Source organism: Spea bombifrons, chromosome 3 (genome assembly GCF_027358695.1).
Source record: "Spea bombifrons isolate aSpeBom1 chromosome 3, aSpeBom1.2.pri, whole genome shotgun sequence".
In the NCBI taxonomy this organism is placed as follows: domain Eukaryota; kingdom Metazoa; phylum Chordata; class Amphibia; order Anura; family Pelobatidae; genus Spea; species Spea bombifrons.
In genome coordinates, this window is record NC_071089.1 from 98,681,277 (window position 1) to 98,753,365 (window position 72,089).

Sequence of the window (72,089 nt, forward strand, 5' to 3'; positions counted from 1 at the left end):
TCCCCATGAGTAACATCTCTTGTAGTTTATACTTCATTATGTTGCAGAAATTATATGATCTGTGAAATTACTTGCCTGGGACAAGAGGCAATGCTTGAGAAACGTATGTCCTTTAAGCCGCATTATCAGTGCATCAGCAGCAAGCCCAGGTTAGTGAAGGTGATTGCACAATATTATGTTGCTCCTGCTTCTCATGGGGTGTGTGGTGATTGGCCCAGAGATCCATATTTAACTTCAATAAACTGGAGTAATCTAGCAATGTAACAATGATGGGCCCCCTTTTATAGTAGAGGTGGCTTTTGCTCAGGAGAGGGCTGGCAAAGAGGTGGCTACTCTCATTTGATTATTTGGGGGCACTACCATGAATCTTTTCAGTTTTACTTGACATACAGCCATCAGTTATCCATAATACCATGGCTTTTAGGTAGGACTTACAGTACACAACAGCCGTCTTTTTGATGGGTTTTCAATGCCACCTATATGTTGTACTGAACTGGATAGTTGAGCGTGCGCGGTGCTTGCTGAAAAGTCCTCTTCTCCGATTGGAGGTTATGTCCTTGGAGATGCAGACAAAGAAAGAAGATAGCTTTAAGTATTGAAGATAGAAGAGGAAGTGGTTGGCAGAGAAGGTATGAAAACATTTAGAGAGAGTGAGTGAATGAGAGTGTGAGTGAAAGTGTGAGAAAGTATGAATGAATGTGTCCCCACAAAGGTTGGATGAAAATTCTGAGCTTTTTGCTTAGTTTTCGTCTGATTCATGGGAAGTCTGTCCTTGTTTTCGGGGCATCATACGAATTGACAAATTTGCCAGAATTCTGTAAATTTGTAATTCATATGAATCTAAATGCACAACTCTAGTAGGTATGAGGGAGTGAGTTGTGATGAAGTAGGAAAGAGAAGGAGTAAGAAATGAAGAGATAAGGGGAGATATATATATGTGAGGTGTGGTGACTGGATGTGATGGGCATGAGGTGTGATCATTTGGAGGAAAAGAAGAGAGAAACCGTAACTAACCGTATACAGAAAAAAGTATGCATTAGGACAAACAGGAAGATGTATAAACATAATAATGTAGACCACACTCAGAATTCACACAAATGCTCACACTTTAATTTCATCACTCTAAAGATGCTAAAGAGGTTCCACACCTAAGCCACCTAGTCAAGTCTCATCATCATAAAAACAGCATGAATAATTTGAAATAAATACAAATATGTAAATTTTTATATATAGATGTGATACCAGATATTTAGTCAATACCTGCATATCTCACAAGTGCTGCATAATTCTCTATTTCACAAAAAAACATACAGAGTAATGTGGAGTATATTAGATTTATAGCCATTTTTATTTTGTATAATTGAGAACAGTCTGGCTGTAGGCTGAGATCGTTTAGCCAAGGTATTTTTAACATTAGGCTCTAAATAAACTATATCTAGAGACAAGTTTATTTTGTTTTTTACAATAACTAGATTTGTGCATATTCTACTCATAGATTTAATGTACACAGCTCATCTTGAAGGAAGGAGGAAAATTTACTTTTTGACATGGATTACCAGAAGCATGACCTAGACATTATCTTAATCAACATTTTTGCCTCGTCTTCAGGCTCGGGGCATTAATTGTTACCTACTGACCAATCTACTCCTTTAGCTATTTTAAATACCATCAAAGAAATGTGCAGTTCTCTTTGTTAATAAAGACAGTAGATTGAAACCTGTCAATAGCCTTTACTAGTTAACATTAGTTTTATTGTTCGATATGGATCAAAATTTTTGAGGAATATTTCCAGCACCTTGTAGAAAGTACACCACAAAGAATAAAGTCAGGTTTGAAGGCTGTGACAAACCCTGTAGCATGAGGGCCATACATGTCACATTTAGGGGTTCTAAGCACAGTCCTCTAGGGCAATCAGAGTCAGGAACACCAGCTTGTTGCAAAACAGCGCTTTATTTTAACGCAAACCTCAAAACCAAATCATAAAAATAAACACCTAGCTCCCAATTGGAGCCCTAACTAAACTATGCTGGCCCAGACTGACCAGCCTAATCACCCACTAACTTGACCTCCCAGCCAGACCCAGCTAAGCCAGGCTCTGGAAAACCTCCCCAGTCTTCTTCAGGGCCTCTCCTTGCCAATGGAGCTCAGGGAAACTTCCTCTTCCCCCAACAGTCTCTCTGAGTATCAGGCTCCAGGGGTTTTTAATGCCCAGCACCTGTGCCTGACGCCGGCCCCATAGGAATCCCGGACCGGATCCTGCAGACTTCTAGCCTCCTGGAAAAGCCGGCATAGAATTTCCACAGAATGGGGCAACGGAGCATTGGCCCACCCTGCTCTCCAATTGCTCCACCCCAGGAACCCATATGTATAATCTGCATAGCAGCTGTACCCAGATGCCATGCTAATCATCCCCCTGGGGTTCACAGTCTCACAAGGCAAAAGGGGCTCCAACCCGATACTAGCAAAGTGTACCTAATAAAGTGGCCAGTGACTAATTGGTTCCATAAGTCTATACATCCCACATACTGCAGGGCATATTAAAATGATATGTGTCCTGGAGAACATGGCTGATCCTAGCTCTAACCCACCTTGAAATGTTTTTTATTTCTCTAGAAAAGGTTTCCGCAAAGCAAGTACTACATGTTTAAAAAGCTATTATAACACAGCTATAATTCTATATTTCTCTTCCTTCATTTCAAATTTTGTAACATCAATGTTTTGACACCAATGGGGGTTTAAATCAGGAAAGTAATGTAATAAGCACTTGGTCCTCAGTCTACTCGGTAGGTGTTCCACGCAATTGAATAATACTTACATTTTTCTATGGTGACACAGACAATAGGAATGATAAATGTATATATTATACTGTGGATGCTGCCTTAGTAGTGTGGACTAAAGAATTATGTAGTACTAGTTCTTCGAAAACAATCATGTCTGCTTCTCTCTTGAAATGTCATTTAGCTTGGAAACAGGTATAATTAAGAAAGGAATGCTTCTTTAAATGACTGAATTTGCAGTCACATGACATGTTTTGACTTGCTACCAGAGGACATAGTGTCATTTTGAGACATACCATTTATATACATTCAACTAATTGTGACTTCTAGCTTAGCTACTTTCCACCATTGAATTACTTTCTGCCCCTGGTTACCAATGATTAACATTCTTTCATTGTTAAACATTATCTGTCCAACCACGACAAATAATCACATCTTCTTAATAGACATGGCATGAAAACACACAGTCAAGTGTATTGAAAATGTTATTCATACATTTATGAAGAACGTTTTGTCAAATATTTAGCACTCATCAATTAAATGCATAAGCAGGTGTTACAGAAGAACGTCAGTCATCACACTTGCTGTCTATTTGATCATGTTTCTAGACGATGAACAGAGTTAATGGAATTAACAGGTTTTGTGCTATTTATACAGTACTTCACTGTACAATACCACGGTGCAGACTGAGACAGAAGGTAGATTTAATTAAATGCAAATTTAACATACACAAATGTTTGAGATCAACTCAACCAAGAACTGAAAGCCACTTAGTAACCTGTCGTACAATGCATCCCTGTTCAGATCAGTCTTGGGTTTTAGCTTACTTGTGCCATTACACTCACTGTAAAACCCACTCACTCTCTCAACGCTAATTCATACACACACACTCTCTCTCCCTCTCCTAATCTCTCCCTTCTCAGGTGCCGCTAACCCTAGACACACCCACACACATGGTAATACCGAATACTAACAGACAGTCATGCTTACACCCACACACTAACGCCTAATACTAAGACATGCAGTCATGCTAATACCCATTCTAACACACAGTCATGATAACACAAACTCATTCTAACACCATCCACTTATACATGCATACGGTACATGCACATGCCCCTCCACAGCTCTACTTCTTGCTCCCTCTTAACTAGTGTACAGCCCTATATTCAATCTAATTTGCAGGACGCATGGGAGCATGGGGCCTGGAAAGGTACCAAAGAAGGAATCAACAGGCATTTCCAGAGGCTCTAGGCAGCAAATAAGTCTGCATTCTAGGTTGATCACTGAAACACTTGGGGCTTTAGCCCCCTTAACCCACCCCTAGCAACCAGTATTCAGAATTATCAATGACATGAACACACATATACAAACATTCTGGTTCATAATAAGAAGCGGGCCTTGCTTTTGCTTTTGTTAACAATCTATTATGAACAGTACAACATACAGTTGTATCTTTGTTATAAAAACTATACAAAATGTACAGTTCCCATCCTTCTTTGTTTTTATGTACAGAATGTTTTGCCCCAACAATATGTTGAATATTTTATCACTGTTATTGTGCTGCATCAGATGGTTAATTTCCTGTGTACTTTACCTTAATTACTTTACAGAGCAGTGTATGACAACCTCTTGTGTTTTGTACCAGTTACAGTTTGAATGATCAAACAAAATGCTGTATTTTAAGGACATACATGACCTTATCAGCTATTAGTACGGCACATTAACCTACCTACTGCTGCACCATTACCTGTTAGTGATAGGTGAAGAGGCGATAACACAATGTCCAAAACAAACATAATGTGCTAAATATAAAAAAGTAAAAGTTATTTAAATCCTTGTGTTTTCACATTAGAATGAATGTAGATCTGGATAAGAATTACAGCAACCATACAGTATGAGTCTGTGATGGAGATGATTCCTTAAGGCAACAAAGCAGAATGCTTTCAAGCAAATGTTAAAGGAGCTGCTCCGCATATAACAAAGCTATATGATCTTGGCTAAAGCAATACTGAGGAGTAGGGAGTATAAATGGCATGAATAGCCTAACCAGCTGAGAAAGCTGTTTAAGAGTAAGGATGCATGCCTCTTCTTTGCATTGTGTGGAGAGCAAATTGTTGAGTTTCTCTCCATGATGAAGGCCGCACGCTTTTGGATCAACAGCAATAAACAAGGAATAGGAAAAGGGTTGAGCTTGATGGATGCAAGTCTTTTCTCAACCTAAACTACTATAAACCTTATAGTTTCCTTTCTCTTAAGCAATTATTTGCTTTATGAAGGAAGCTGAAATGTTTACATCTTTTGTCACTGGCTCATCTCTGCTGGAAGTTGGCAGCATGCAATCCACTGACTTTATTATATGATAAAAGGCCAACCCTAATGACCTCCTCGGGCAAGAAGGTCTATGCTGGTACTGTGTAATCAATGGTTTGATTTGAGTTTTTCAGAAATAGCTGTTATCCGTCCATTAGACAATAAAGACAAGGTTTCATATAGGGCATGCAGTATTCTGCAGATCAATTCAACTTAATAAACCAGTTAAAAATGACTACTCTCTAGTTGCTTTTGTCCGCCAGTTCTAAAGGTAGAATATTCCTTAAAGTCTCCCTGGTCAGATCCCCAATGCTTAGTAATTAATCTTTTCTTGCTGGAGAAGATACCTTGTGTTGGCCCTTCACAATGCATAAAGAAGTAGAAAACATAACTCTCCTGCAAACTCTCTGATCAAGTGCAGCTTTACTGTAAAAATTATTTTTTGATCTTGGCTGATTAATGTAGGCTACACATGCAATAATGGAGCAAACCCAGTTGCTCTCGTGTAATACTGTAAATACATCAATTTTTTGCAAACAACAATCTAGCCAAGGTTTGCCCACCATAACGCATAGTTAAGCTTAATTTCACCTAAGCCTTTTTACAAATTATGAATTAAAAACTGCCAACAACAATCATGACAATAACTATTATAAATAAGACTGAAGTGCTCCAGGATCCAATTACAGCAAAACGTTTAAAATATGAGAAACCATCACCTACAAACATCTTCACAGAACAAAATAGATTTCCAAGAGAAACTACCGCTTTAATTTTGTCTCTGTTGTTATTTTAACTAACTGTGCAATTAGATGGAATGCATTTATAATAAATAAAAATTTTCAAAAATGGAGATAAATTTGGCAATCCTTTTGCTATTGATACCTGGAAACAAGGTACAGACTGTTCCTGTGTATATAATTGTATAACTCCAAAAGCAAAGTACAGTACATTTTTGGAATGATTTAATAGTACAGCATATGCATATTAACCCGATTTGAGTTAGACTTTATTTTAGGTTATGTGAAACACATGCAACATGCAATGTCTCGTATTAACCATAATCTCATTATCTAGTAAGGCAATTCATGATGAATGAATTATGTTTCTTGTAAAAATAAAGTAGAAAGCATGTCTTGTATTCAGAATCAAAGTCTCGAGGTTTAAAAGTTGCAGCTCAAAGTGGATATATCCAGTGTCTCTTGACAGACAAGTTGTACACTACTGAACCAAGATTGAAATCTCTTTACAAATTTTATAAATTGTATAGTTCACTGTTTTCATGTGATGGTTGTTAGCCATAATCTGGATGCTCAAATTGTGTTTATAGTTAACCCATTTGTGACAATGGCTGATTTTATTTTTTGTGCCCTTCGTGACAATAGCTTTGAATGTTTCTGTGGTGCTTGTATTTAGCTGTAATTTTCCACACAAGTTATATATTGTTTTTTTTCAAGAAGGGCTTTCTTTAGACACCACTATTTTGATCATATGATTTACTATGATAAAAAAAGTATAACATTATTTTACAAAATCTTTTACTCTTCTACAAAACTTAATGAAAAAACATGCTAAATAGATTCTAATATTTGGAAAACAATTTCATGAAGCTCCTGACACAAAGTGCTTGTGCTGATGTTGCTTCCAGAGGTAGTTTGGGGCTATGTAGTGAGTGATGCTACAGAGAACAGGTGATTTTAACTCGCTACCAGTTCAGCACTCAGCAACTTTCTGTAATATTGCTTGGTCTACTGCTTCGTGGCTGAGCTGTTGTTACTCCTAGATGCTTCCACTTCCACACTAATAGTACTTACAGTGGACTGAAACAGATCTAGTAGGCCAGAAACTTCAGAAATTGACTTGTGGCAAAGGTGGCATCCTATGACAGTCCCATTTTTAACTTACTGAACACTTCAGTATGACCTATTCTACTGCCAATGTCTGTCTATGGAGATGGCTGCCTGTGAGCTTTATTTTATACACCTATTACCAATGGGTGTGGCTAAAACATTTGGTCATGTAATGCATACAATATAGGCCATAATTGAGCAAATGGGAAACTTAATGGTTGTCTAGCTTCTGTGTTAGAAATTGTGCAAAGTAAGGTGTGCGTGACTATGACTAGTACAGCAACAGATGCTGGGAGAACATTAAGAGTTGTGGGTAGGAATTGTAATTAGCATAGGTGTTGCCATAAGACCTGTTCCTCTGATTCTTCCATGATGGATACAACTTGAAATCCCTGCTGTAAAAGTAAACCCAGTAGTATGGTCAGATCATCACTGCCTAAACTTCTCCATCTTCTCCATCTCCTCAGAGCTAACCAAACTTCCCCCTCCAAGGCTAGCCAAACGTCGCTCATTAAAGGGTTTGACTTCACCAATCTTTTTATCAAACCTCGACCTAACAGAATTACTGGGCACCCCAACTTATTAGTCCAACAGTACAGAGGGTGAGCGACACCTTGAACAGCCTTGCGCCACTTCGCATTGAACCTATAAAAAGCACCATGCTCCATGGTTTGACAACACCATCAGAATGCTGAAGAAAAAAGGCCGTAAGCTCGAAAGAAGGTGGCGTAAAACACACAACCAGGATGATAACCATTCCTTAACCGAGCACATTACCGACTACCAACTCACAATAAGAATCTACATTCCTGTCTTGTGAAATCAGCCTTGCACACAACAGACCGGCCCAGCTCTTCCGCACCATAGAAAGGCTCTGCAAGCCATCTTGCCTGCATACCTCCACAAATCTCACACAGTCCAAATGTGAAGATTTTGCAGTCTGCTTTTCAGATAAGATAGCTTCCATCCGGCCCTCTATTGCAGAAGGACAGCCAACGGCATTACAGAGGTACAAAAACAAGGGTTCAAATTCCCCCACCCTGTGGACAAGTTTTAACATCCTGGGCAAGGAAGAAATCATCTCAATCTCACAAAACCTGCGGGCAACCACCTGTGATTTAGATCCTGCACCTACATATCTCCTCCCTGCATGCTTAGAAACAGTAGGCCCAGTTTTTACAAAAATAGTCCAAGTTTTTCCAGACCTACTGAAAGAAGCAATCATGAAACCTCTTCTAAAAAGCCTTCCTTAGACCCAGAATGCTTAATAAACTATAGGCCCATCTCCAACCTCCCTTTACTGTGAAAAATCATTGAAAAATGTGTGTTAATGCAAGGAATAATATCTTTGATTCTTTCCAATCAGGCTTCAGAAAACGTCATAGCAATGAACCGGCCCTGGTTCGCGTTCTGAATGACCTCCCGATGGCAAGAGACAAGGGCAATTATTCAATCCTAATTCTTCTAGATCTGTCAGCAGCATTTGACACCATTGATCATAAGATTCTTATTGAGCGGCTACAAGACCTATGCGGGCTGGGAGGCACAGGGGGACATTATAAGACAACATGGATTAAGATACCACTGCTGTGGAGATGAGACGTAGCTCTACCTTTACACCAGGAACTAAGGATCCAACATCTCTTTTTCAACAGATGCCTAGCAGATCTCTTAGAATGGTTAAAGCTAAATCCTGATAAAACAGAAGTCCTGTTGATCAGAGGACAAAGGATAACTGTGCCGACCCTAGGAAATACTAACCTAATTCGGTGGTTCATAGCTACTCAGGTCAAGTGAAGTGCAAAATCTCAGAGTTGATGACAGCGAGAATGCTGGCTTCTTTAACCCCTTCAATCCCCTATGGACATACCGGGACGTCCAAATAAACGCCTATTAAGGAACCCCTATGGACGTACCGGTATGCCCAGCCCTTCGTGCAGCGTCAGGGACACATCCCTGCCGCTGCACGAGAGATCAGGCTGTCCTTTGACAGTCTGGACTCCCCACTGACAGCAGAAGCTGGCATCGCCGGCTTTCTGCTGTCCAATCTACTGTAACAGCTTCCGGCATGAAAGCCGGAAAGCTATTACATTTCAAACTGCCCGATCGCGCCATCGGTCATTCCCTGCAGGGGATATCCTGTCCTCCGATGAGGCACAGACGCTGTGATCTCTATGCACGTCTGTGAGGACCTGCATAGAAATCACAGCGTGATCGGTGCAGGGGGATCGCGGGGAGGGGAGTGAGAAACCATGTCTTTCACTCCCCCTCCCGTCCTGAAACAGTGAAGGAAAAAAAAAAACCCCGTTATTTCATTTAAAAAATAATAATAAAAAAATCATTAAAATAATAATATAAATAATAATAATAAAAAAAATAATATGAGCTGTGATGTCATTGTGACATCACTGGCATGTTCAGGAGGTCCCTAAGAGGACTTCTAACCATTTTTGTGTAAAAAAAAAATATATAAGATAATAAAAAAAATTTAAAAAAACCTTACATCCCATTGCCCTAGCATAACATCCAGCCAGTATAACCCTCCTGCCCCCATTCACAACCCCCAAACCCGTTAAGCCATAGGCATAGAAATTATACAAAAAATGTACACCTTATAGTATGCTCCCTGGTGCTGGGAAAGTATGGAAAATCTATATAAATTAGGTATTTCTGCCTGAGGAAGGGACCTAACAACTTGGTCTTGAAAGCTCGCAACTAAACTCTCAGTTAGCCAATAAATGGTATCATTTTAACTATACTTTTCTCCTAACTAGACTTGTGCATTCGTATTTCTCGTTGTTCAAACCGTATCACGATTAAACAAATACGTCGGTTACACACGAAGACCCACAACAGAAAGAATCTTAGTTTCTTTGTGTTCATCTTTGTGTATATATATATATATATATATATTTATATTAGGCTAGACTATTAGTTAAAACAAAATCCCTTAATATCTCCTAGCTAATCTCCCTAGTCCAGGGGTGTAACTAGAAACCACGGGGCCTTGGTGCAAAAAATTGCCCCGGGCCCCCCCAACTTCAACAGCTAGTGTGTGCCACCATCGCTCCCACACAGCTGGTCTGTGCATTTTTTGCCCCCTCCCTTCCAACATACAACAAATGTAAACACACTTACTCATACTAACACACACTCCATCTCACCCCACTTACACAATTACACATCCATGCTCACTTACCAATACACAATTACACATTCAAGCTCATACACAAGCAGACATCCATGCTCATACAAACACACAAGTACATATCCATGATCACACAAACACACAAGCACACATCCATGATCACACAAACACACATCCATGCCCACACACATACACATCCATGATCAAACACACACAATACACACGTATGCTCACACACACACACAATACACACGTATGCTCACACACACTAAACATACATACATACATATCCCGCCCCCACTTACCTCTTACCGCTCCTACAGCTTTCCGTCCTTTCTAAACTATTTTGAACTGGTACGAGGATACAGAAAGAAGGGTTTGCACCGGGCACCCTAGAGGTGCGGACCCGGTTGCAGCTGCGACCTGTAGTTACGCCAGCACCCTGGTCTCTTCCCCCATACAAGTCACTGTCTCTGGCCTATCTTAAGTCTTCCAGTATACCAGAATTTAAACGTCTGTAAAGGCGACTCTATTGGTCGCGGGCAGGGGGCTCATCTGGCATCAACTAATGCGGAAGTGGTCGGCAGAGAAATTAGGGAAATATTTAGAAAGCGTGAGGGAGAGTGAACGAGAATTAGAGAGTCAGAGAGTAAATGCGGGCAACCAGGCAACAAATTTTGTTCTTCAATTAAAAATGCCCTAGAATTTTCAGCGAACCGAATGGGCAGGGAACAAAAATCATTGCCTGAAAACAAATGGACCATTTGAACATGTCCCAGAAAGTTATTTCCCAGAAAGAGAGCGTGAGAGAGTGTAAGTGAATGTATACCCCCAAGAATGTCAGTTGTAAACTTGGAGCACTTTGTTTCTTTTTTGTCCAATTGGTGCGGTGTCTGGTCTTTTTTCGGGGCTTTGTACAAATCTTCAAAAATTCTATAAATATGCAATGTTTACAAATCTGAATGCACAAGTCTAGAAATAACTAGTGGTTGCAAAGCTGAGGTATTTTGCTGTTTGCGGTACCTTTGATATAACTCCACACTCTTCTAGGGTAAGAAGGACACAGAGTCACATCTGCTTCATTTTTTGCACACACCTTGGCAGGGTTACATAAACAAATGTAAATGTCTTCAAGGTAGTCCGGCAGCTTCTTCCCTGTGCTCTGCTCACCCATGATTCTCTCAGGCTCTAGGCTAAGCCTGGCATTTACAGCCCTTTATTAGGCAACAGGTTGCCCAATCAATTTATCAGATACCTGACTCTCAGTCCTTAGAAAATATGGACTGGAATCTACCATTAGTGGGAGGGAGAACTGGTCGACCCTGCCTTTCCGGATACTCCACCTCAGGGACCCAAAATACACAGACGCATAGAAAATATTATACTATGCTCTCCCTGGAGCGGCACTTTCCATATTTTCAGGCAGGAGCTATAACACTGTGGGTCCTAAATACGGTACATACTGTTTAAGACCACAGCTTTCACTCTGTCACAAACTATTTACATTCCAGCTAAATGAACATATAAGTTATCTTAATTTGTTTTTCCAATAGCAACCACTACAGTGTCTTCGAGTGCTGGGAATTATGTTGTTTTGTTGGCATTACTGTGTACTCAAAGGCAGATCTTCCACCAGTTCTAATGGGTCACTTGTGAGACATCTTCATCAAATAAAAAGTCAAGGTGGAATTGTCTTTGTTTGAAACGTAATCAATATCGTTAGAAAAGATTTAGCACTTAAGTACTTTTTCTTGGCAAAAATTACGCCTGAGGTTTTTCTAATGATGTGAAAAGGCTGCGTGGTAAAGGGGGTCCAAAAGATAAATCAACTCAATAGTAGAGTTATCTTTCTGAACCATGTCAAGCGCGATTGAAATTGGCTTCAGATATTTTAACAGGGCCTCTGCATTTCTCTTCAGTTCCATGTTTAGAACTTTGTTCATGTGGTCCCGGTATGTGTCGCACTTTCATCAAAATTGCCAATTTTTTTATGTATCCAGATAAACGCTTAGCCATTAGCAAGTACATTTTGAGGCAGAATAGGTTTAAGTTCACTCTCGTCTAAATGTTGCACTTGCAAAGCGTATTTCTAAAATACTCCATAATCTCAGTTACATGCTCTTTCACGTACTGAATTTGCAAATTGTGTGCCACCAAATTTAACAGGTGAGAAGAACTCCCATTGTACAGCTCAAATCCTCTCTCTAATTCAGCTGACATCTTTTCTTAATCACCATGGTTAAAATGGTGTGAACATGTCACTTCTATTGATCTTTACACTTTGGCATTGCTGCTGTTGCAACTTCGGAAGTCTGAGAGTCGTTACATATGTGCAGATCAAAAGAAATGTATAATTTACGTCGCATATTTTTTATGCTGTGTTCTACCTGAACTACTTGGTCACATACTTGCTATAAACATGATTTTGTGGAATGCCTGTTAAATACTGTCCTGTCTGGCACAAGATTATATCAATATTAGCTAACTGCCTGCCAATATCAACACTGCTTAAGTTACAAAAAAGTTTGGAGGATCCACATAGCCTAGCAGAACTACGATAAAACTGACAGGGCCACACTAAGCATTGGGGGCTGGGATTATCCCTTAAAATATTACTGCTGATGGCTAATTCTTTGAATGACTTATATTGATAAACACACTGCTTTCCCAGCTCTTTTATAATATATGATATCCCCTGCTGTTATTGTATTCTGTTTTCTTGATAATAGAACAATGTAAAAATAAATAACGGGTAACAGTAGCAGCATAAGATTCAATCCATTACACCTTAGGATCCTATTAGTCACAAGGCTTGAACTTAGATTTCATAAACAAGTATGAAAGAAAAAATGGAAGCAATGTTAAGTGATTATGTGTTTAACCGGAAGAGAAAGTCATGTACCTGATGATCCTATATGCTTATGGTGAGCAGAAAAGTGACAGTTACACCAGTATGGCCATGTCTAAGTCATGTACACAAAGATACATGGTATATCACTTTTTAATTTCCTCACTCATGGTTACATGGGCTCCCTCATCAGAGCTAGGTACATTATGGAGCAGATTCCAGATATTTGAATAATGTGGCCTCAACCAATAGACACACGCTAGCAATGAATCAGCATGCTAGCGCAGTTCCCCCCCCCAAAATGTTGGTTACCATGGTATGATGCAGACATATTAGAAGTATAGGCCATACAAAGACAGTGCTCTTATCTCTTTTTTTTAATAATAGAGAAGCTATTGATCGGTGTATGAACAATATGGCGCTTTCTCTCCTACAAGTAGAAGGCCTACAACTTAACAGTAGAAACAAGGCATTCCTCTTGTATATGTCTGTATGGGTGATAGCGAAAAATAAAGTGTCCTCCCATTTACGGTCCCATTACACAACCTTTATCAATCATCATAGTGCCAACCACGTGAAATTCCGTAAAGCAAGAAACAACCAGTCTGCTAATCACATATCTCGTTCTTTTCTGTAGCGCTGCTGAGGCTTCATGTTTTTGAGGCAAGGACCCCCTTAAGCAATATAATTATGTTTGGGGGGGGCTAAACACATGGCACATATTAGGCTTCATAGGCAGACTTTGCCAACTACATACCACAGCTGGCACATGGAATTAATAATATAACAAAAAATTCCCGCCAGCCACTCACTATATTCAATACAACTCAGAAAACTAGAATCACAGATAAATTGCGTAATAAAAACGTAAGCTGCGCCACCGCTCTGTGTCTATAGCAACGGTGACCCAGTCGATCAGCGCAACATTCCTGCAAAATGGGTGCCAATAGGCAAATCACCAAATAACTCTTAAGTAGTCCTTATCAATGAAACAAACCCTGCGCATGACTGATTTCACTCTTTATCATGGTTACATTTCCACCAACTTTAGCGATGCTTCCCTTGGCCAGCACTTGTTATTATTATAAATTATATTATAACTAAATAATTATTATTAAAAAAAAAAAACATTTCATGATGAAAATGTGGCCAGCTTACGTTCTATTATGTCTTCACATTTCCAGCCCTGTCCCTTAAAACTAGCTAAGGTGTACGGGCCACCTTTACACAAAGTGCTAAGCAAGGAGTACGTTTTGTGGTAACCAATGGTGACTGCTCCGGATTTAGCACTCTACTTTATAAATGCGACCCCACACAGACATATCGCAAACTGCGAGCAAACAGCAAACTCCTGACAGAATGCTCCAGCTTCTGCGCGGTCATGTGGAAGAGGATCAGCACTACACCGTCACTTCCGGCGACGCGCGCCAGCCAATCAGGAGCTGTGTTTATGTCGGTTCTGTTCTGCATATTCATGAGAGTCAGGCGGTGGCGGGGGAGCAGCGCATGTAGGAATAAGGAGGCTGGCTGTGTGAGGGCATGGGGGGCACAGGCGACCTTTAATGAGGGCATTACATACAGACGCTTTATAGGCTGGCGGATTAATATACCTGCACAGCGAATTATCGGTAATTAAGAGGTGGAGGGGCGCTAACCGGTGCGGAGCTTGCTGGCAGGCCTAGGTCCAGGCACTGCCCTGCTGTCTGCGCTGAGGACTGCGGTCTTTCATTGCGATATTCACTAAGCGGTTAAATTCTATTTATAGGGATTTATTTTGCATAATTGGGGTAAAGAAAAGACAAACCCAGTAAGGGGCAGGGAGGTTATTATAGAGGGTGTGAGGGCAGGAAGGGCACAGCTCATATAAACCCTGCTTTCTAATTTGCGAGAAGAGTAGGGGAGAAGCCCATCAGCACCCGTGGACCCTGCGCCGGTGCTTCCCCCCTTTTCCTCCTGTTTGCAGGGAAGAAGAATGAGAGAGAATGAGCCAGAGAGACACCTTGGTGCATCTGTTTGCAGGAGGGTATGTTACGCAAGTACTACGCGTCTGTATATGTTGCTGTCATCACTTTTCTTGTTTTGTTTTTTTTTTTGCAGTAGTGCTGTCTGTATGTTTAGGGATCAGGCAAACTAATCCGAGAATTCGATCATTATTTTATTCTTGTAATTACTGCCCTTCCTTCACTGGAGAAAGGAGATGGGATTTAACAAAGTACAAGAGGGAAGGTGATTTCAAAGGGGGGGGAGATGTTTGAACAAGAGGTCAAAACTTAAAACTTGAGTAAGTGGAACATTCTCCCAGCAGAGGTGGTAGAGGTTAATACAGTTAGGGATATGGAAACACGCATGGGACAGGCTCCTGAATCTAAGACAAGATCGAGGACTGATTAAGGTCCAAGAATGGAAAAAAACAGGCAATTCCTTTTTTTTACCAGTCACATGATTTGCACAAAGGTGCTTCTTCTTTTTGTTTTTAAACATGGCTTTCTGCACACAATTTTTCTTTTTAATGCATCTTTATGGGTAATGTCAGCGTGGATTACCCCAGTACCCTTTCCTCTTCATTAGGTGCAAATACTGGGGAAAAAAACATGTTTTCTTTCATCTGCTTCAATAATTACTCTAATTGGAATTATATTTTACCATAAAAAAGTCTTATGTAATTGAAATGTTAAGTAGTACAGTTTTGATAAAGTTTGGGTTGTTCAAATTTGGTTATGAGCCATAACATATAGGACTTTGTTATACCAGAAAAGAAATAAGAATAATTGTTCCGCTTTATTTCTTCTTATTGTTACGGCTTTGCTCATAACTGGTTTTCCGCGTTTCAGCATAAATGGTGCGGTCAGACTCCAGGACTGTAGCTACGGCAACATCTAATCTTAGTATACAGAGGTTACCTGTCACTGAAGTAACCTGCTTTTAAGTAGTTTTGGACTTTTGGCAGCAAAAGAGTTAAAATATCTTACCCATAACACCCTGCTCTGATACAGGAAGCCAGTACATAAAAGAAAAAAATCTGATCACGAGCCTTGTATGAAATTACATGGGTGTATTATTATGATTAACTTTTATATATATATATATATATATATATATATATATATATATATATATATATATATATATTTATTTATTTATTTTGAAGGGGTATGACAAGATGAGAATTGACAGACTAAGACAAACTGATATATTAGGTGGTGAGAGCCCTGCTCAGAAGCTTACAATCTTTAGTAGATGTGTCCTGTATTAGATTTGGGCAGCCTTGTGTCCTTCATATGCCTGAACGGGAGGCATGTTTCTTTAAGAACACGTGATCTGTATGTTGTATATACAAATACTTTTAACCCATCTGTAAACACGTCTTGTTATACAAGATAAGAATGATCACAGTGTGTAGGTTTGTGTTGTTACTTTCCCCATTTGAAGGGGGATGCTGCCAAGTTGCCTTAGCCAGATATATATATATATATATATAACTGGTGCTGTCACAAGGCTGGTCATTAATATTTATTTTGATTATTATTGGTTTGGATTTACTAAAATGCTGGCTGTCTGCGCATGTTTGTACCTACAAACAAGCCTTTTTTTTTCCTTCCCTTGCTTTCTGCTAGAAATGAAAGTTTCAACGTGTTTATTGTGGTTTAATAAATACTGTCTGTCTTTCTAATCTTGAATAGATCCACAGACAACAAACTACTGCAGTGACTTGTACAATAATACGCTGCTTTTTGTTCTAAACCTGATTTTCTGCAGGGAAAAAAATGTATTTTGGACTTTAAAAGTCTACTAACATTTGTGAAGTAGAATATATTGTATTGTAAGCTTTTCTTATTACGCAGTGACCTCCTCTTACAGCTACATTACTAAAACAAGGGACAGTCACACACATAGGCAATCTATAGAATGGGCTTTACTTGCATTACCTACATAGGAAAATGCCCAGATCTCCTAAACCTAATGTCATTCTGTGCTGATTAATACTGTATGTTCCTTATCTAAGTGAAGGGCGACATGGCTTTGGAAGGGTAGCGTTCTGAAGTGCTGGGTGATGACATGGATAACTTTTAGTGTTATGTTACCCGGTATATGATCTGATACACAGTTGGGATATTTCTTTCAAATAACGCCGCAGTCTATGAAGTTACGTTTCTGCAGAGCGTTTTATTCCGTGGTGACCTGCTGGGCGCCACTGTTTGTCTATCGAGACCTCACCTGCCTATGCAAAGACTTTTTTGGACTAGACTGCTTTAGGAAGGATAAACATGACAACACAATTATTAGTTGACATTGGCAGCTGTACTGTCACAGAGAGGGCAATGCCCTAGCAGGTGTTGTAATAACTTTAAATCAAGCTACATCGCTGCAGATTACAGAATATTGTCCAAGCTTGCCAATGGAAGTAGGCAAAAACTCATGGTTAGTGTGCTTCTTACACCCGCCACGTGAGCTAACGGGCTGCTTCCATCACTAGTCAACCAGAACTTTCCCTTTATTGCAAGTACGACTGCAGGACTGCAACTCCCGTTCCGCTCATCTAAAAGGGTGGCACGAGTAAAATAAAATCAAGGTAGCCATGGCTTGTTTCCCCTGTGTTTGTAGTATTACAAAATCTCATTCCAGGTTGTATGGAAGTCAACTCTCACAATGCTCAGTCAGCCAGTAACATATGAGAAAATCAAGCGACCTTGTTAAGTCTGCGAACCCCCCACCCCGTACAGAGGTGTAAAACGCCCCATAATGTGGGACAAGTAGTTATGTTCTGCACATTGTACAACGCTGTGGAATCTGGTGGCGCTATATAAAACAATAAGTAATAATACGTAAAGCAAAGAATGCCTCGGTCATCTGTTTGTAAGTCGTGTCTGTGCTGTTACACATTGTTAACCTCTCGGCGGCTAAGTAGGCCAAGGGTCGCACAGCAAGCAGTGAAATGAAACCGGTCCCGTGGAGAGCGCTTCTGGCAGAGGAATTTTACACGTCACAAGCGAGAGGCAGATAATCGGTACAAAGTGTTCATTTTTAATTCCGACTTCCCTGCATAAACTCAAGGACATATAACGTATAATACTCGTGGAGGCTCTGCAAGCAGGGTTCCTTCCGCTTTACTTAATCACCGAGCAATAAAGTTGCATTGAAGTCACCTTGATGACATATCCCCGTGCCTTGCACTGTAGTAATTGTGTGATGTAATAGGGGTGCAATATAGCTGAAGTGAGCTGGTCCGGCAGTTAGTTTTTATTAGGTTCTTGAGCACATTGTAATTGTGTCAACCAATATGAAACGTGAATTTGCTTTTATGAAAGATCCAGATGTAACACTGCATTTATACACCTTGTAATAGCTTCTAATAATGCTCAAGTAATTGCATAAATACATATTGTGAGCTTGTTTTGTTTCCATGCAATGCCCCACTTTATATCCCGTAACAAGCCGTTACTTCCTGATTACCCATTGTACAGCGCTGTGGAATATGATGGCGTTATCTATAGATCAAATAATGCTTTGAAGGTGTAACAGCTCTGAATACTTATTTTTGTTTGCCCACTTAACCCATGACTTCATTAGTAAACTGATGTGTTTATTCACGGGTTGATGTTGGCAGTCAGCGGTGCCGGGAAGCACTTGCTTTCTATTAAGTGTCTGCCACGCAGCACGAGCTTGATTATTGTCACTATAGAAATGAAGTGCTTGGGCCGTGCGCCCTCCATGTCTCCGCGCTGGCAGCTCGACTTTGCATTGAGCTCTGAATGGCGAAAGTAAATCTCCCCTTTTTTTGTGCTTTAACATTGCGAGTTGGAGCTCTTTATAGGGGTTTTCACTGAACTTTTGCATTTTTAAAGGGCCAGTCCCGGACAATGGGCTGAGTTGTCTCCTCTGCGTAATGCACAGTGTAATTGCCTACGTCATTTTCAGGAATTCTATGCATAAGCGCAACACTGTGGTTTTTCAGAGGAAAACTTACTGGTAAAGGACCCTCAAGATGCATAGTTAAGTTGGAAGGTCAGTTAGAATGTTCTTGTGAAGTTAAGAGGCAGCAGTGACACTTGTGACAAATCATAATATCCAGTCCTGAGAGAGAGCTAAATGTTATAAAGCAATGGAGTAACTGTGTGATAGCAGCAGAATCACTTGTATGTACGCAGTGACGTATCCTGACCCCCTGCTGTCCCACTGCACAATGGGCCGGTTTCAAGGGAGATTTTTCAGACCAGCCTTTTTATGGTACGGAGGCTGTGCCGGCTCAGCAGAGCCACGTTGGAATTTGACACAGCACTCTGGGATATGATGTCATATGTAACATATATAATAATATTCACTGGAAACATACACTGGAATGGGCGAATATTCATAGAATACGTAGACACACCGCCCCCCCGAAGACTAACACTTCACTGGCACCCATGTCTAGTTTTTATTATCTCAGATAAGTGTTTGTATCAGATTCGGTACAGAAGTCAAGAGGTTTGCGGTGTTGTAAATTTGCTCCGTTTATGCCAAGAGCATCTGAGGAGTGGCATCTAATGAACTCACCTCATCTTACCTTTTCTACATCTTGGTGTTTAGTTAAATAGCTGAATCGATGCACTTTCTGTTTGGGCTCTGAATGAAGGCTAATTAAAGCAGACCAAGTCGGATGATTGTTCTTGCGGTGTCAGCACCCGGGTGCTATAAGGTCACTTATGTGTAGGTGAGGGTTAGCCAACTTGTTTGTGAATGATTATGTTGGAACTAACTTTGACCCAACATTAGTGTGCTGGAACTTTATTTCTGGGCTTGTTAATGAACTGTTTGGATAATGATATGCTTCTTGCATTGATTCTCTTTTCAATGCTGTATTCGAGGAGAAACAGAATTAAGTTGAATCCATCTTTGTATGTCTCTTTGCTTAAGCCTTTATGTTGTGTTTATCACACCGTGTCTGTCCCAAGCATTACAGTGGCCCCAAAGTATACCTCCATTAGTCTTGAACCAGAGGCTGACGTAAAAAACATTGCAATCTCCACTTTATGCACCGCTAAAGAGATAACAGTTTAGACTTTGTGCCAACGTCGGCCAACATTTTATTGTTTGAGTTATCAGGTAAAATGGAGTTGTAGTGTACTTGTAAATACTAAACATGAAATATTATCTTTTGGCCATTCTGCATACAAATGAGACCCACATGTACCGAGCTGAAGTTGCCATCATGGCTTTATGTTCACTCAGAAATACAACGTCCAAAATGTCTATCTGTAGTAGGTGTGTGTGTGGGGGGGGGGGTTACTGTTAATGAGAGAAGCTTGGGCAGTAGTTTGAAGACTGGATGAGTCGACAGAAGACACCGGTATCTTGTCATGGAAAAAATCTTCATATTCATACTCCTATATATATCCTGATCACTTAAAGCTTTAAGCACACAGTTGTTTTTTTTTCTAATGATTCAGATGTTTTCAAGGTGTTTCTGTTAAGCTGCTTTATGCTTATACGATTAACCTCACTCTCTGAGCGGCTAATTTATTTTTGAACGTTTGGAACTGGTATGGAATCAGGAGAACCATTCTATACGTGTGCCTTATTATCATGAACTCCACCCCAGTTTTATTGACCCTAAAAACCTCTTAAATACTGCTGAATGTTGACTTTTGTATGCTGTAGAGCTCAGGTTTAGTAGATCCCATTTACTGACAGGGTCCATCCTATGTAGAATGAACCTAGGTTGACCCTGGAGTGGTAACAACACATAAAGGGGGCTCACGGTGACCCTGCACGTTGTGTACTTTGAGCTGAAGGGTTTGTCTGTGAAAGCGGGAAAATTCATGGCTTACATAGGCTTGCCTTTTGACCTCTATCAGATGCTTTTGTTTTCACAGCTTTTAAGCTGCATGCACACAGGTCTGTTCTCATTTGTTTTGCATCCTGCCTAAAATTCCATAGAAAACCTGTGCTTTCTGTTGTTAATTATCTTATTGTTCTGTCTTGTTGTATATTGGTTACCCTCCAACAATTCCACTTCTACTGACAAGATTATTTCATGATGTTGAGGCATTGCTTTGTCATTTACTTTACATGCTTGTAATGTTTTGACCATTCGCTGAGAGTTTGCGATGTTATTTTTAACAGATGTGTTAAATTAATTGTATAGAAAAAAAAAACAGGACACGAAATTGTTTATCGCCCAACTTAAGTTGTAGGCCAGGTGAGGTGGGATGATACATTAAAACTCATTACAACGTGTTGCTGGAGGTTTACCCAGTGAGTAAATGACTCCAAGGGAGAGCTGATATATGGTAACTCATTCAAGAAGTCTTGCCTATTGCATGATCCATTATACAGAGCCAACCAGGCACCTCTGGTTTTATTTGGGGAGATAAAGTAATTTCAACTCCAAAAAATCATAATTTGGAGAGACGCCAATTTGTTGATGAGCTTTACAACCCCAGATCTAGTTATTGGACCAATGCCCACTGTGCAACGTTTAATTTTCCACGGGCCATCCCATGTTATAAGAAACATTTAGGCAATGTTACAAAATGGTCTTATTCCAAAGATAACACTGTTTACGAACATATCATTGTGTCCGTAAAACAGAGGAGTCTGTAAGGCAACCCGTCCTTTCAGGATATTGAAGATACTGTTGCAAAGTGGGATGTAGAAGAGAGATAATAACTTTTCACAGAATTTGTGCTACAGAAACATCTAACTTCATGTTTGGGAAGTCCTTTGTTTCCTTGCGTTATTTTTTTTTTCTTCATTCATCCAGAGAATTTAAGGCTAATGACTGTTTGTGTGTAGTTCTATATGTCTTGGTGTATTACTTTAGGGGTATACAAAATGGTATATCATTTATCATAGTCTTGTAGCCAATGATAACTATAATGATAACTACATTGCAACACTTGTGCAGTATTCGCTTACATTTTGACCGTTAGAGCCATCGCTGGTGGTGTTCTGTTAAGCAAGCAGGCCATTGAAACTGTTTAATTGAATTAATTACTGTTGATTTGGGATCATGGTCACTTGGTGGACAGCCATTGTACGCTTTGTTTCTTCTTTTCTCTTCTTTCCCCGCCACTTTTGCTGTAGCTGCCAGGACTTGTCACACAAGAGTGCCGGAGAAGTAACTTGGTTGTTTGGCTTTGTTTTACACACTTGTTTTGTATACACTCTTCTTGGAAACTAATGACCTTCGCTCTGGCCACACTTCCCAATTGCATCATTAGAGCGCCCGTGCTGGGCTTAATGGGGCAAACGGAGAACATTGCCAGGTCTACTTGTAGTGCAGAGAAAAACGGTCCCCTTTGTCTCGCCAAATTGCTAACATAAAAGACCAGCTTATTTTTTTTATTTTCTAGTATTCCTATTTTCTGAAGTGCAACACTTGGCGTGATTTATTACTGTTTCCTGTAACGTAGCACAAATGTGTTGGTATGTCCTGTGTCTGATAATCCAAAGGTGTGTTTTGCATTTAACATTATACCCTTGGAGAACGCTTGCTTGTAGCACCCGTTTCTAGTGCTACAGACTAGTTGGACAGGACAGGTGTGTCGCTAATCATGAGTTAATTGATGGTTTTTCAGATCAAGTAGATGTATGGAATGTGGAAGAGGAGCTGGTATGTATGCGTAACTACTTTAATATGGGAACCATTTTTCATAACTTTTTGAAACATATTTTTCCATAATAATCTTTCATTCTAGCTTTTGCATTAATAGTGTTTTCAAGCAGCTGCAAATTAGCCATTTGGTTGGGTTGTAGCTCCAAACACCCTGACAACTAGCCAACCAGCCTGGCTCTTTTATTCCAGTAAACGATAGAATGGCCAAGCTGGACACTGTCTACTGAACGTCTGCAAAGGAACGTATTTCATTAGGATTGCCATAAAGAATAAAGTAAGTGTGGTGTTTGAGCAGGAAGTCAACCAAAATATCACATGACTGACAACAATGACAATCACATGACAACAATGGCGGCCTTCAGGTCTGCAGATAAAGGGACTTTATTAACAAAATAAGATAAAACAGGGTTTTTGACAATGCACACTTACATGATGGTTTACAGCACAGGATTTTATAGAAACCCTTCTTGTGTAGATCTCGTTGCTGTTGGGTATCTATGTTTTACTATATATTTGTAAAAAGACAAGGTTTGGAAGCTGATTTTGAGTGACACAATGGCAAGCCTGTTTCAGTCTCACAAGTGAAAACTGTTTTTCTTTTTCCTCCCCCTTGCCGATCCAATCGTATTGGAGAGGTGGAATGTGACACAACACACGTTCACGTCCTAGTATTTATACTTCCGAAGAAAATGAGAGATTTCCATAGATATTAAGTCTTGCGTTTTGGAACATTTTGAAAACGGACTATTATAGAGAAATCAAATTGGCTTTGGTAACGAACGGGCTAAATCAGCGCCAAGTATTACTAGTAATAACATTCTCAGAATTTATAAACTTGTGTCTTTTGGGGAAAATGTTTGGGGTATTGATGGGGTGACCACATTTTATTTCTGCCATTCAGGGACACACTGTGAAGGGATGAGATTACACACACAGGCGTATATATATGGTGTGTGTGTGTGTATATGTATATATGTGTGTGTGTATATGTATATATATATATATATATATATATATAAATATAACACACACACATCATATATCGCATACACATAAAATACATTTTATATTTATATGTTTGTAGGGACACTCCATTTTTGCAGTGCGTTTTACTGCATGCATTCTTTAGTTATTGGAGTTATGACTTCTTAATGTCCTCCATTGCCCCGCTACATGCTCGGTGGCACCCAAATTGAAGTCTGTGGAAGCCGGGTCCCAATTGAAATCAATGAGTCTCAGCATCAGACAACTTCGTGGATGCTCATTTAAAGCTGCAATTTCGCCCTCCGCTCACTTTGATTTCAGCGGCACTTGAAAGAAACATTGCAAAGAATATATGCACACACATGCAGTAAAGTGAGTTTAAAGAGTTAAACTGAAGAGCTTCGCCACATAATAAGGTGATTCGTCATATCACCGTATTACAAAATAACATCAGTTAATCTATTGATTCTAAGAAGAGAAGGCTCATGCATTTTCACCTTTGTTTGGGATCTAATAGGCCATACATTGTTTTAAATTATTGAATGGGGCAATACAATGCCCTTGCAGCCCCAACAAAAACTGCATATTGAAATATATTATGTATTCTATGATTTTCCTGGAAAACGGCTACTTGGCTTTAAGCGGAGCTACAGCACCCCGTCCGCTGTTCTCTTCACTTTTGGTTGCATTATGCAGGGGGGCGAAAATGAACGTTTGAAGGGGAGCAGCTATTGGCATTAAAGTGCATATGACGGCCGGAATGTCCTTTTCGAAAGGCCTATAAAGGCCTTGCTGTGGATATTTTTAACATAGAAAACGCATTTCAAGTGCTCACAGCGTATAATATAAAAGGAGCCGATGTTATCTTGTTACCGGTGCAATTCACCTTCGAAATGACTATGATATGTCCTTACAATCAGTGCGGGATTCCATTGGCATAAACGCAATGCACTTTCCATACCCCATGCCCTCAGAATTTATTTTTTTTTGTAGTGTAAACGTCACTCTGAAGATATTTGCATATTTATTTTTCGTTAAGGCCCGAAGCCTAGCCACTGGGAACATGATCTGTCATTGCTGAGTACATGGCTATAAATACCAGCTTCTTTCTGGCGTCCTGTTTCTGAAGTTGCACAGAATCAAGTAGCAGTAGAGCAATCGTAGAACAAATGTAAACTATGCTCTGTAATCATAAGATTAATGAGATCATTAGATAATGTTCACTCATCGCCAGTTCTAGGGTTTTATCTTATTTGTATTAGAGATACTGATTTTCATTTGGACTATCGTATTCCATTAAATGTATTTAATTATTAGACTAATCATTCAGTCGGTAGACTTGAGGTATTAGAATGGGTTGGCTGCCCAAGAAACCCGTGACAGACACGTGAGCTTTTCATAAATAAACTCACCATAACGGGTTAACACATCGGCCATGTTCTGCAGGACATCTATGACTTTCCCATATTGCTGTGAGAAGTGATTAACTGTGAGAAGTGATTAAGTAATTGGGTCCCTTCCATGAGTTTGTACATTACACGGTGCAGAGGGCCATCATTTTACATGTGGTTCCTGATGAACTAATGCAGGGGTATCCAACCTGCGGCCCTCCAGCTGCTGCAGGACTACATCTCCCGTACTCCTCAGCCAGCCCCTAAGCTGAAAGAGCATTGTGGGAGATGTAGTCCTGCAGCAGCTGGAGGGCCGCAGGTTGGACACCCCTGAACTAATGGGAAGGCGCAACATTTCTAACCCCATCTGCTGGGATCGGGCCTTGCGGCTTCAAAGTTGTCCGTCGGTTTTGTAGATCATATTGGGGCTAGATGCTTTGCACCTCTCCTGGGATTTTTACCTCAGCTTAATTATTAATGGTTATTACTACTATATGAATTGGTGGTGTATTCAGATTTTTCCTGGTAATCTTTAATTGATTATACGATAGTATAAGTGGTTCATTTTCATCTGAGTGGGAAACGGTAGCCTTAAGAGGCCTGGTGTCATCAGAAAGGGTTAACAGTGATCTTTGGTTTGGGTTGTTTTTTTTTTTGTTGTTCTCTGGATCATTTAAACACCTAGACAAGGACTTACCGAGCATCTCTGTGACAATCGTCACAGTTCAAGTTCTCCTCGTGTTTCATTGGCACTTTTGCCATGCCGTTATTCAAGGACGTTTATACTCCTGTTGCGAACAATACCGTTGTTGGCATTTCTTAAACTATATATCTAGCTTTCTGTAACTGCTGTCTGTTCTCTGTGTTAAGTGTGGTTTGGAAATGTATTAATATGTAAACATTGCCTAATCATCATCATTGGGCAATCTTTTTTGTAGGGTTTGTAACGGTAATGCAAGGACTGACACATGGGAGAAGGAACCCATCTCTGCCCGGTCGTTCACCTGTCTATGAGGATAGGGGGTTATTTCTAAAGAGCAATTCTAGCAACTTTGAAAACTGCTCACAATAACAACCAATTGGTCCCATCAGCAGGAACATTTAGTTGGTTACTATGATTAGATCAATTTTCCAACTTTGCCCCAGACTCTCTTGAGATAAACAAGAATATTTCTGTTGTACTCCAACTCTGCTCCAATCCTATGTGCAACGGCGACCTTGTTATCTGAGAAGTAACACGTAGTCAAAGGGATATGCTTTTTTGTATGTATAATTTAACTAAATAACAAAACTCCTACGTGTGACTTGTATCTCTCTAGGTGAGTTTTTAGTTTAATTAGGAAAGCCAAGTATTAAAAAAAGACTTTTTGCATTTTAGTCATGTGCGGTAATGACAAGTTACGTACCAGTGATGGTAATGCCTGTTTTGTTAGATCCATCAGGATAGACCAGTGCTCCTGGTACTTAGACTTACAAAGCGTCTGTCTTCCGCTGGGCGTCAGCTGTTTCTTACAGCTTTTATCTTCTTAACATAGATGAAGTGTGTAAGTTGTTTATATGATGTCAAGTGCAACCGCTGCTTTTCAGGCGTTCAAACATTCTCCTCTCTTTATATTGATTATATATCGTAAAAAAAAAACATCAGACATTTTTGAATATTTTGCCCTTAGATATCAATAGCGGGGGTTATGTTTCCAGCTTCAGTGTGCATTATGCTATTGAATACTAGGCCTCTCTTCTTCGCTTCAACCCAGCTCTACCCATTTATATCACTTGTCAACTTTTGAAGTGTGTGTAATATTATTAGACTGCTGAAACTTGTGGTTCTGGGAAGTAATCCACTAATTAAAATGTTTGTCTGGTTCTGCTTTCTATACAGGTGTGGGGGCACTGTTGGTGCCATACTAACATGTCCTCTGGAAGTTGTGAAGACAAGGTTACAATCCTCTTCAGTGACTTTCTATATCTCTGATGTGCAACTAAATACTGTGAATGGCGCCAGTGTCAACAGGGTGGCAAGAGTATCTCCTGGACCACTGCTTTGTCTAAAGTAAGAACAGACCCTACACAAGATTTTTCTGAATAGTTAAAGCTAAAATATCTACCATTTTCCCCCATTTGCCACGGTAAGAGTTGAACTTTATTTATCTTGTGCCTATTACAAGCTGTGCCATCAGGATCTACTGGTAGGTGCATCAAAATGATGTTCTTGAACGTGAGACATTAAACAGGAATATGCTTTCGTGTAACTAAGGTAACAAATTGGTAACACTTTTAATCCCAACTGAGCAGATGATGCATCTAACTGGACATATGGCCTTTGTATTATTTCAAGCACTTTGCATGCAAAAGCTGACAACCAAGATTGAATATGGCTCTTACATCTTGAAAGCTTATGTGACTCGACATCTTAATGAGCCAGTAACACTTTAAATTGACTAAGCATACCTTACTTGTTAACTGATATTGATAAAGTACCCATAAACTTAGTCTTTATAACAGGTAAAAAAAACTAACCTACGTTGCCTACCCACTGCTGATCACTTCCTACCTCCAACAGTACAAATGCCAGCAGTGTCCGTAAGCCTCTGTCCAAAGTGAACTGCTGGTGCCTTTACTGTTGATAAGAGAAAACAGGTGGTTGGAAGCGATCAGAAGTGGGTAGGTAAGGTTTTCTTATGTTTTACATAGGTTTACTGGCACTTTATCAGTAGGTTTCAATCCCATTTGATAACTGCCGTACTTTGGGATTTTTTTGTTTCTCCAAATTATCTTCTAAAAATTGATGATTACTGATGAGCTGAGTACTGAGTACAATACAATGTGTCAAATGTACAGTTCACGTGCTTCCTTTGGTGCCCCCAATAGTGCTAAAGTTGACTTGGAATATATATATTTTTTTTTTTGGATGACAAACGTTTCCTGAACAGACTTGAGTAACTTTTACCAGATATTTATAGCTGTACTACAGTGCCTTTTAATGGCTAAATCAATTAATTTCCCTAACCCACACCTTTTTGTTAATGCTTGTTGGGTGCAAAAGAAATTGCTTCCTGAGTGGCTAAGTAGATAGCATTAAGCACCTGAAGCTGATCTATGTTCACTGAATGCTGTGTATAGTTAAATCATCTGTGAATGTTCTTGGCTTGTTCGGTTTTTCTAAAATGTTTGCTTTTCAGCTTGATTAGACATCATTAGTGTGAGAGGCTTCTAAAGGGGTACAGGATAAGGGAAACTACGTCATATCGCTAGATGGTTTGTGCGCAAGCTAGTCCTACAGACCTAAGGTTTAAATCCTTCCAGTGGTTTCTTGTCATTAAACATGAAATATAGCCACTAAGGTTTATTAAGTGTACTCAACGTGCTGTTCATTCAATTTTATAAAAGCAGTTTGTCATCAGAAGTGTTTGTTCTCTAACACTTTCATGAGCTTTTGTTTGTGTTTGGTTACAATATGAAATACACTTTTATTTTGGTTTATTAATTATCGATGTACGTCTGTTGTTTGTGTGTGCGATCTCTATAAGATACATTAAGACTAGTATTACCCTAGCAGGCATTGGTGTGATTTTTTTTTTGAGGACTGGCTTACATCTAATAGACATTTGTTTAATCAATAAGTGTGTAGGTCAGTTGTAGGAAATTGAAACATTGTGTGCATTGTGAAGGGCCATGTTGGTTCTGCATAATGCACTGTTAATGTTGTGTGAGTTCTCGGGTCATCTCCCTCATTTAATTATACATTGTACAAGGCCAGCTCAGCCCATCTACCAGGAGAAACTTTCTGAGGTTGGCCCTTTAATCCGTTAAACTGAGAATCAACTTCTAGTTATACTCTGGTTGACTGTTTGAAACTTTACAGGGAACAAGAGAGAATAAAGGTAGCTATCAATCTATCAATAGTAACCGGCATTGTGTGAGTTATAGTACTAGGGGCATTCATACCATATTTTTTTTAATGGTAAGTAACACTTAAATAATTTAGAAAATGTAGACCTTGATTGCGTCATATATTAAAGATTGCCTTTTGCTAGCACTGCTAAATATGTTGGTATATACAAAAATATAATAAGACTAAAGTTCACGTGAAGCCAGATATAGAATCAATGAAAGCCAAGTTCGACTTTTGCTAGACCCAGGAACATATGAACTACCTGGGTATTCAAATAACTAGCCCACAGAAATTAATTGAAATTAATTCTAAACCTTACGAAGTAGAAAAGGCTTAAAAAGCTTTGAAATATCATCATAGTTGGGTAGAATAAACATAATACAGTCTTATATGTTACCCAAGTGGATTTTATCTTTTTTAGAGCGCCATGGCTCAGCATCATCCAGTCCTTTATTTTCTAAATATATGTGGAAAGGGGGAAAAAATCCATTCTTCAATCCCAATTGTATCGATGAATAGAGCACAGAAACATAGACGGTGTTTAAATATTTTAGAAACATTTGGACTTTACTTTATGGCTTTAAGTATTTCAGAAAATCCAAATGATTTCATGGATGGAATTAAAATATACTCCTGGAGTCGCTGTACTACACACACATTGGCCTACAATGTTATCAGACCAAACAGTTAGTGATACATCTGTTAGCTGCTACCCTAATGGTTATAGCAAGAAACTAGAAATCCAAACACCGTTTGTCATGGGAATTGGTTAAAACACAGGCTTGCTCCAAATTGAAAATGGAATTTGTTAGAATCCGTATGCTGGGATTAAATCACAATCTCTATGATAGCTTTGACAAAACAGATTTATAAACTGACATACACGCGTGCTTCCACGAGTAGTCAAGAAAAAGAAACACTAGTTGTGGATAGAAAGGACAGTGAAATATTGGTGGAAATGATTTCTCTTGGGAAAGTCTCTGAAAACCATAGCGGTGGTTCCGTAAATTAAGCATCTCCCAGAACAATGTGTCCACAAACATGCAAAACCAGACTGTATAGAGTTGTACAATCGGCACAGTTAGCGTGGCTCATGTTTCCTCGCTTTGGCTCGATTTCTGCTTGGCTTCGAGCTACATGACTCATTCTCCACTTAAGCTGAAAAATATGAGTGCAAGAATGTTACTAGCAAAGCCTGTGCAGGGAGAAGCAACAGAGCACCTACGGTATGCAAACTGGGTGTGCTGACAATGAGCCAACGCATTTCATCTGTAGATATGCCCTTGATTAAAAGACATAGCAAGCTTTGAAAAGCAGGACTTTAAGAAGATCTAAGACAGTTGCTGCTATAATTGAAAACTATTTTCTCACTATATATATATATATATATATATATATATATATATATATATTTATTTTATTTCCATCACCATACTCTTCTGTGGAGCCATCTCATTTAGTCTGCCTTTGTTTTTTGTTTTCAGGATGATCTTGCAGAAGGAAGGTATGCGTTCCCTGTTCAGAGGCCTGGGCCCTAATCTAGTGGGTGTGGCCCCTTCCAGGTACTGCTCATTCTGCATCACTTCTTTATTAGACCTTAAAGGGACACTCTTGCTATCATATTCACTTTTAATGCATATAATATGTGCTTACTTAAATTTATAATAGCTTCTGACATTCATCATTGCTACGATTGATCGAATTGCTAGATTATCAGTTAAAACATTTCTATAGTATTTCTATAGATGCATGGCTTAGAAAATACCTTTCAGGCAATTTTTACTTTTAGTATGTTGACATATTGTCACTTGCAGTCATAACTTGCAGGAAGACTTCCCCCAACATCCTTATTTTGTGGATAATATTCATATACTTGTAAAGACTGCAGCTTTCCTCACATATATGGAGCTGCACAAGGGGAGTTGGAGAACAATACAGATGTCTGTGTGCTAGAATGCGGGGGTTGTGGAAGGTATTATGTGGGGGCTGCAGGAAGTGGACATTTTTTTATGTATAACCCATGTAGGACCGTTTGGAAAAGTAGGTTAATCTAAATCAGATTTGTTCTCACTAGCAAAATAAAGTTATCCCACGGTCACATGAAACAAATACATGCTCACTGTTTGTTGAAGCAAATACTGGTACTTGGTAGAGGAAGAGAAAGTTGTTTTACAAGAGAGAAATTGAATGCTGCAGAGGGTCATCAAAGTTTTCCAACCACAGACATTAGTCAGAACAATGTCTTCCATTTCTGTGCATATTTATCATTATTCTGTTGAGTCGTTCCATGGCTTTCCAGCAGCGGCGGGAGATATTAATGCTTAATAAATGTAGATGTGCTTGGGATACAGATAAGAATATCCTAAAGACAAAATCAAAGGTCAAGTCATGAAGTGGTTAGAACAAATGGGCAGACTTGGTGAACTAAATACCTTTTTTGTTACTATAAAAGTCTGTGTTGCTGTAGGAAGTGTCATTGTAATGGCCGGTGTAAGGAATAGAATTGACTCTAACGCACTGATCTCATTGCTCTGCAGGGCCATTTACTTTGCAGCATATTCCAGTTGTAAAGAGAGGCTGAACCACGTGTTTACAGCAGATTCCACGCAGGTACATATGGTCTCTGCAGGTGCAGCAGGTAAATTTCTCTATTCATGAAGGATTCCTGTACAGCGGAAATACTATCATGATCTCGAAGATGTCTTGTTTGTTTAAGTCTCGCATTTAATGTTTTCTGCCAGCTAGTTTTGCTGTATTGTATTGTAATAGTGGGTTGTCTTATTGTGTTAATAGCTTTTTTTTATCTAGTATGCAGCAATATATTCCAAAGAAGTAAAAACAGCCGACGACGTGATTTTATTTTGTGGGTCAGTGTAATGCCAGGTGGCATAGCCATTGCACTATTGTATGATATAAGGTTGGTCAACACTAATATAGATCACATAATCTGGAAATATTTTGGACAGACTCGGGGCCACACCATTTAGTTTAGGTTTAAGTTGATGTTTTATGAGACTCTCCTCCTCCATGCTTTTTACAGATATGCCCAGGCGTGTAAAAACACAGGAGTGATGGGGTCCAGAACTTAGTGTTACTTGTAAGAAAATGTCTATTCACTATACATTGTAAAGATCCAACCTCAATGAGCTTCTGCTACAGGGAGAGCTTGGTTGGTGCTGTATAATGTATAGTTAAATTGGTAAGATTTCTTTAGTCTCCACATGCATTTATGCATTATAGTACCCCTTTATAGGTTAGTTATACCGATTTTAGTGAAGCGAGGGCGTTAAAACCACAACTCTCCTGCTAACTCTCTCTCTTTAGTGAATAAAATTGACAGGCTGTATATACGAATACAGGCCTGTTTATAGCATTTATTTTCAATAGGAAGAATCTATGATGTTGATCGGCACGCAGTTGTTGACCATGGATTCTGTACACTTCTCATCCTTTTTCGAAAAGCAAAGGTTACTCTGTACTAAACGTAACAGTTTCTTTGGCAAGTGCATATCCATCTCTGTATGTAGTCTCGTAACTAAATAATCTTCTGAAAGCATTTGTTAATGCTCGAGCGCATAAGAATTTGACCAAAACACTGAGAAGCATCAAAGCTGCTTTACTCGGTTTGGAATTGGTTTAACTCGTTAAACATGAATTCCTGCCTAGCATATAAAGAACAATTTCTCTAAAACTAGATTGAGTTTGTCTGTAATTGTTCCGTACCTATGAGTACAAGTAAATGGCATATGTTGGTGTGGTATGGAATGGTTACAAAATGTAGGAAGAGTAGGAATCCATAAAAATGTAAATGAATTAAAAATAAGTACTTCCAGAAAGGTGCAGAAATAACTAGGTTCTCCTGAATAGTCCCAGATATCAAAGAGAGAGTCAAATTCTGCACTCCATCTTCAAAAAACATACGTTTATTCGAAAGCCCCTAAGGTAACAAAAATCTCCTCTGATCGTGTGCGATTCATAGTGCCTAGCGGTAGAAATGGAGCAATTAACTGGAACATTAAACTGATAGTTCTGACTTTTTATGTCAGAGCTGCTTTGTTTATTTATGGCAACTGGTTAAGATCAGGGATGGCCAGTTGCCGGCAGCCATATAGCCGTGTGGCTTCTAAATGTAGCCCTAACTGCTCTTGTCCAACCCATTTCTACTGTCTTATAGTTTCACTTTCCAACAGTCAAGCTTCATATGTCGTCACACGAGGCACTTTAGTGTCATCCTGCTTCTTAAAGGTCCACTTCAGCCCTCATTTTGTATTAAGTGCCTATTGTTGTCCTTTTCTTTTTTTCTTCTTCATTTTTAACCAATATCAATGATGTTTTGTCTACATTTCCATAGCCTTTCTACCTTTTTTGTTTGTCTTCCCTTTTGTGTTTATATTATATATTCTGGTTTTACTATAAGGTAGAGCTTAAACTTAGCAAAATGTACATTAAATAATTCAACTGCCATACTTTGTAACATTCTAAATAATATATTAACTTTTTTAGACTAACTTGACTAACAGTCCGCTGATATTGTATATCCTTTTAGCGCAAGAACCTCTAAAGTGACATTGATATTGTTATTGAAAACTCTGAAATAGAAACTAGCGTAGAATTGTTTCAGTTTTTCCCTGAAATCTAATGGATGTCTGCTATCTGAAAGGTCACTAGTGAGCTTCATTGGTCTGTTGGCTATTTGTTCAGGTCAGCTGGCAGTTTCAGGGGCTAGCCTCCTGGGGCCAGACATATGATATTACATAAGACTTTTGAAGATTGCTAAATTTTAAGTAAATAAACTCATCCGATGCCAATTGCGATATCTGACAGGTAAGTATTTGTTTGCTAGAATGGTTAAATATTACCGATTTTATATATTTTAATTATTTACTTTTCACACCAGTCTATTCTTTATTCTTTCCTCCTGCCTCATTCATGGAAAAATTGTTTATATTCAGTTTTCAGACATTTTTTGTCCTAAGTTTAATAGTGGGTATAATTAACACCATTTTAAATATATTTTTGTTATTTAAAGTGGACTTGACCTACTTAAAAATAAATTTAAAAAAAATATATATATATTTTTGATAATGCCCTGCAGCAATCACACCGTCTTCATAATGCGCATGTCTCCTGATTTGTGCACACCAGTACAAAATTAATAGACAATCCCTTATTGTGTGTCCGTGTGGAAGTGCATTGTGGTATTTAAAACATCTACTACAAACTATGTTTAAAATGATTATATATTGAGATTATTTTGACAGTTTTTTTATTGCGTTATCGGACAGGTCCACTTTAATTACATTTTCAGAACATTTTGCAGCTATTTTTTGTAATCCTTACAATCTACTTCTGTGAAATCCTTTCCGTGGGTTTCGTTGGTACGCAATGTTGTGGACCACTGCTTGTTGTTGCGATACAGAAAAGCCTGTGTCTATTTTAGGCGTTTACTGTACATTTCAACTGTGAAAAGCGCGAGATTGTGTCATCTCATGCTCGCCTCCTGCAGGTCTCGTCCTGCTGAAATATGGACTAACTTAATCCCCGTGAGTACTTGACCCTGCTTCTCTCTGCAGACAAAAGCGTAAGAACTGCACATTGGATTTGTAATTACCTTTTTTTTTCTTTTTCTTTTTTTTTTTTTTTGACGGAACACTCGAGGTGTTTTTGATTTCGCTATGTTGTGTAGCACTTTGACCTTCCCTAGTTAATCCAGATTGGAGGTCTCACCCTTAGATGTGTTTGGCAATAAGATGTGAGTGTGTTCATGATGAAGTCCCATCATCTTTCCATGGCATGTATTATCTATGCTAGGGACCTGTGAGCTCCATTTAGTGGGCTGCAGCTTCAGATTAAATTCATGTAGGTTTTATTAGATACATTTGTTGGAGTTAAATACTGCACAAATAGTACTATAGTGCTTCCAAGAATACATCCCCGTAGTTTTCTCTCCTTTTTCCACTAATATTTCAAACCAAATGGTTTTTGGCCCAAAATTTTTAGACCAGAAATACTTAAAGGGAGTCTATTATGAACATTTTTGAGTAGTCTACATATGTGGCTACTTACTGTCTGCTTTAAAACATTTATAGGCATGCCCGCCATCCCTCTTTTTTTTTGTGTCCAGTCCATCTGTGTTCTCTTTTGCATTTTGTCAGTACCATAAGATTGGTAATGTTGCTCACACATGCTGACAAGGAGCCAAGGATTTTAGAAAATAATAAATAAGCATGCTTATGCCAAGGAAATAAGGTGGGCGTATTAAACTTACCATTAGTAACTTATCATTAGTTTGAAATGTAATGGCTGCATAATGAAATTAGATTGACAAAGGAAAATATGTCATGATAGATTTCCTTTAACTGTTTCAAATCAAGGACATTGTGGACTCCTAACTCATTTTATAATGATCTTTTACATAGTTGTGAATACATTTTCCCATTTTCCACCTGAAACAAAACTAACTATAAATAATATAAAAATATTATCTAACTTGAGCAAAGGGGAACTTACTGCTCATGAATAAGGGTTTAATTTTCTGTAGCCATTGAGTTTGATAGCGGATAAGAGCCCTGTCCCTCCATGATTGACCATGGCATCAGGGATATAAAATGTCAAAAAAATAGTGTAATAATTCATGCTACAATAGATGGGTCACCTCTGCTCTTTAAAATATAAATGTATATCCTCCGAAATTTAATGAAATGTAACATTATCTATGCTAGGAATGCCAGACAGGGGTATGGACACGGGGTTTGTCATATTTGATCCCATGTTTGCTGTTACATGACTTCCTTTGTTCCCATATAAGATATAGATAGAAAACCAACAGCTCATAAAAAGATTTATGAAAAGAGTTACGATCCCACAGAGTTCACACGTTCACTCTATCGCCATGGGGGACACTTGGTCTTCTGTTAGCGATGGGCTTAATGCAAAAACATAGCTGTCCAAGTGGGCCAAGGCATCTGGTTTGTAGCGTATATTCCATGTCTGTTTTTCTTGAATGAATGGGTGGGTGCAGTAGATGCCTACACAAGCTTGTCACCCTGGTAGGCATGAACAATAGATTTGTCTGTTACGTCATGGTCTGCCACATCACTGCATGGACAGTGCCTTATTTGTCTGTAGATTGTATACATCAGCTGGTTTTGTCTTCATTTCTGAAAATAACCTTCTGTAAACCTTCCCCCATGGCACTGCATTTACACCATTTAACCTACTGATGACTCTGCAATCTCTTGTACGAAGTACATTCGTTTCAACATCACACAAGCTTAGTTTCCTAGTCTTATAAATAATGCTTTTTATTAAAAAGAACATTTTTGTTTATATAGTTGTATTTTTGTGTCCATTATTGTGTAATAATGAACTAGCCTGCGTTTTAATTTTAATATGATCTATAGTATAGGAAATATTTCAGTTTGCTTACCACCAGCTGTAGTAATTCTTAAAGAATTCTCCCCCCAATATAAAGCAAAGAGTTGTGTTATTTGTGGAGGAAGCTGTCCAAGTATAAACTAGTTATAATCAAATGCTTCATTTAACATCCATTTTGTCCTTCTGTTGCTAAATATTATATTGCCTCGTCTGTTTAGGCTTCACTGCAATTACAGCCACCAATCCAATCTGGTTAATTAAGACTCGGCTACAACTGGATGCAAGGTAAGAAAGATCTTATGCTATTAAGTGTGCCATTAAGATACTCTATTTATTTTACGACTTTAAAATAACTATTGGGCTAGTTTTCTGCTAGGTTTACTCAGGTTCTGTAATGCTATACGACCACGAATACGTGGACACCCCTTACAATCATTAAATTTAGGCATTTCATCCACACTGGCATGACACCTCCATAGACAAGCATTGGCTGTAGAATAGGTCGTACTGAAGCTCTTATCACTGTCATAGGATGGCATCTTTGCCACAAGTCAGTTTTGTCAAATTTCTGCCCAGGCCACTGTAAGTGGTGATAAAGTGAATTGCAAGCATCTAGGAGTCACTATGATCAAGTGGTAGGCAACACGCACTCAATGCTGGGGCAACAAGTGGTCAAGTGTGCAGCTCGTCTTCAGAGCATCACTCACTGCCTCTACAGTTTCAAATTGCCCCTGGAAGCAACATCATCCACTTGTGAATCACAAGGGTGCTGAGGGGACCATCAACTACCTTTTCTTTGCTCCCAGCCATTAATTTCAGTCACTGTGTTTTGTTTTTATTTGTATATTACCTCTATTGGACACAACCGATACAATCTCTTCTTGTCTCTTACCACTGATTGGCTGCTTATACAGTCAGTCAGTGGTAGGAAGTACTTCCAGTGATCAGCAATGCCAGCAGGTGTGTAAATCATGTGCAGGGAGAGATGCATTTGGCTGAATGCATCTCCTGATCTCATTTTGCTCTGAATATTGTGCTAATGTATAAGCGTAGTTTTGTAAGGCTGTCAGCAGGAAATATGAGGTATTGATACATTGGTACAAATTTATCCCTGATTTTTTTATTAATTGTTCCCTTTAGAAACCGAGGAGAAAGAAGAATGAGCGCTTTTGAGTGCGTCCAAAGAGTATACAGGGCTGATGGCTTGAAGGGGTTTTACCGAGGCATGTCTGCCTCTTATGCCGGCATCTCTGAAACTGTTATCCACTTTGTTATTTACGAAAGTATTAAACGCAAACTGCTGGAACATAAGACTGCTTCTTCAGCGATTGATGACGAGGATGAATCTGTAAAGGAGGCTTCAGACTTTGTTGGACTAATGCTGGCAGCAGCAACTTCCAAAACGTGCGCCACGTCCATAGCCTATCCACATGGTAAGATATGCTTTGTTTTTAACGAGTTGGACACCCTTTTACCTATTAAAGCATTGTCACTTATCGGCCAAATGTGGGTTGTACAGTTAAACTTACCAGAAAACCATGGTGAAGATCAAAACACAACTGTTTAATTAAATTGTTAGTTGATACCGGGTTATCCTGTTATTCTCTGTAGCTGCATGTTTTGGGTCATCTAATTTCTGCATATTCATACATACATACATACATACATACATACATGTGTATGTATGATGGGACTTGCCACAGAAGATCCTTCATCTTGTGCAGCTTATGAACGTGCATATTTTTAGTAGGTTCAGCAGTGACTTTTATTATTTCTTTGATCCAAGAAAAAAATGGGTTAGCTAAAAGCCCAAAAGGTTTCATCTCTTCAAAACCCAGCTTGTCAATAGACATCTATACTTCAGTCTGGTTGATCCACTAAACCCATGGTTGCATAGGTTATATAAAACATTCTGTCTTGCTGATATAACGGTCCATTATGGACTAAAGATTTGCTCCTACAAGTAAGGCTAGCTGGACCTGCATTATGCATAATTAAAATGGCAAGATAAAATTTTTCATCCCACTACAACCTGTTGTGTAAGGTCCATGTGTAAATCTTACGCACAAGCCGTTTGAGTTTTAGGCGAAAGTTCTTTTTTGTGCACAGTGTCCCAACTACAGAACACATTTCAAACCAGTGACAATGTTGGCGGTTATCAGTTGTCTGATTATCTTCTGTAACCTTGTTAAATGTTTTTGTTTTGCAGAGGTTGTGCGAACGAGGCTACGTGAAGAAGGAACAAAATACCGGTCCTTCGTCCAGACACTGTCGCTGCTTGTAAAGGAAGAAGGCTATGGAGCCCTTTACCGCGGCCTCACAACTCACCTGGTCAGACAAATCCCTAACACGGCCATAATGATGTGCACATATGAGGTGGTGGTTTATTTTCTAAATGGATAAAGGCATTGCATTTTCTCATCCATGAAGAAGATGGGAGACCAAAAGCATTGAAAGTGGACCAGGAAGCACCAACACCAAATATGAAGACTGCACGCAAAGACACAGAGAGAAGCCATCATGCAGTGCAGCAGTAGCTGCAGATGATATGGAAGGCATCAGGCAAACGCGTTCCTGGTGCTTTAATTTGTGTGCGGTGTCTGTCCACAGGCGGGATGCAACAGATAGTGCCGGATCAGGGAATGCTATTAAACACCAGTTAATTCGGAATCATTTCTTCTCCAAAATTGTGGCATTTATTCAGCTCTGTCATCATGGTTATGGGAAGCAGAATGCATCACAAAGACATCACTACACTTAAGTCTAGGATATGCAGGTTGTACAAATTCCCTATGACCTCCATATTTTAAACCTTACTACATGGGTGTTAACAAAGCTTTTGGTTTGCAATAGAGCATCATAGGTCCTCTTATTACATTTAGTTTACCACCACAAGCTATGTAATGATAATCTTATGGAGATAGTCAAGGAAAACGTTGGCCATTTTTTAGAGTCTGAGCTTTTTCTGTTGGATCCAGACTGTTGTGTGAGTTTTCTCCACAATAAGAGTTGCAGCTGTCAAGGGCAGCTCATCAGTTCAATCCCAGTTAACACTAAAGAGTTTTAACCATGCCCTATTTGCTTAACAGAAAGATGCCTCAATTATACCTTGGTTATAAAAGTTGCAGCGGCAACGTTCCGGATGCGTGCGTTCAAGTCTGTTTAATGACTAAAATAAAACCACGCTGATAAATAGTTAAGAAATGTTACTTTAAAGAACGGGGAGCAGATTTTGCATGTGTTTATAAGTCTGCCAAAAAATAAAGTATCCTCATACAAACCCAAAATGCCTGTTAGCTTGAGAGGGGGAAAAAACTTGAACTCACCATTGCTAATTGCCCTGTTCATGGTAATATAAGCTGGATTCTTGGCAGAACCTTTTGGTGCTCAAATGACTTGTAGTATGCTGCACTGTAGGCATCTTGTATTCTGAATGGTATAAATAATTTGTACATTTGTTTATTCATTATTCAAAAGATGTCTGTTCTTTATAGCAAAAGATTTAAGCTCCTGAATAAAAATTAAAAAAAAATCATTTTAAGGATACTTAATTTGTATCAACCATGGCGGGATAAGCTGAATAAAAATAGAACAAAAAAATGACAGTGGGGATTTCTGCTGTTTGAGCATTCCTTTGATTGTGGCTACCGGTGAGCAGACCAACATTGTGTATGGGTGGCAGGAGGAAGACCAGAACTGGACCTGGCAGTACCCACTGTTTTGTGAGTTTATGAGAAGCTTGTTTATCAAAAATTATCTAAGCAGTATAAAGGCTCAAGCTCTGTAAGCTTCCCTCGCATGAATGTATAACGCATACTTAAATTGAGATTTGTTGAAAGTCACCATACTGGCACATGCATTATGCTGACATACATTGTGAAGTAATGAAGCTGAAATGTTTCAACCCTGCATCTAAACTGCAATGTCTGTGAATGTGTAGTGAATAAAGACCCCCCCCTCCTCTGGAGAATAAACACATTCTTAAGTGATCATGCACCCATTGGGAGCTCTGCCAGACCTGCTAGTTCCTTCGCTACAACGTCTGGTTCCTAGTTCCTTCGCTACAATGTATTGAGAGCTTCCTGGGTTGTAGTGATACTGTGGAGACCAAGGCCACATTTCTCCTGCTTCTGTATCGCTCTGCTTTGATCCCCCCCCCACATAATATATATAAGCCAGTCACCGTTAAATGGCATAAAACATCATGTTTGACAATATTGGTTGACAGCATGTGTTTTTCCACCATAAGCAATATTTTCTTTTTATGCTCCAAAAGTGAAGTGACTGTGATAGTAGGGCTACTAGGGCTACTACTTCACTTAGTTGGGACAGTTCTGTCAAATGGTCTTTTGTAGATACTCTGGTACGCACAGTTCAGCTCATTACATTTATGGTATTGCTGTTAATATGGTTCAATACGTGGAGAATCATTCGGTTCGTTGAGAAAGCAAGCCAGCGGTCATCAGACATATCTCACCGAACAATTAGTTGCTGTCAGATGAAGCAATCTATTATAGAAACAATTTATCCCTCGTTATGTCGGGGGCTCTGCAGTCTTTCACATTAATAATACAAATGGGGTGTTTGCAGGTGAGCTTGACACTTGCGAAGAGCTATCTTTTATTTCAAAGACCGCTCTTTTAATAGTCCCTGTCTGTTTTATCCTTTGTTGATGGCCGTCCACAATAGAGCTGGTTACTCTGGTGCCAAATTTAACCCTGACCCAGCTGCAGGAGAGTCCCCTTTGGCAGCCACAGCATCGCTACAGTTCTAGAAGGAAGCCATGGAACATTTGTCGAGGGGGCCTGTTTCCAGATCATAGCCCGATAAGCCAGAGGATCTGCTACCCACTTTTGTTCTACAACAAATGGTTTCAAATCAGAGCAGACTTTATTATGTTACCAAATTGATGGAAAACTATTTTAATTAGTCATATGCAAAGCTGCTCTTCTAATAACTCAATTTTTTTATTAGGCACAACAATTCCATGAATAGCTTGTGTTTTTTAAGAATATTGTATTTTTTTCAGTTAATGTATTTCTCTGGATTCATCTGCTTAATGTGTTCCCTTTACTGTGTTATGGTTTTATAATTTGAGGCAAATTGGTATGAAATAGTCACGGTTTTTCTGCATTGTCCAGACACTAGGGGATAAGCACAGTGCTTGCAAAATGTAGTCACAACCTTTAGTAGTACTAAATTATTTAATTAAAGAAACTTTGGGTTTTTGTGTTTGTCTCAGAGTGGCAGGGCTGGTAATATTCTCCTCGCCCAACTTTACAAAGGCTGCCTTGACTTATCAACAGCAATCGGCAACTATACACATACATTTTAGTGAACATAATTTTTGATGAACTGATGGATCCACACCAGAACTAGGAATGGTGTTTCCAATGCTGCCAATCCACCAATGAGCAGGTGGAACAGGACCTTTAAAGAGCCAGCCACCGCCTGGCATGATATTTCCGGTGTTAGATGTTAACCTTTTGTAATAGACCATGGCAGTGTGTTAAAGTTAGAGTTGTAAACACAAATGGAGATTATGGGTCATTATCAAAATACTTTTAATATTGGTCTTTGCTCATTACTAATTATAATAAAAAGTCTGTCGTTTGCACTTATTCCGCCTTATTAGAATCCAAACAGTTCCCTGAGCAATGAAACCTCATTATCTTATTTTGCTTTTAATTTTAGATGGATGAGTAAAAAACACTTGCTAATGCATAATACAAAAATGCCATATGGAGCTGCTAAGTTAGAGTTGTTACTGAAGCCTCTTGGTGAGGATTATTGTGATTCACAAAGCTTTGAGTTGGCGATGAACTTGCTGTAAAATGCATACAGTGAAAATATCATTAACTCTCATATGCAAATACTTCGCAATAGCACAAGTCATATACACAAAATATCAGCCTTACAATTTCAGAAAGGGAACAAAAAAAACGACATACCCAATTGTTCTTCACTGTATAAAATACAACAAGGGCATCAATACAACATATCAAAAACTTTACTTAAGACATTAATGACCCTGGCATAGACTGCAATAAAATAGTGACTTAATACCTATTTATATTACATGAGTTCTAAAAATACTATTTTAATGGAACTAAAGTAGCCTCCCGATTAGGAAATTCTACCAAATCGCTTTTTTCAGTCAGTATTTGAGTACTCTAGACAAGAAATATCTCTCTAAGCAAATTAAATGAAACATCAATCAAACTTATAATCAATGTTGCACAAGTAATAGATGTTTAAATTGGAAAGCACCATTAAAAACAGGGGGACTATGCTATCACAATATGTGTCCCAAAGATCAGTGGAATTTCCAGGGGCACCTCAGCAACTTCAAATCTAGTGATAGAATTGAGAGTTCTATAGATGTCATGAAAGAGACCGCCACACTAAAGACAACTGCCTCCAAAGACTGAAAAAAATGGTATGGCATGTAGAACTCCAGTGCATAACATACACTTCAATTGATCCCTCCTAAGAAGTTGCCAATACAATAACCTTCAGATACATTAAGAAACACAAGCCTATATCACTAAGGAATTGGTGGCACTATATAAAACAATAAATAACAATAATTAAACTAGGAGGAAATGGCAACAAGAACACTTATGCGCACCATACGCATTTCACTGATGTGCTAAAGGCACATTGTGCCAGATTGCTGCCAAGCTTACACTGATAAAAATTCTGATTTATTGGGTTAGGGAGACAGTACTAGATGATTAATACCTCCTATCTGTCCTAATAACAATGGTCTGGACAATTTGTTGGATTTTAATATATTGAATATGTGAATATAATTGTCAGCTATTACCGCAGTTACCATTATGTCCACTAGGTGGAATTAGTGTTCCATCAACAATTTTGAGATGGCGTTGGCAGTTCATTGCTGATGTTAGTTTCGCTAGGATGTAGAATTTCTTACAACACTCTAATATACATTGAATTGCCATATATAATAATTTCAATTGGTATGTTGAGATTATGTAAAAAATGTAATACATAATGCCCCGAACAACACCTAAGATATGTAATAGTAGAAATCTAAAGACTTGTTTATCTCTCTAAGTTTTAACCTCTGTCCACAGCAGGTTACTTGTCCTGACATCATAAACACAGTTTCTAAGATCCAGTTGTCAGGTGTTTCTTTCACTCCATAGCCTAAATTTTTCAAAGATAGCCCTTAATTACCGTATAAGCACTATAGATTATAGAAATATGTCTCTTTACATTTACAATTTTTAGTGCCCACCACACATACTGTATGTTTTTGGCATATAAGGATGTCTTTGCTTGTGCACTTACTGAAATGAGAAGTAATTCCCCTATGCGCTGCAAGGTTTTTTATGATAAACACTCTGCAGCCTAGATGTTTTCAGTAATATGGTGGGTTAGCCAGTATAGCAGTCTTGAGCTTAGCTGCTAGGGACTTTGGAAGTCTGGGAACATGTACTTTCAATGCAATGGGGCAGAGACCTGGTCCATACAGCTCATTGAAAATAAAATTGCCACACCTTTTAAAGAAGATTTGTGAGTTCTCTCAGTCTCTCCTAAAGGTTGTGTGAGTGCGTACATACAGCATCTCAATTAGAAATCATATAAGATTCACACACGGTCTTCAACACCATGCTACATTTATCCACATTAGTCATGCTGTAGGCCTTTCTTTCCTGTGCAGCATTTATCTAGCTTCTGAAAGCCATTTCCATTCACACCATTACACATGGTCAACAGCTGACGTTCACGCTAAAGCATTTCTTCATTTGGCATCATTATTGCTTTATTGCTACAACATTAATCAGTAAAGATTGTGCTATTGATATATGAGTGCTTCATGTTTAAAGTGTTAAAACAAAATAAGTGCATAGAGGCTTATTCTTAAGTCTGGGCAACAAAATGTATAAAAAAAACCAATATATTCTGAAAACATGGAATCTTCAGCTGGGATTGATACTTTTTATTGGGCCAACATCAGAAGAATTTGTAAAATCACATAAGATTTTCTTCCAATGAACTATGTAGCATCCTATTTTAAGATATGATCTGAACATAAAAACTGCCACCACCCAAAAAACACACACACAGAACATTTTGGTTTATTTTCATTTAATCCACTCTCAATGGAAGATGTTTTTCTTTTATCCTCATGGTCAAGGGTGTGTGGTCCCTGTAGTGTCACTGCACAATGGGCCGGTTAAAAGGTAGATCCCTGGTCCCCCCAGCGGTTCCATTACCACCATGGAGGACAGCACTGCATACTAAAAAAAACATGAAATCCTGACACCCAGTAGTAAGGACAGAGGTGTTGAGGGGGCAGCTTGTGGTACTGCCCTGCATTGGGCCTAGTGCCAAAGATAAATATACCACTGCATATTTATAGCCATAGCTGTCGATAGTTCTTCAACTCCTTCCCCTCCGTCCATCTTGCTGCCCTCAAGGGCCACTTAATGATCAGTTTGTCCTTTTCTAATGCTTTAATGATGGCAGAGTTCCTGAACATGCCTGATGATTGCAGTCGATGCCTACGTTTACCTTCATGTGAATTCCTGAACCGTATTCTATTACTCGTGAACTGTTTATCCTAGTAGTTCAGATGCAAACATTTTTAAAGGTTTTGTGATATAATGCTTAATGCAGTACATATATGGCCTGGCTTTAAAGATCATCTGATTTTGAAAGGGTGATCCCAGCATTAAATTATAAACGTGTTGTGCTTCATCTGCAATGAATGTTCTCTTTGTTTCAATTTAGCTTAAAATAAAAAAATCCCTGTTCACACAAACATTTGTCAATGTTAATTTTATTTTGTTTCATCTATACAAGCAATGTTTTGCTGTGTTATTTTTGTGATTTTGTTATGAATGGGACCCTTCAGCACATTTTTCACAGTTACCAGTATGATTTAGCATTGAATTAAAGGGCCTGCTACATAGGTATGTTTGACAACAGTGGATATAAAAAGTCTACACACCCCTGTTAAAATGCCAGGTTCTTGTGATGTTAAAGAATGAGACAAAGATAAATCATGTCAGAATTTTTTCCACCTTTAATGTGACCTACAACGTGAACAATTCAATTGCTGGAGAAAATCGCTTTCATAATCTATAGTAAAAGTAATAGACTTCCCTTGAATAAACCCCAATGCCATCGGAATTACTGCTAAGCAAATGGAAGACATGGGATATTGTCCTGTTGCACATTCATTAATATGTTGAGGCTGCCTCTAATGCAAACTGATTTATTCTGAAGTCAACATAATTGTCCCATTTAAAAGACCTTTGAGAAATATTTTAGCATAACCTGTGATCATTTAGGCTTTCTTGGTGTTCAACATGTAATATAATAATATAGCATGTAATATAATAATAAAATAAGACTTATTACCATTATAACTCACGTAAATACTCCCACTACAACCTGGATTTATTTATTGGTTCAATTATATGTTCAGTACAAACTCGGAAACCATGGAGATATAATTTTGGTGTGTTGTTCACTTTGTCTGTAATGGTTTTCCTGTTAATTGTATGCCTAGGGAATAAAATCTCAACCATATTGGCATATAAAAACACACAGACCTACCACACATAATGTAACCCCCGCTACATTCTTGCCTCCCTGGTCTAGTCCAGAGTTGCTCAGTAAGGGCTTGTCCAGCACTTTGTGAACAATTTTGGACTGGCCTGGGGGCAGCCCATCCTTGTTTGCCAATGTGGGACCTTCCTGATGAGCAGCACCCGTGGCAGACCACCACCCCAAGAATGCAACTGTAATCAGGAAAGGGTAGGAGTGTATATGTGTCTATGGGCAAGTGTGTGTAAGGGCAGTGTATATCCATGTGTATGGGTAGGTACTGTATGTGTAAGGGCAGTGTATATGTATGCGCAGAGCATAGTATACTAGTAGTAATGTTTTTTTTATTTTTGGACTCATTATGTTTTGTCATTTGTTAATAGCTTAATCTAGGTATTGGGTGTATACATTTATGTATATATATATATATATATATATATATATATATATATACATATATGTATATATATATATATATATATATATATATATATATATCAAAAACAAACTTGAGAGTAGCTCCAAACCTGTAGTGTAGCGATCTCTCTTCCAATGGGTGCTGAAGCGTATGGGATCCGGTGCAAAAATCCTCTAAGTAGAAAGGATCACAGGTCGCCAGCTGACACCAAGGAATAGAGAGGAAGCATCCATTGTAAAATGTATCAAAATTAATTCAAGTCCATAGACCATAAAATCAAAACGAGGGGTACATAGACAGGCACAGAATGTAAACACAAGATAGACGCTTAACGCGTTTTACACGAGGAAGTGCTTAATCATAAGCAGCCTCTATATGTCTATATAGCCTATGTGTGTATAATATATATATATATATATATATATAACTTATGTGTGTGAAGCAAGAGACCCAAGATTTGGTTGTAAAGCACACATAACTTTATTTTAACATAGAGCTATTGTAAAAAAAGAGTCTCTTTGCCTGGGCCTTCCCCTTTATGGAGATATAGAAACCCAGAACCTATACCTGCTACCCCTCAAACTAAAGAGTCCTGGGGTACAGTGGTAAGTCCCACTGGTGCAATGGCAAATCAGTTTGTGAACCTGTTATATAATCTGCACCAGAATAACTAGGGGAGTGTGTGGAGCTTTGGGGCAGTGGGTGTAGTAAATTAGTAAGTACAGGGGCCTGTGTTACACTCCTGTCAGTGACCACTTAAAACGGGGAATGTAGGATAATTTGTAATCTTTGAAGCCATATGTTAAAGTATATGAAAGCCAGATTTAAGAAATAGTCATCTCAGTTTTTTGTTGATGTTTCTGTCAGAGCAGAGCTGCTAGTCCTGAAAAATATATCCCGAATTAACCCATTCCTCACACGAAAAACTACCAAAATACTGATCCACTCCCTTGTGGTATTCCGTCTGGATGATTGAAACTCCCTGCTTACTGGTAACCTCCCCTCCTGCCTTTCATCGCTTCAATCAGTCATACACATTGTTACATTCTACACCATTATTTTGTATCTCTTCTTCTTTTTTGTTTTATGTGAGCGGCCTCTAGTGGAATTTGTTTTTTGAACATGCTAATCAAGCCATCTGAATAACCAACAACCTCAACAGATCATCCTGACTTGACCAACTCATCCCCATCCAAGCAGTAATCTCCTACTGCTTCACCTCCCCTCAACATTGAGATACAAAGCTCACAAGAGTAGGGCCCTCTTCTCCTTTTTTGCCAGTTTATTTTTGTTATAGATGGGCTATATAAATAAATGTAACGTCCCTAAGTAAAAATCACTGCCACCATTATGCATAAAAAAACCAATTAAAATGCCTTGGTGAGGGGAGGTGCGCTCGGAGGGTAAATTCACAGCCCTGACAAGAACGGGGACTGGGATTAGAACTAGCTGTCCAAAATGTGTACCGTTAATGCCCACCCTCACCTTCAGAAGTACCCCTAAAGGCTTGATGGACTTGTGTAGTCTTCCTAATGGAAAATCCCGCCCAGGTAAAACATTCTCAGAGCTATATATCTCTCTCAATAAAAAAGGGTGAAGCACGCTGCGAAAAAGTCTAGTTAGCTTAACTTCCAATTTCTGTCAACATCTTTGTTTCTTAAATAGTTCAATTTCCATATAAAAGATGCTTTCAGACTCCCTGTTGCCAAAGCTAGAGCTTCATTAAAAGCCAGCCTAATATCATTGCATCACTGATTAAAGTATCTCAACAGCTAAGCAATCATAGGACTGTGGGGATCGATAGAAAGCTTGCTTGTAAACAATGTGCAGTAACATATTTAACTTGCAGTTATTTTTGACAAATCTCTTTTGGATCTTAGTTTATTGAATAACAAATAAACAAGACAAATAACAAATAAGTTATAAAAATGTTCTTTTTTCTAACTTCTTTTTTTTCACACTTTTTTTTTCTTCTGCCTGTTTTATTGACCCCCCCCCCCACCACCACCACCACCACCACCTCATACTGCCTCCTGCATACATTATCGGGCATTTCACTACTAAGCAGCACATCACCCAGTGGCTGGAAATAATGGTATGGTGCACCAGGCAACCAAATTAAAAGTCTTTAAGGGTTATAAGAAAAAATCCAGTAGTCAAAACATACAATTTGAGATCATGTCTGGCAGAGCCATCAGGCACACTGGGCAAGTTTGTCCTGCAAGAGAGGCAATGTTCTGTATAATGTATAAGTCAATATGTCAATCAATGAGCTGGCTTTGAAGAGCTAATTTAACAATGCATCAAACAGGGCCAACAAGCTCATCTTGCAAAAGAAAATCATTGGGGTACATAGTACCCTAAGTTGATTAGAAGTCCCACTTTAGTGAATAAATCCCTTCCCATTGTACAGCCCTATGGAATATGATGGTGCTTTATAAAATAATAATAATAATAATAATAATAATAATAATAATAATAATAATAATAGGCATGCTAGTGTGTGGCTGCAAGCATATTCTGTGATTGACCAGATCCTGCAAGGTGTCTGTTATGCAATGTTGACAAGTACTTTAATTAATATATAATTGCAGCTTTTTTCTGGCGCTGCGATCTGTTAAACTAATGGTCTGAACACTTTTATATACTTTTGTCTGCCTTTAATCATTTGAGTAATAGCTAATCTCATAGAGAAAAAATATTTATTTAATACTGTGAATCACTGTGGGATGGATTTTTCCTTTCTCTAGGAACAGCAGATGCGGTTGATTTAATTTTCCATTGTGAAGGCCTACCCCAGAGACTTTCTGCAGGAAGACATTTAAATTAAATATACATAGTTAAATCAGTGTGAAAATCTGACAGAGCTAACAACGGATTATGCACTCATTTCAAACATTCTTTGCATGCAGTAAACTGCATTGGACTCCATGCTATATGGACTCCAACATGGATTCAAAAACTAAAAAAAAAAAACTTTGGGGTACTAGAATTTTCCTTTAAGTTAAACACTGCAACTCATCTCAGAAACACCTAAGGTCAAAAGGACTTGTTGACCTGGAACTCTACCAGCATGTCTTGGAGCCATGATCAACCACTAAAGGTTGTCTAGCTAGCCCCATCCCTATGTGCAAGCCATGAAGTTCCCTGCTATGCTTGTCGCGTCTGACACAGAGTCTCCAGATTAAGTGTTGCTTCCCCAGGGCTATCTTTTATTCTCCACTCCACACAAGTTACTGCCCACTTCTGCCTACTCTCTACCACTCCATGCCTACTCATATAAAGCCTAGGTGGGGTTAACCCTACCCATATGTGTGGATATACCCAAGGAAGTGGTTTGCAATGGATACCTGTAAGGTTTCACCCTAAGCTTTGCTTACATGGCATAGAATTAATAAAAAATCCTGAGAAGATCATTCTCAGGAATAATAATTATTATTATTTACTGCGTTACACACCATCATCATATTACAATGGATAAACAGCACTGCATAACATAATATGGACTTGACATGAGTTTGTACTTGGAGATAAGTAGGGAGATATAAGTAGGAGAACTGCTATGAAGAGTTTTGTAGGTCTTTTACCTCTTCAGGCCCATAGGTTTTCATTATTTATTATTTTTTGTCATATTCACCATAAATTGGTTAAACCATGATTTCTCTTTTTCTATATTTGATGAACCCACACATAATCATTTTTATGGGATAAAATAGAAAATCTAATTTCTTTCAGTTTTGCTTAAAATGTCTTCTATACTGTAGGTGCCACAGCTGAATAATAACCCAATTTATGTGCAGCAGTGTCTCCTGATTATAATCACACCCCCCATACATATTTTTTCAAGAAGGCCACATTCATGCTGTGTTGTGCAATGCGGTCTTTCCTTCTTCTGACCCAGTGTGTCCTTCTGAGACGTTCTCATGCCCCATGCGCAGGACAGGGGAGGAGCACAATACTAGGCCACTCGTACAGCAACTAAATGGTGTGGGTTCGGCAAGTGACCTGAAACAGACATGCGAGTCGTGATCAGGGCCGGCTTTAGGTGTTCAGACACCCTGTGAATGGTGCCCCTCCCCCATCATCTCCCCTAGAGGTCCTTTGTCCCCTCCATGACTGTGCCACAACTCTTTTCTTCTCTCATGTAGTTCAAGTATAAAATAAAAAGCACATGGAAACACAGCATAGCGCGTAAAGATCGACCAAATAAGACTTACAAACCCTGTATTTGCAGGTATTAAAGCTTTGAACCTTTAATACCCACTCCCTAGTTTATCCCTGCAGTATTTTATTATTAATATTATTATTTATTTCTGTTAATGAGATTTTATGCTAGAAAAGGGACGCCATAAATTATAGCTCATTTAATGCAGGCTTTTTAGTAGCACTAAAGCAGCACTCCAAAAACACTTTTCATTTAATAACTTCAAGATTAATTATTTTTTTCCTTTCCTTATCTCCTAGGACGATAAAAGCTACTTAGCTCTTGAATATAGTGTCTACTGAGAAATGTAATTTGCAATTGCAGGCTTTCTCATTTTAGCTTAGTCGTTTAGTGGTAATGTTTATGTTTTTTTTCTTTAATGTATTTTTGTACTTGTTCTATTTTTACTGGTTCAAGGTTGCTTTATTTAATTGTTTACACATTATTGAAACACCCGTGACCAACTGACATGTTCAATATGAGGTAAATAGTAAGCTGGTGATCTATGGCTGAAATAGGACAGTCTGGTGTGAACAACCATTGTGTCCAGACAGGGCCAGAATGGGAATGACTTGTCGACCCTGGCACTTTAATTGCTATAAGGCCAACCACAACTATTATCTTTTTATACTCAGGCAGCATTTGGCGGGCACATCCACTGCACATTGCAGCATCCCATCTGTGGCCAGATAATATTACCAGATCTAAAGCAAATCCTTTTATCAAGATTTTCAGGTATTCTTGATTTAAAATATTTCTATATTTAAAATAAGTCAAGAGTGCCATATCTAATCTTCAATTTAAATAAATAAATATATATATATATATATATATATGTAAGTTTTATAGGTTGTGCACAATTGTGTATACACAGGATTACACAAGCGTATACGTTTCTTTTATTCTGTTATTTATATACCCAAGAAAGGAGAATAATTTTTTATGCTTTTATATTATAAGTTCAAAACTAAATGAAAGAAATTATGCACAAAAAGAAATAAACATCTTCAATGACGTTCAGCGTGTCCACAATTTGCTGACGTTTTTCATATATTGTACAGAAATACGCGTGTACTGCTTGGAAAGGATACCACAGTGTGGAGGCACAGCTTTCTTCCCTTTCCATATAATTTTATGTTGTGCCATGTGCATAGTCTGCCTGGCCGTTAGGCCGTAGCATTGCATAACTGTCTAATTACATGGTTTGTTGGTATTTTCTGTTTATGGCTTTGGAGAGACTTTGAGCAATTGGAATCTTACATGAGTAAGTATTAGAACCTTATTTGCACCAAAAATAAACATGTGCACTAACCTAAGGAGCAATACAAAAATTAGGATGCAAGTGACCAATGTGTACACACAAAAGTAATGGAATTGGTGCTATTTCCAAAGAATATCTGAACACAGATTCTACAATCAACCAAGCTAACAGTTCCCTACAAAGTTTTCTAACCTCAAATCATGACTTTGTAATACAGGTGAAATATCCATCTTCTGCTGATAAAGAGGTCACTCAGCTTATGTATGAGTGTTTATATTTTTAGAGACTGATGTCGGCTACCTCAAAGGAGATTGATTTTGATGGTTACTTCCAGACTAGTTTATTGGGCATGTTGGTAGAACTCCATTAAAGCCAATGTGGTAGATACACCTTGAAACTTGAGGTTTGACTGTGAATCCCTAGGTAAAGCCCTGCTTCCCTGGGTCAGTTTCTTCTTTCTCCAGGCAGGGGAGAGGTAATTGACCTTCCTGTTTCCCGCGTATGGGGGCTGTCTGGGGCTAGCCCTGCCTCTGTGTACAGCTAGCCATGTCCCTTCATTAAGCCAGTCCTCTAGAAGAGAAAAAGCTTTAGAAGTGTGTGGTGGGAACTGAAGGTGGTGCATCACTCTCCAACCACGTACTCAGACATTTATGAACTTGCATGCCGTACGGTCACTATGAGATTAATCAATGTAGTCCACAATGGGGGTTGTCACTGTCTGAGGACATGGAAAGGTGCAGTGGCAGAAACAGCCTATTTGGATTTACTTGCCCTCCCCCAAACAAAAAGGTGCTAGCCCGATGAGAGACCTCTCACATAACCAACCCACTTGGCTGATCCCATATAATAGTTTAAATGTACAGTGTAATACAGACTCTAATGTGAGACAATATATAGTTTAGAGTATAAACTCGAACATCAAAATACATTAGTTTGCAGTGGAATAAGCAGCATTAAAACAAACCTTAAACAAAGTTATTAGTACTAAATTAAATACCTGATAAATTTAGAATCCTTATGTGCATTACCATATTTTTGTGTTCTTTATCAATGTACTAATATGAAGAAGTATTCTTTGTCAGCATTGTCACACTCATTTTCCTGAAATTGCTAATGCGTCTAGCAATCTGTGCGCAGGTCATTTCAGACACAAAAATTCTACTACAAAGTGGCTAAAATACTTATCCTAATACACTAAAACAACTGTGTCTGGTACTTTGTCAATGATATGTTGCATGGGTAAGTAACAGAAAACATCTTGTCTGAACACGTGTCAGGGTATGGATTCCCTTACATACAGGGTGGAGCTCAGGAGTAGAGAAGGGTATATTTTTATAGCGCTCCAATAACTCTAGAGGCACGGTAATAATCAACACCTTATGTGCGGATCCACATTCCTTTTGAGTGTTATTGCTGACATGTTTCACTATGAATGTATTTGATATTTTTTTCTATAGAAATCATTTAGCTCTTGTTAAGGATCTACACTTCATTCAGCAGCAGGCTAGACTCGTGGCACTAATCTGACACAAGCCTTTAATTAGACATGATCAGACATAAGGGAGTTAGTACTTTACTTAATTAGCTTATATGACCTCACCATCTGATTACTGACCTTTTAATATCCTATGGCACAGAGTAAAGCCTTTATTTGAAGATAACTTTTATTGGTCAACATAGAAAAATATGTAAAGCTTAGGTCTCTTTTTCAAATGGAAATCAGCTTTCCATCTGAAGAAGAGATCTCTGAAGAGATAAGCTTTGTCTAAAGACTCCATTTTCTTTAGGCAGTCTTGGGAACCAGTGAGAGTCAGGATTTTAACTTGAATCCTGAACGGGTTCAGGCAACCACTGAAGAGACTAACAAAGGGGAGAGGCGTTAGTAGAGCAATGAATAATGAAGATAAGATGGCAGCAGGATTCATGATGGATTGTAATGGTGTAAGACTGGAATGAGGGAGGCCATCTAAGACAGAGTTGCAGTAGCCAAGATAGTAGATAATGTGGGCATGAACAAGAACCATTATTGCATGTTTTTGAGAAGTAGGTGGTAGGGTTTTTAAACACATTGAATGTGAGGAGTGAATGAGAGGTCAGAGCCAAGTGTGACACCAAGGCAATTAGTGCGTGGAGAAGGGGTGATAGTACCATTGACATTGATAAAGACTAACAAAAAACGTTAGCATTAGGTAAAAAGAAGTTCCGTTTTGGAGCGGCTGAGCTTTAGGAATCATTCAGAACTCCAGTTTGAAACAGAGGCAAGGCAGTTGGTGACCCTTCCTAAGAGGAAGGGAGGAAGATTGAGGTAGGATAGGTAGATCTTAGTGCGTTTAATAAGTTAATCATTTCGTTTAGGCAACTTTTATCGATCTCAAAAACATGGAGACTTTATCAATATTTTATCAAGTTTTACCAATATTTAGGAATAATATGTTTTTAGCAATTTATCTACTAATCCTGTAATATAGATTATATTTATGATATGATTTGTTTGGTGTTGATTACAGTGTCATCTGCAAACATGTACCCAAAAAAACTTCTCCTCGTTCTTTTTCTTTTCTTGAAAATACTCCTGTATATATAGGAAGTTAATGGATTTTTATGTACATACCTATATGAGCATTTGTTTACATTATATTAACATATACTGTACAGCTTTGCAAAAACAAGCAGATGTAGATGGCATTGTCTGATTGACAGATGTTGATGGGAGAAAAAAAACTGTTCTAAAAAGAGGATATTTGTGGATCCTTATTATCATACAGCTGCCTGTTTCTTACCATGCTTGAATATATCCATTGTATCCCTTCTACATGCTTTATCTTTTTTATATTTTTAATTGATTTTCTTTTAGTCAAAAACAAAAACTCCCTGCTTTATCACAGCATTTCTCCTCCCTTTCTTTCTTTGTTCCCTGGTAATCTATTGGGGTGTTATCATGAAGGGACACACAATGTCACTCGCCTCAGTCCAGCCATATAGCAGTGCACTTGAAGGACACTCTGAGCTCCGGCGTATGAGGTCAATGGTGCTCAGCAAAGAGCCAGCACTGGCTCAGCGCTAAGTCTTGGACGCAGCAGCAGGACTGGAGGTCACCGGCTCGAGGTCTGTGCTAGTGTGGCATTCCCCTGTTGGCACCCCCCCCAAGAACACCAGTGCTCATCATTACAACTAAGTGATCTATCATTTAACAGATTAAAGAACAGTCTTCTATGAGATGATTTACAATCGACATTGCTATGTTAATAAGCTTCCTGGGGGGGTCCATTTCTGTGAACCAACCCCCTCTTTGCTCCTGATGTCCTTTTTCTAGCAGCACAGAACATTTGATAGGTATAATATATCACAGTGCTCTACACCCCTTAAAGAATCAATATTGTGTGCATAAACCATAGAAAGGTGTTTGGAACGTTAATTGTGTGCTGAAAATACAATAAGTCTTCCCAATTCCTTATTTGCATACAGTCATAAAATACCTGCCCCTACTCCCCTCTTCAGGCATTCAGGATGTTATGAAGTATCTGAAACTATAAATCATGGCTGTTCAGATTGACTTAAATATGCTTGAACTATTTTCCTAGAGGAGAAAACATCAAACATGGTTCCAATCTAACCTGACTCCTGACATGACACAGGGGTTGACTGTACAAATTGAAGTATCCCAAATGCACTTAGATACAAACAAATGACCAGGTATAATGTAAAAGCTGAGACAGCAATCTCCCATCCTGCACCAGCTGAGGAAGTGGAGCGTGTCTGCTCCTGAGGACCATATGCTAGACAGCTTGCACCTGTTGTGATCCCCTGGCTCCCTGCCTAGCATTTTACCTCTGCTAGTCTAATCTGCTTTACCATTTTGTGAACTGAAGTTTACTGATGGGCTACAGATCCCAACAGGACACGCGGTTAAGAGCAGGCGGTCGAGTGAGCCACTCAGCTGATTCTATTCTCACACATCTTATTGCTTCTTGTATAAGTCAGTGATTGTGTTCCAAGAAAAGCCAGGAAAATTACCTGCTTAACATCGTCACCTATTTTGACAATTGCATTTGTTTTTCATTTGGCTGGGATATCACTAGACCCAGTATCATGTATTATTATTTATTGTTTTATATAGCACCATCATAGTGCTATAAAATGGGAAATATGTTAGAAATCCCTACACCATATTTGTTATCAATGCTCGAATGCAGAGTTTCCATATCCAAAGAAACTATGAATTATATCCTGTGCCAAACTCATGTTTGATGCAACATGGGGCAATAAATTATGTCACCATTTGCTAGTGAGACTTGGGGTGCCACGAAATAGCTTCTTCTCCCTGGCCTTCCTGTCCAAAAATTCAGAGGTTTTGATGTTCTCTGGGGATAGAGGCAGGTAGCCTTCGGTTGGCAGTGCTTCCGCTGGAGAGAGTCATCCCTAAACCATGGGTTGTTGTGGCTAGCACCAACCATCTCCACCAAAGAAATATTTGTCTTTGGTTATAAATGCATTGGGACTTGGAACCACTGTGGCACTTTCAATAAAGAAAGAAAAAATAAGGCAAAGAATGATGCACCAATTTATCCATGACACCAGATTTCCCATACATAGTTATGGTACATATTCCATTTACTACACCTAAGCATATCCACGATAAGCAGGGCTTTTAGCGTCTCTTTTCAGCATTCTGCTATTTCTCAAGCTCTCTGTGACCTGAGAAGAACTGATAACTATACAGTTATATTAGAATGTATTGCATTAACATTAACATTTTTAAGATAATTTCAACAATAGATTTTATCCTATTTGTCCTGATAGTGGGATTCCTTTGCAATCTTGACTGGGGCATTAGGGAAAATGAAGGAAAACTTCTAAGAAATACCCTGGCTATGCATGTGGTGGAGGCAGAGGTGATGTTAGAAAAATCTGAACAGTCAATGTTAGGTATTAAAATAATATATACTTATTAACAAAGAGCCAGAATGTAAATCTCTTATACTAAATATTTAAAGCTGATTTATATCGTGTTAAAATAAATTAACCGAACACGCAGTTATGCTCTACTGGTGCATGTGTTTTGCTAGCCAGATGGGACCAAAAACAAAACTGAAGCTGAAATACGTATGCACCCTGGCCTGTACGTAATTAGATTCTTTGTAAAAGAAATATGTGTTTTAAATAAGAATAGGATAATAAAATGTATGCTCTGTTTTTATTAATATGTATTTTTCTAAGTCGAGATGTTTCTGAAGCTTCCGTTGTACAGATGACTGAGGTCAGGTTTAATCTCCGGCTATTTCCTCTAATGCTGTTAACACTCACATGAAAAAGTGGCTAAAATGTCTAATGTATGATGAGAGGCAGAAAATACATTACTCTCTCTTTTAATGGCCTACTGAAATAGAATCGAGAGGGTTCCACCAGCAATACAACCTCTGCAGTGGTTTTTTTTCTGCTTTTAAGTGAAAGCTATTGCACAAATTACCATATTTCGTTGAAATGTGTATATAACTGAATAGCTTGGTGAATTCAGTAGCACCATTCATAACAAACCCTCAAGTGGAGCTGAATTGGCACCGGCAAACAGATGGCCACTTTGATCTAAAGAAACGTGCTTCCAACTCCTTTGTCTACCTGCCAGGACAAGGCACCTATTAAATCATCCCCTTTTGGCATTTCAAGCAAGAGAGTAATTGTTCATATCAGTTCATACTAGATTGCAATGCAGGTTAATTAAACAAAATGTATGTATTTCAGTAATGGGGACTGTGTCCTGGGGCAATTTACATCTGATTATTTGCAAATTCAATGCAATTTCCGCAGAATACGTGGCTTATGTTATGCTTCTGTATGGGGAAGGCAGAGTGCATTGAAACAAACTGTGCTTTATTAAGAAAGAATAATGGCCCATTCGGTAGCCACCACAATAGCTTGTAGTCACATCTTTTTTTTTTAAATTAAGACATTTAAGTCTAATTTTGGAAATGCCAAATGATTATAGGGTATGATTGCCAGGTATACGGTTTCAATAGGACAGTACAGTATATGGTATATTATCTGCCACCAGATTAGCAGACAGAAGAGTCGACGTTAAACACATTTTCAACTTCTCATACACACCCCACACAATACGAATCTCCCATGTTCAAAACTCTTTATACTACGTACAACTTTTAACCATACCTCTAGTCTCTTACTTACCCTACAGCTCAAGGCAGTTGGAAAAAGTAAGCAGAGAACTCTAACCCTTAGCTTCAGTAATCAAGATGCTGCCGCCGCTATAGCAGGACATAGAATGCCTAAAAGGGACAAATACGTATAATCAATTTAAATCTAGCAACAGGTTTCATGGAGACACGGAACAGTCAATATGTTAAATGCATGGGCTTTGGTCCGGAGTGTAATAATCAATACAAAAGGTGATATTCAAGGTCCTCTAGTAGCACCCCTAGTCAGGTATTCTGGAGCATGCTTATTTTGCAATCTACTGAGTTGCATCTAGACAAAAGGAACATTCATGTTGATGCAAGTAGAACACCTGTATTCCTAAGTTCTGCTGTCATCATCTTTATTGTGCTCTTCTTGTGTCTTAGAGACTAAATGTACCAATTATGTTTGCATGCTCAATTGAATCCACCCTCCTCCATGAATGCATCTGTCAGCTCTGTGCAAATTTGCTGGTTTTCAACATTCGGGTCTTGCCAGATTGTCCATGGACACACATGCATTCTACACATTGGAGGCCAGATCTGAAGTGCAAAAAATTATACATACTAGCGTGATTAAATTAGTTACACACTGATGGGTTGTCAAACCTTGTGCCTCAGCATGTATAATTCATAGATGTTTATTTTTAAATGGCTAGACCCTGGAGTTCATTGAGTTTTCCAAACTCCAGGTGAATGGCGAGCTTCTCCAGATGACATAAAGGACTGTTCTTCACTTCTACACCAATGTAGTAACATCTAAGACACTTAACAAGTTTTTCGTACATTATGATATAAAAAGCTTTTTAGCGACTCAACTAAAAATATCTTAATATGCTGAAAGTACAAGGAAATTGCCCAATCAAGCTTTGAAAAAAACAAGAGTGTTTTTGGAAAATGGCAAATATCACATTTACATTTATGTGCGTTGCATACACATCATGTTAACAGATAGAAGCAGGTAGGCTATGCAGTAGCCTATGGGGCCCACAATATTAGAAAATGTCAAGCATTTTAACATGAGTGATATGTGTTAACGGTAAAAACTGGTGTGTTCTCTACACCAGAATTCTATTCACTCTTTTTCTTGTCATTACAGTCAAATACATATATTTAAAGCACACACACAATACAAGGGAAGTATGCTGAGTGTGTGATAAATCTGGAAACCTCCTCCACACAACGCACACAAGTCCAGGCAGATGATGTCACCATACCTGGGAACTTCTTTGCTCCGGCTACCCGGTGCCTTCCCTTGCGCGACACGGCCAGGAACGACAGTGGGCAGTCCCCCTGCTGTCAGGGGGCGGTCCAGCTGCCGTCGGGGGGGTGGTCCCGCTGCCGTGGAGGGGGCGGTCCCTCTGCCGTCGGGAGTGTTCCTGCTGATCTCAGTGGGCAAATGGGTGGGGAGTGGGACGTGTCAAGACCCTGCTCCCGCGACCTAGAGGATTCTGCTATTGACCCGGAGAACCAAAGAAGCGGTGCTTCACCCAGAGTCAAACCTGGAGAGTTCCCAGGTATGGATGCCACACTTGGTCAAAGTGTTGTCTTGAGGGTCTCTCCTTCCCCTGGGAGTACAGGGGAATTCATTAACCTCTCCCCTCCACAGTCTCCCTGGTTGTCAGGCTCCAGGGGCTTTAATGCCCAGCACTTGTGATTTTCCAGTGGAAAGGGGAATGAAGCATTAGCCCACTCTGCTCTCCGATTGCTCCGCCTCAGGGACCCATATACATGTGTATAACACTTGTGCCCAAATACCAAACAAGTCATTTCCGTGGGGCTTACAGTGTCACTATATATATATATATATATATATATATATATATATATCATAAACATGTACAAATATATATATATATATATATATATATATATATATATATATATATATATTTGTACATGTTTATGATATTATCTACCTTAAAAATTACATACAGTATATGTCCTTGTCTGATGTTTGCTTACAATTTACTTCTGGAGCAACATGATATAATCTCCAGCTGAAAAAAGTGAAGGATTTCTATAGATCAGAGACTAACACATCAGGGTGACTGTCTATTATAAAAATGTTGTATACAACTGTTTGGACAAATAAACATATTGATCTAAACATGGACTGGACTTCTTCTTAATTTCGTTTATAATGAGTTGTATTTTCTCCCTTCAAATAGCCTCTAGAATAGACGTTTTACTCATTATTGGACAACAAAGGACAAGCTAATTACTACTCTTTATCATCAGAGCCACGTGCCAGTATAGAAAACCAGTGGAAATTGTCAGTCATTAGAAAAAGCTTAACCTCCATTTATTACCTGCACTATGAAGTCACACAATAAAAGGGTTTGGTTTCTCGGACAACTTGTTTAGAAAGAATTATTGTCACATATATACATGCAAAATGACCATTATGGCCTTTACTATCACCTTCCTCCCTGCACAAAAATAAGAAATTAATTTCCCTTTGGCTAACCACAGTGACAACGTCCTATTATTATCCCAAAGAATCATTTTCAGCTTATTCACAAAATCTCTGTCCTAGAAACAGCCCCATAATAAGGACTATCAGCACTACTCCAGGTTGGGTCAGCCCTTTGTCAACTGGGACCAGACCAGGGAGGAAGGAACATAGCAAACACCCTGACTTGTCTGTGGCTCTATTGCCCCATACACAACAACCGTTATGCTTGCCCATTTTTCCTGCTTCTAACACATTTTTAAGGACAAAATGTTCACTTGTTGCCTAATATATCGCACTCACTGACAGATGTCTTGATAACAAGATTGTCAGTGGTCATATTGTTATGGCTGATAGGCCTATGCATGTGTCTAAGCATGAATGTGTATATGTATGTGTGTGTGTGTGCAGGCATGGATGTGTAAGTGTGTGAGTATGACTGTGTATGTGTAAATGTGTATGAGGATGGATGTGTATGTGTAGGTGTTTGAGCATGGATGTATAAGTGTGTGAGAGGGAGTATATGTTAACACAAGTGAGCATGGATGTTTATGTGTAAGCATGAATAAGTATGTGTGTGTGAGAGGGATTATGTGTTAACAGTGTGTAGGGTGTGTGTGTTAATGAGCGTGTTGGCGTGAGTGTGTAAGTCTGTAAAATATGAGTGTGTGTAAAAATGTATGCCAATCAAAAAAAAGAGGGAAAAAACAAAATACCGACCTTGCAGTGCAAAAGCAGGAAAATATTGGCATCTAACATGATCCTTAGATAAGAAATGTTACATCATGGCTCGCTTGAATATTGGTAAAGAGACATTAATGTTATTATAATTAAATAATCAAGTTTTTTTTAAATAAATTATCCTTATAAGTGCTTTTTACACATCCATGTAAGGATACTGACCTTTATCATGGGCCAAGTCCAGCCACGTGGGCCAGTAATACAGTGACCAAAAACACATTTAGCGTACAGCATGATCAATGTGCTCCATCTCTATTCGAAACACATTTACAGCAAGAAACTGCATAGAAAATCTGTAAGAGGAGCACAGAAAGAACCTAGTTGAGGAGTAAATGTTGCATTAAGTCTAGACCCCTTTTTCAGGGGATCAGAACAACCCCAGGGGCTATGGCTGTTTGCCTCACTGTTTGCACTAGAAAACGAAAATACCTTTTTTTATATATATATAAGTACATTTATATGGGAGGGCATTATCTTCTGTGATTCTAAAATTTGCAAGAATCAGCTGCTTGCATCAATCATATAATACAGCTTTTCCTAGCCGGCCCTAGCGTGTGTTTTTCATTCACCATCCCCATTCATTACTATTTTACCAGATAACCTAGATTCTAAACTTTAATATTAAAAGATAGATAGATACATTAAAAAGGTAAGAATTGTACGTAAGTACGTGACGGGAAACCGGCCACTGAATATAATGACTCGGCATCAGTAATTCCTGTGTCATGGTGAAAATAGTGCAGTCAATCCGTCTAGTGATCTATATTGTATCACCACACTTCATAGTATAAAACCTGTTGTGTCAATATAAGAATTTGCTGTTTGAATAAATGCAGACAATATTCTTTGTTTTGCGTTCCTTGTTATTTCTCTGGCTTTGCTGTTCACCTTCCCTGCAATTCACTTCATTAAAGATGACTCTTTCTGGCTCCAAAAGCAGGTGCTCTGGGATTTTATTTCAAACACAATCACTCAGGATTCATTTGTATTCTGCTTGGGCAATTTGTGTCTTGCTAGACTTAAAGATAATGCTTGTGGAGCTGAGAAACTGGGCGCAGATGAATAACAAATATATATGTATTCTTAAAAGAGAACAAATGCCTAAAAGTTAAAACTAACCCTATAAATTTAGATACTTTTTCAGGGTTTTTCACTTAAACTAAGACAGTCCTGGATCTTTTACTTGATAATATAATGCGTGCTATAAACATGGTTCTTACCACCTTTTTGACATTTAATTTTAGATTTATAGCACACTACATTACATAGTAGCAAATACATCTGCAAAATATGGCTAGTGGTTACCATATACATTGGTTCCTTATCTTTGTAATGAGGGCAGCATTCAGCAGTGTATTCTGGCCTAGGCCAACTATTTCAGCTGGTCCGGTGGCTTGAAATCCTCCTTGCCTCAAAACCAGAGGAAAGATTGCCCTCTTGAGAAATCCCCGCCCCCCCAAAAAAAAAGTTTTGTTGCTCAACGGGTCACTTACAAGGGAGATCTCTGACATATGACATCAAAGCACCGTAGTGAGGATGACACCTGTGGAGGGGCTACTGGGTTAGGCCTAGGGCAGCAGCAGACATAAATACAGTATAACTGCAACACCAGGGAGATATTAAAAGCATTATCATTATGTCAAATGTGTTTATTCACTAAAGTGGGAGTTTGAAGGATAGTTGCAGTTTCAACCCACCAACTTCACTTTGGATTGTGGTACGCCAAGCTAGTAAGCTTCCCTTCACAAGTTGAATTTGGAGCTCCACTGAAAAGTGGCCTGCAAACTCCCACTTTTGTGAATAAACCCCTGAGCAGTAGTGTATACTGGCCTAGGGCAGCAGGTCTGGGATGGCAGCAACCAGTGGTCAATGGGCAGTTTGCAAGGGAAATCTCTGATCACCCCAACTGGCCCTTTTATACTTTGGAGGTCTGTGTCTAGCCAGCCCTGTCTCCACAGTATGTTGTGTCCCACACCATGGACAGCAGCTGCTGGGGTAGGTCCTGGGGTGCTGACTTGGGTCATGCCTTTTACAGCATCCAACACATACAGAGACCACATCAACCAAGTTTTCCAAGTTTTTTTACATATTGCTGACCAACCCAGACAAAATGCTGCCCTGCAGTATAGGGATGTGTAACTAATTGTTTTTCTTCCATAAGTCTATACATGCTCTGCACCATGCTGCAGGGCAGCGCTTTATCTAGGCTGGTCAGCAATATGTAAAAAATACTGTGTCCTGGAAAACAAGGCCAATGTGGTCACCCTACCAACACACCACAGTCCCCAAGGCTGCCCTCCATTTGTAGCTTAGCATTTAATCTAATTCATGTGCCTCATATTTGGCTAGTAGTAGTATCTGTAGGAAGATACAATCCAAGGACATGTTGCTGTGTATCTTTACCCATGTTTAAAGCTGCTAGCTAAAACCTGGCTTGTTGTGAGTAGATTTGTCCATAGAAGGAACCCACAGAGGTTAATTAGAATGAATACACAATGTGACAGTGTGGCATATGAACCACTAAATCATTCATAACCAATGTCTACAAAGTCTAATAAGTGTTCTAACTGTAGTAAGAGGTACCTATGAATGAGAAGGGAAATGAATATGCTGGTGTGTTGATAGAGAAGTAAAATATGAATGAAGTAGTTCCTGCAGAGGCTATGGACAAGTCTATCATTGTATTTGTCCAAAAGACAATATATGGTCTATGTTATGGGTAATCAACTGTTCATTCACCAGATGTTTATTATTAGAGTTCTAAGAATAATTTTAAAAAGCTCAGGAATGTCTTGACACCAGCCTGTTTAAAGAATTCATATTTTAAAAGAATAATAAAATGTTTTAGATGCAAAAAGTTTCTTGACAAGCAAATTTAATTTAAAGCATTCTTGCTTATGAATAAACATTGTAATGTAAGCAAACGTATTTAACTTGTCGAAGTTTGCGAGATTTATATATCAAACATAATGTTTAAGGAATTCTAATTTTTAAGATTTTGAAAAATGAATTACTTCCCAAATCTGAATTATACACCATAAAATAGCCATGGAAAATATACCTAATTATATAAAGACAGAGATTGACCTTCTTGGAATGTTTTGTGGTACCTGCATGTTGTGTGTATATATATATATAATTAAAATGAAGGTGGGTGAGACAGACTAACATGTAACTGCACACCTCACTTAAGGTCAATATTCACAATTCCATACTAAGAAAGAGATACAATTATTAGAATTGCGAGGTGAAAACCACTGCTGACCAAAAAGAAGTCCTCCTCGGAACAGCTCAAAAAACTAAATGGAGTGGTCAATGTCTTGTCTTGAATCTGATGGAGATGCTGTGGCAAAACCTTTAGAAAAAGGCAGATCATTCTTGAAAAGCCTCCAATGTCCCTGAATTGAAGCAAAAAAAAACCTCCACAGCATTGTAAATGACTCCGAAATAGAAGAAATTGGGAATGGGGCAAATATTATTTTTACAGCACTGTATGTATACCTTGCAAACTTCTGCTAGAATAACCCCTATCTAATAAATTGCAAGCTCTTCGGAGAAGACTTTATACTTTCAACTGTTTCCAAAGTCTGCCCCAAATTTTTGTGTGTGGACCACTATGTAATATTTGTTAATATATTTTTTATATCCAATTACGTCTACTTTCATGGTTAGAAGTATTTTGTCCCATCTAACATGAAAATAAAAACGTCATGCCTTAAGGAAATAATCTCTGAGTTAACCGCGAGGCATACCACGCCAGGGTCATGATATACAGCAGGTGTATTCTATTTTGCACTAATGTGTTGCAAACAAACAAATTGAAGCTGTAGATTTCCGCACAATATACATTTCAAAGACAAATCAGTAGGAAAGTATCAAACACTGAAAGATTGGCAGAAGAGTATCAAAACATTATATTCTTACACAATCTGATACAAGCTAATTACTAATTTATATTTGTCCTTTGTCCACCATCTGCCCCAGACTGGGTTCGCCTTACCAGCTGAGTGTGCCTCTCTGATACATTGGGGAATGGTAATATTCCCACAACAGTTCTACACAACAAAAGCCAAACAATCTGTATGTGTGTGAGACACACGATTCCTTGGTCCCTGAGGTGTCTTTTGTAAATGCACCCTTACCCAAGAGCCTTTTGTGAATGTAGACCCCAGATGGATGCCTGCAGCCCTGCTTTCTATTGTTAAAACGACTACATGGGGATTGTGTAATTAAGATCAGGCTATAATTATTGAGTTTTTCAGAAGCAGATGAGCTCAGCAGAAGTTCTGCAGCGAGCTCATCTGGCTACGCACGGATGGAACCCAAATATACAAAAAAAATGACCTAAGGTACTACATCATAGAATAGGTCATCACAATAGTAGTTAATTTCTTAGAGTGTATAAAATCAAGGTCATAGAGCAGGAAAAATATCTCATTGCAAATTAGTTTTCAGTTATAGTTTGGTACAGTGGATATACTTATTTTTTTTTACCTAAAACTGGTGTTCTATATACAATTTGGCATATGATCCCATGTATATGTCTGAAGCTTGCCAAACAGCAAAAACAGTAACATTATGACAGTAAATAAAAATGCAACACATATGAGCACCTATATTGTCAAAGCATCAAGTAACATAATTTATAAGAGACTTTGAGATGGGTTGTACCCAGTAGGTACATTCAAGTACAAATGAGTATTACCTCCACGTGATGAGTTCCTGATGAATTCCATATGTATTATACCTGTGTAATATCAGTGGTGGTATATACCTATAATATACCTGTGTAATATCAACGGTGGCAGGTCTGGGGGCAGATACTGTGTCACCAAACTGGGGCAAATCACCATTTTGAGTGATCAGGTTAATAGTATAGTGCTGCTCAATGGTTTGGTAACAATGGAGATACATTTTTTTTAATTGTTTTGGTTCTTACCTACTGTCACTATCATATCTCTATGTAATGATGATAGAAAATACTATTTACAATTAAAGAAGCAGCTCACCCTGGAATAATTAATTACTGTATTTCTGAGTTTTTTTTCCAAATTTTGAATATTAATGTTGTAAATAAATATAATAGATGTTACAGCTTTGCTCTAACAAATTCTAATGAGAAATCTCAGCTCCTCATTTGCTGTTAATAAAAGAAAGAATGTAAAAGAAACTACTGAAGGATTCCAAATGGTCTTTCAACTCATTATACTATAAGAAGCTCTCACCACAAATAAATTGTCTGAAGTGTAAATCATATTGATTAAGCAGTACTGACATAAGTGAATATAACATGCCAGTTTGTTGTTTTATCACAGATATATTATCACATGGTTAATCAACATCAAACTGTAAGCAGATGCATCAAATAGAATTACCCTTTAGCTTTTGGCTCCATGGATTGCTAATGAAAGAACTCTATGAATATGAAGTCACTACATAAAAACATAACAGGGAGGATTCCTCTTTCAGTGTATATAAAATAGTTTATTTAACCTTCTGAACTAGAATAATGATTAGACTTAAAATAAAAAGAACTGGACACTAAAAGGATAAATTATATATTTTATATTTGTATCTCAAATAAAGAATTGCACAAATAAAAGCATTTAATGTGCATGTTATTAAAATTGTATTCTAACAAATACAAGACATTATACAAAATGTACTAATTCAATACATAAATCAAAGGAGGGATCAGCAACATATCCTGACATCATATCCTGGAGCTCCAGCACCTTTACAAGTCACCCATGGACGTACATAATGTATGGCTTTTTACTCTATAGTATTTCTCTTTTTCTGGTGTGTCCCTCATCTCCTGGTGAAGTTAAAAAGTTTATTATATTTCCTGGTGTGTGTGTGTGTTTGGGTGTCTGTGTGGCAGAGCCTGTCCTGGTGTGTGTGTGTGTGTGTGTTTGGGTGTCGGTGTGGCAGAGCCTATCCTTGTGTGTGTGTTTGTGTGCCTGTGTGACAGAGCCTGTCCTGGTGTGTGTTTGGGTGTTGGTGTGGCAGAGTCGGTCCTGGTGTGTGTGTGTGTGTTTGGGTGTTGGCGTGGCAGAGCCTGTCCTGGTGTGTGTGTTTGGGTGTCGGCGTGGCAGAGCCTGTCCTGGTGTGTGTGTGTGTGTGTGTGTGTGTGTGTTTGGGTGTCGGCGTGGCAGAGCCTGTCCTGGTGTGTGTGTGTTTGGGTATCGGCGTGGCAGAGCCTGTCCTGGAGTCTGTGTGTTTGGGTGTTGGCGTGGCAGAGCCTGTCCTGGTGTGTGTCTTTGGGTGTCGGTGTGGCAGAGCCTGTCCTGGTGTGTGTCTTTGGGTGTCTGTGTGGCAGAGCCTGTCCTGGTGTGTGTGTGTGTTTGGGTGTCGGTGTGGCAGAGCCTATCCTTGTGTGTGTGTTTGTGTGCCTGTGTGACAGAGCCTGTCCTGGTGTGTGTTTGGGTGTGGGTGTGGCAGAGTCGGTCCTGGTGTGTGTGTGTGTGTGTGTTTGGGTGTTGGCATGGCAGAGCCTGTCCTGGTGTGTGTGTGTTTGGGTGTCGGCGTGGCAGAGCCTGTCCTGGTGTGTGTGTGTTTGGGTATCAGCGTGGCAGAGCCTGTCCTGGAGTGTGTGTGTTTGGGTGTTGGCGTGGCAGAGCCTGTCCTGGTGTGTGTCTTTGGGTGTCGGTGTGGCAGAGCCTGTCCTGGTGTGTGTCTTTGGGTGTCGGTGTGGCAGAGCCTGTCCTGGTGTGTGTGTCTGGCCGTTGGTGTGGCAGAGCCTATCCTGGTGTGTGTATGTTTCGGTGTTGGTGTGGCAGAGCCTATCCTGGTGTGTGTCTTTGGGCGTTGGTGTGGCAGAGCCTGTCCTGGTGTGTGTCTTTGGGTGTCGGTGTGGCAGAGCCCGTCCTGGTGTGTGTGTTCTTGGGTGTCGGTGTGGCAGAGCCTGTCCCATTGTGTGTGTTTGGGTATTGGTGTGGCAGAACCTGTCCTGGTTTGTGTTTGGTCATCTGTTTCCTCACACACAATTACACATCCATGTTTACATACATACATGCCCTAGAGGCACCGCCCCGACCCCTGTAGTTACGCCAGTGCATGTATGATGACTTTTCTTTTTAATGTACTGAGGTACTTCCAATCCCTTTACATAAGAGCATCCTATACTATCTGCCTAACACTGATGTGATCAGTGAGTTAAGATTATGTTTAGGCTGTCAATTTTATGTATTTCCATAAAAAGGCCCACCAAGATCCTCAGCACCAGGCCAATGATGTTCTAAATCAGATCACTCAATATATATATATATATATATATATATATATATATATATATATATATATATATATATATAATTTATTACTTTGGATATGTCATTTTCCCAAACACTACACTTTACAGTTCATTCTATTACATTACATTTATAGAGCACTGGAAGATTCTGTAGCTCTATTATAACACAGGAAGAGTGAAAATTAACAGTAAGGAAAAAATGGACAATATGTAAATTTACAAAAAGGTTAATATGCTTTAAGGCATACTGGTATAAGAGAAAAGGCCGCTCCTCTTGCAACCTTAAGTATATACCGTATGGAAAGACATATGAATGGCGGTATTTGCATGATTATTCCTCCTCATTGTTAACTTATTGATCCCTTTTGTTAAGCGTTTGCAATAATTGAATGTGAATGGAAGAGGGTTCCAAGGCAGGTAACTGATCATTATGTCTGTAGCACAGGCAAGTAGTTTTGATTAATTTATTTCGTTATGTGTAAATGTTTAAAGATAAAGTACACTTAACAGTCGGAAATGACATTTAATATTAGAAAGAGGAATTGTTATTAATTTACACTATATATACATGCGCCACTAATGTTGTTTCATAGCCCCTGAAGCTATTCAAATGATTGTTCAGCATGTGTCATGTTAGACGGAATGACACTGAAGGGTCTCGGTACAATAGAAAACATATTACTTCCAAGTATTGCTCTGAGTTTCAGGCAATGAATATGCTCTCTGTGGCAATGAATTGTGGTTTACACCAGAGGAAACATGACACTATCTACAAGTAACATTACCCAAAGCTACATTCTAACAAATAGTGATGCAAAAATGTTATATCCGGTTCTCTAATTTAGCAGCCCACTATACTGCTTTGAATTAGAGCAAGTGACCGTATCCTTATTGTGTATCTATCTTGAGTAAAAAGACAATCAACTGTCCCATTAATTAAAAATGCATAGTACTTTAATTTGCGTTTTTCAACCCGTTAAAGGGACACTCCAGCCATCATATGCACTTTAATGCATGTAATAACTGAGTGTTCCTAGAAAAGAATCTACGGATTGGGGAGCATACTAAAGAATTCCTACTTATGCATTTTTCTGTCCCCAGCATTTGCGCAGGAGATCATATACTTATCACATTATATATTGTATACCACCAGTCAGCTCCCACACTGACTGAGTGAGCGTTTCCGTGGGGTTCTAACAAGGCACCCCGTGGACAGAAAGAGCCCCCACTAATTTTAATCAGTGGCACCAAATGTGCCAAATGGAGGATTTGGGATCTATAGCTGCAAATTCTATTAAAGGTAAGTGACTAATCGTTTTAAATTTTTTGACAGGTGTAAGGAATGCAAATCAATGTACAAAATATTGTAATATGAATTGTTTGTATTAAATGTCACCTGGAAGTGCTTCCCTGCCACTGATTGGCTGCTTGGACACCAGTAAAGGAATCTGCAGCTTCTCCCAAATGTAAGTATTTTTTTAATTTTTTTTGCAGTAATGCATACTAAAGCTCACGGAATGTAAAAAAGGAGTTTAACCAAATTTAACAACCTCTTTTAGCTTGAATATATATATATATATATATATATATATATATATATATATATATATATATATATATATATATATATGACAAGTAAGGACTATACAAGGAATTGTTATTATATATGTTTCTTTTCAAAGGAAGGTGAATTTAAAAACAAAACCACACTTTACACTTCAAGCAATTCAGTTCTGAATGGCAAATATTTTACTGGAAGCAAGACACAGAAGAGCTTTGACATTGTATGGAAATTAGCACAGCTGCATTTGGTCTGTCAATCTGAACTTTGGTATGAGTAAAGGGTGGGTGGAATGGGTTACATGAGGACATGGGAGTTTGTGTTAACAGAAGCTGTCACCTATGTAGCATTTGGAATCAACATGGATCCCCATAACTGGCTGAACAGGAGAGACTATGCAACCGGGATACTGAAATATCATATTATAACATCAATATAATTAGTTAACCTTTTAAACCATAGGAAGATTCTTCACCATATTCACTAAACAATCCCCCCAGCTCCACTGCCCTGCAAGAAACACATTTACTGTGCTTACGTGCTGTCTTACGGAAGATTTACAAGCGGTCTAATAAGGCCTACCTGCGCACAAGCTCGTTTGGTGATCCCATTTATTTCCATCACAATGTAAATTCTACATTGGCTACATTGGGACTTGCAACATACTTTAATAGATTATCCATATATATGATGAGGTTGAAATGGGCAGTAGAATGCCCTTTTAAAGTGCTATCTTACAAAATTAAAAATCAGATATTATAGGGGCAACCATAGACAGTCTTTTGTCTAAATTTCCATTTCAAGACTCAATTAACTGCACAAGTTCAAAACCATTTGGGCCATCTCGCCATTATTCCTGCATTAAAGGCTTAATTCTTAATCAGCCCTTGATCCTGCCTTAGATTCAGGATAGCCAAATGCCTATTCTACGTTTGTTTCAATTACATTACTTTATAACATCTAGCACTGAGACTTATCTACCACTCACTCAGTAAAGTAGAACTTCCTTACATTACATCTAAGCCTCTGACCGTCTTTCTTTAGATTATGACCTCTTGTTCTAATATGTTTTCTCCTTTGTAACAGGCCTAAGGTGGCAGCTCCTGGGAGACCCCAAAAAAGAGGTCCTCTTGTGGCCTTTATTGCGGCGCCTTTTAACGCAGGAAAGATGCTGACCTCGGAGGGGTTGGGGGGGCTTGGCCACCAAGGAAGATACATTTATCTCCGACTGTAAACATTTCGTACTGTACTTGGCCACAAAGCACAAACTCACCTGCAAAATTAAGCCACTTTAACGGAGGTGAATCCTAAGGTAATGTGATTATGATAAGAGAGAGGGAAGCCTTTACAAGCTTTGGGCAGACACAGTACTATATACCGTATTGGCTCGAATATAGGCCGCACTTTTTTCCTCCACTTTAAGTCTTTAAAGTGGGGGTGCAGCCTATATTCGCCTATAGTCCCGGGCGCCGGGTAGGCAGCGGGGTTAGGATACAGATCCCCCGTAGTGGTGCAGGGGACCCGTATCCTACCGGAAGTTGAGTACGCGTACTGCGTAGCTGTCCCCCGCCGGCCCTGCAAGACCCCGGGGAGTCTGCACCGGTAAGTCTAGGGGGGGGACCTCTTGGGTGCAGAGTGGCAGCATATCTCAGGGGGGGGTAGAGTGGCAGCATATCTCGGGGGGGCACATCTCGGGGGCAGAGTGCATACCTCAGGGGGGATAGAGTGGCAACATATCTCGGGGGGGCAGAGTGGCAGCATATCTGGGGGGGCAGAGTGGCAGCATGTCTGGGAAGGGCAGAGTAGCAGCATATCTCGCGGGGGCAGAGTGGCAGCATATGTAAGTGGTTTTTTTTTACTAAGAATTTTTTTTCTTTAAAAAAGCACCTAACTTTTAGCGTACGGCCTATATTAGGGTGCGGCCTATATCCGAGCCAATACGGTATATACATTTTTTTAAATAATATTAATTATTATTTATATTATTAAGAATAGTAAGAATGTTCACAGGTAATGAGTGTACAGCACTAAAAGTCACAATAATTCATACAGAAAAAATATGTTTATAGTTGAAACTGTTAATAGGGTACATTTCTCTTCTTCTTAATACCTTATTCAGTTATCAGTAGGTCAGTAAGTCTCAGTAAAGCCATTCGTTAAACTACACCTCCTAAAACAAAAGTTTTCTTCTTTGGCCATAACTGAGGTAAGACCCAAATAGTTTATAAGAAGAATAATTA

General features: G+C 38.9%; 1 protein-coding gene across 1 annotated transcript; it reads left to right on the forward strand.

Annotated features, from left to right (window-relative positions):
* Window positions 1-14,424: 14,424 nt before the first annotated feature.
* SLC25A36 (solute carrier family 25 member 36) lies at window positions 14,425-38,848 on the forward strand. The gene is made up of 7 exons (XM_053459322.1): window positions 14,425-14,959; window positions 26,789-26,959; window positions 30,286-30,363; window positions 31,339-31,439; window positions 36,397-36,463; window positions 37,319-37,611; window positions 38,388-38,848. The coding sequence occupies exons 1-7, from the start codon at window positions 14,919-14,921 to the stop codon at window positions 38,579-38,581; spliced, it is 945 nt and encodes a 314-aa protein (XP_053315297.1). The 5' UTR covers window positions 14,425-14,918; the 3' UTR covers window positions 38,582-38,848.
* Window positions 38,849-72,089: the final 33,241 nt, after the last annotated feature.

Bases quoted from the DNA above. Each gene is read 5' to 3' on its own strand.
- SLC25A36 (XM_053459322.1), top strand. From the start codon at position 14,919: ATGAGCCAGAGAGACACCTTGGTGCATCTGTTTGCAGGAGG. The intron at 14,960-26,788 runs GTATGTTACGCA...CTTTCTATACAG, and splicing joins GTGCATCTGTTTGCAGGAGG to GTGTGGGGGCACTGTTGGTG. The intron at 26,960-30,285 runs GTAAGAACAGAC...TTTTGTTTTCAG, and splicing joins GGACCACTGCTTTGTCTAAA to GATGATCTTGCAGAAGGAAG.